The 59,629-nt window shown below is 52.2% G+C and overlaps 1 protein-coding gene across 1 annotated transcript; it reads right to left on the bottom strand.

Moving 5' to 3' along the window:
* Positions 1–3,790: 3,790 nt before the first annotated feature.
* MYBPH (myosin binding protein H) lies at positions 3,791–30,717 on the bottom strand. Its single transcript, XM_026654364.2, has 11 exons — positions 30,448–30,717; positions 29,152–29,286; positions 24,227–24,394; positions 19,009–19,097; positions 16,827–17,022; positions 15,600–15,739; positions 10,054–10,213; positions 9,071–9,207; positions 7,943–8,129; positions 4,813–4,854; positions 3,791–3,997 (listed from the first exon to the last, which is right to left on the bottom strand). The coding sequence occupies exons 1-10, from the start codon at positions 30,623–30,625 to the stop codon at positions 4,844–4,846; spliced, it is 1,401 nt and encodes a 466-aa protein (XP_026510149.1). The 5' UTR covers positions 30,626–30,717; the 3' UTR covers positions 3,791–3,997; positions 4,813–4,843.
* Between the last annotated feature and the right edge of the window lie 28,912 nt (positions 30,718–59,629).

Below are 59,629 nucleotides of genomic sequence, written 5' to 3' on the forward strand. Positions count from 1 at the left end.
TTCGCCTGGGGCGGCGAAAAAGCCAGAGCCGGCCCTGCCTGGGAGATTCCCCACATGCATGGACTCGCTGCCAGGGACAGAGCTGATGCCAGCAGACCGGGCTGGGACATGCCTAAACCCCAGCTCCTCTGCAGTGCTGCAGCCTGTAGGGACCACGGCAGCAGGGGTGCATGATAAAGCAGCCTGTAAAGCTGACCTAGCCCCTGGGGGGCAGTGTGCCTTGAACGGGTATTAAACTGGCCGGGGGGGAGGGGGGAGCGGGCAGCTGCTTTGTGATTTGTCCCCAGCCTCAGACAGACAGTCTCTACACAGGTGAGCTTTGATCTGTTGTCGGCACCATTGCACAAACCTGCTACCAAGACAAATTTTTAGCAGGTGGAAAGAAAACTAATACCCAGCTTGTCTGATGCGTGGTGGGGATTCGGTATATCGGAACATGTGTAGTGTGCTAGAAATGCTGAGCATTACTCCTCTGCTTTGCCACATTATTACCTAATATCCAAGGTTTGCTCCAGATTCTGTTTGAAATATCTGAGCTGGTTTGGCCAGCTGACGCTGCTGATTTACACCAACCAGCCCCAGTCAGGGACCAGGACCCAGGGCACTAGGTGCAATGCAAGCAGATTCCCTCCCTGAGTTATTCGGACAAGGCCGGAGGGCCATTGTTTCTGTCTGCCCGCATGCAGTGACTCTCCTGTAAGCAAGAGGAATTCATGCTTCGCTGTCTGGTGGATTTGTGTCTGGCACAAGCCATTGTTAACGGAGACTTGACATACAGCCTGTATGGCTGCAGGGCTTGACCACTGACTTGGCTTGATTGTTGAATGACTGAATGGGGAAAAAATGATTGGGTTGAGACGACTGCATAAGGAGATTAAAGCCCTTTCACTGTCATCCAGTTACCAGTATTTTTTTTTAACCTGATGTCTAGGGTTTATGTTAATAAACAACGTCTGACCTGAGCAGTCTCCGATCTGTAAGTAATGAAGCTTCCTCACTGTTATTGAGTTATTGTTAGTTAAAGGGTTTTATTCCATCTCCCTGTAGCATATTGATGCATTTTATCATGCCCGCTTCTTGCTACTGAGAATAGATGGGGCTTGTTAACTCACAAAGGGGCTATGGGCCACCAGTTGTTGTGTAGCAGGGATATTATTTTCCTTTTATATATTGTGCCATATGTGAATCGCCCTTTTCAGCACCTGCTTATTGAGCACTCTGCTGGGGATTTTGTGTTATTCAAGGTACAGAACATTTGGGACGCTGCTGTGCGTTATTCTATCCGGGTTCAGGGATTAGCCCAATGTTCTACCACGCAGGCTGCAAGAGATAACAACTGAGGTGCCTGCAAATATACTTTTAATACAGGGGAATGCGCAGCTCTCAGATTTCTAGGAGGCAGGACACGTTGCAGGGAAATTCTAGCTTACTCTGGGTTCAGGATGAGCTTTGCAATGATTTGGGGTGAGTTCCTGGCCCCAGCGATGCTAATGTCTGAACCCAGTTGGCTTCTGCAGGGGCACCCTTTGTGTTTCATTCCGCTGGGAATTTTAAAACGAGAAGGAAGCAATTGCAGTTGGTCTGATGAATGTGTCAGGGAGCTCGGTTGCTTTGGAAAGTCAGCCTGGATCACGTTCAATAGCTTATGTTGCTGAGATCTTTATGAATTAAACCCGCAGCATAATGTGAACCCCATGCTCTTGGGCTACATGGTGCCCCCAAGATCCCGACGTGGAGAAGACCCCGCCATCACCACCGATCGACCCCCGTGCATGGAAAGAGGGCTCAGGTAAAATCTGCGGCCGCATTCCCCTTTCCAGGATTCCTGACGCCCAGCCCTATGCTCGCTCCAAAGGTGTCACTGTCTGCTGGCTTTCCTTTGCCCTGGGGGGCCCGTCCGCTCTAGGGCACCATAAAGCAGCCGCCTAGGAATGCTGCTTATTGTATATGAAACACGATATCCCAGGGCACAACAGCGCTTCAAGGGAGCAATGCCTCTGTGGCGCATGGGGTACTTGGGTATCCTTCCTCGAGACCCCGGGGAAGCAGCAGCGTCTGCTGCCAGGTTCTGGGAGGGAGTGATCATCGTATCATAGCGTCCAATCACGAAGGGGGGGGTCAGAGGTAGGAGGCCCTGCAGATCAGTGGAGGCATGGGGGGAAGCTGGCAGAAGGAAGGGGTCTGTGTGAGACCAAGCCCTGAGTTACCCAGCTAATGTCTCTGCTTCCCAGGCTCTGTGCCTTTCACGGGTGGGTTGCAGATGTTGGGTGAGTCTCAGAGCCCCTGGAGATGGGTTAGGGGTATAGAGATCAGTGTTCAGGGGTGGGCTCTGTGTGAGACCCCAGCCAGCTACAGCAAGGCAATGCACCCCTCCGGGGTAAGAGGTAGCTGCTGGTTTAAAGTGCCCAGCAAGGCTACGCCGCAGTGCAGGGTAGGATGTGAAGAATAACGCTGTACGCAGCTGGGGTGGGGGCAGAGCGGGTAAGGGGCAGAGGGTGGAGAGGCAGCCGTGCTCTGCACTGAGACTGCAGGGCTGAGGCGAGGAAAGGGAATTCTCTCTGCAGTGACGGTGGGTGCAGAAGGGGCAGTTTGGAGGGGAAGGCAGCAGCGTCACGAGCCGACAGCCCTGCTCCTGCCACACACTCCATTTCCACCAGGCCAGGGCCAGCGTTTCACCAGCGCTTAGTGCAATCGATGCCGGTTGGGTCCTGAGTTCTTTGGAAAATCAGGCCCCGGAGGTGGGCCCTGAGCGCCTGAAAACGTGGCCTGAAATGCTCCGGCCCTCAGCTTCCCAGCTCTGCAGAAAGAAAGTAGCAGCGTGGCCCCCAGCTCTTGGCTGGGATGTTAGGTAGTTAAGGAACAGCGACATCAGCTGAGCCAGCCGGGCCACTTCCTGCAGCACAGCGGGACCGGACCCCCCACTGTCCTGCAGCCAGGACTAAGGCCATAAAATGGCACATTGCATGCTGAGATCTTTAGTAAATCTGCTCCCGCGTGCTTGCCCTCCCGTTCCCCCCAGGGGTCAGCAATGTGTCCGTACAAAGACACAAGTGTCCGTGGTAAACATGTTGAGCTCTGTGGTAATGAACGACATAACCCTCCCGATGTCCGTCACTAAGTCTGGTAATTTTGTCAAGCGTCCATCGCGCAACATGGTGGTGCCGACCCTGGTTCCCCCCACCCATCTGACTGTCCCCTGTCCACTCCCCATCATCCTCATGGATCCCATTTCATCTGCCGCCCCCCAGCGCTTCCTCTGCCTCTTGGCTTTGCTAACGCCTGCGCGCCGCACCCTGGCTGCCTGCTCGTGCCGCTCCTTGCACAGGGACCCAGCAGCAGCTTCCCCCAGAGGAGGGTGACGGGCCCTTCCGGGGGCCCACACACAGTCCGAGGCCTGCCTGGTCCCACGGGCAGGGGTGCTCAGTTCCAGTCGCTAAGGCAGAGCCCAGAAGCGCCGCATTCCCTATCACACAGCTCCTGCCCCCAAATTGCCCCCTTGCAGCACCAGATGCTCCTGGGGGCCCCCCAACTGCCATGCATGGTGGAAAGACTCTCGACACACACACACACACACACACACACCCCTGCCGGCTTGTGAGGCTGGTCCAGAATCCCGACAACCTAAACAAACCTGTGCTCTCTCCAGTGCTAACCCCTCCCTGACCAGTAGGGACCCCGTCCTTCCCGGGTGCAGAAATGAGGGGACACGGCCACTGAGCTCCCTTGGGCTCCTGCTTCACCCGCAGAGACCACGCAGCAGCAGCAGCGCCTCAAGCACGCTCCGTGGGAATCTTTTTATTGTCACAGCGAAAGGCACGTTGGGGAACTGTAGCACCGGAGCAGGGCTGCCACCACAGGACGCTGCTTCAGAGAGGGACAGAGCTGAAGACGTTCGCAGATCTGGGGACAGGGCCAAAGCCAGCAGGCTCCACGGTCCGCTGCATTTCTGCTGCCTACGCTACCCAGTGGCAACTTCACTCCAAGCCGCAGCGTCCGTCTAGGGAGCAAAGAGACCAGGATAGCGCCTTGCTGAGAACGGAGCCTTCAGGCAAGGAGAGGCTGTGCAGCCCATCTGTCTAACCGCAGAGGGGAAATCCTGGCACAGAGCTGCTTCCCGATGCCCCCACAGGGTCCTCCCATGCTTTGGCCTAGGCAGCTCTCTTCCTACAGACATGTCCTGCCCCTTACCCCCCCACTGTATGTCCAGGCTCCAGCTCCACTCATCTGTCTCCCCGCTGGCCCCAGCCCACTCCCCCTGCATGGGCACCAAGGGCCCAGGCCTGGGCTCCCGTATACTGATGCTCCCAACCCAGAATCCGACCGGTGCTTTGGCTCTCCCCGTACATGCCCACCCCTACCCTCCATGTGTCAGGCTATACTCATTTCCCTGTTTGTGACCGCTGACATCTCCCAAAGACTCTGTGCTCCCCGACATGCTAGAGCTCCCCTCACCCACATGCCCACTAATGACACAGGACTCTCCACACACCTCCACCCTCACCCCCTGGCTCATGCCCAGCAAGGCCCCAGGATTGCAAGCGGCTTCTCTCGCAGGGCTTGTCTTGTCACCAGACTCACTCAGTGACAGCAAGGCCCGGGTCTCTGCTCTCCCCCCCCCCCCCCCACTGCTCTGGCCAGAATACGCGCGACCGCTCAAACAGCCCTCTCACCACCAGCAGGCAGCCCACATGGGGCGAGCTGGGATGGTACTGATCACGCAACCTAAAATGTAGCAACCGTGTCTGGGTCCTTGGGGACAGATGCCCCTGCCCCAACTGGCCTGATTATAGCCCCAGCTAGACGCCAACCTACCTTGTTCTTCATCAGATCCGCCACACAGCCCTCACTGGGGTACTGTGGAAAAGCACAAGAGCCTGTAACAATCCCATAGCGGAGTCAGGAAAACGCCCCTTGGGCCTTTCCCACTCGTGCTGCAGGATGACTCCAGCCCTCATTCCCACCAACGTCTTCTTTGCCCTGCCCCTCAATCTCTGCCATCATGGGGGGGGGCCCACAAACCCCGCCCTCAGGGAATCTAGTACCCAGACCCACTAGTCTGATGTAGGAATGTTTCCCTGTCTACTCAGCCTTGGCTGCAAGCCACCACCTATTGCCCTACCACCATCGGTCCCTGGCCCTCTTCCCAGGCTGTGCGCTCTCCTGTTGGCTCTACTCTTACCCTGAAGGTATTGGCGGCTGCACTCATGGCCTCTCCGCTTTGCTGGACTGTACGCTCAGCTCCTAGTCACTAACCCAGGTGTCATCTCCTTGCCTGTCTTTGTGGTGCTCTAGTTTTTCCAGCCTGCATAGCCTGGTCCCACCTGAGGGCTTGGCTCCTCTAGGGTGCGTGTGACTTCCCCACCCCGCAGCGTGCATATATCGGTCACTAGTCCCAGCTTCTTCTACAGTGTCCGCACCGGCTCAGCTCACTGGGGTCCTGTCTCTGCGGGTGCATTTACGCCAACAGAATTACTACCCTTAGCCCAGCAAGGCTGCAGCTGCAGTGACGCTGAGCCACTATAGTGGATGGGGACTGAGGGGGCATGAACCGTCCCTCAGCTGTGAGGCCTGCCAGGGCTGGTGTCTCCGCTGAGTCCTCTCAGGTGGGAGCCAGCCAGCTACTGGGCATACGCATCCCTACGCCAGCTGGCAACTGATGAGGACGGGCTCCATTGTCGTCTCATTGACTGTGGGTGCTGGTGCTGGGCTGAGCCAGAGTGCTGGGGGATGGCACCCGTTTTGAGGTCACCCCAGAGCAGGCAGCAGGGCAAGCTCCAGGGGGAGCTGACGGGCTGTGCCGGCTCGTTCCAGGAAGGGGATTAAGCCCCCCGCGGTGGTTCACTAGCGAAGCCATTCGCAAACGATAGCAGGTCCCCAGGTGCCTTCTACCATCTTCAACTGGGCCAGACGCTGTGTCCCTCTTCCCCGCTGACCCCTGCACTGCTGGATCCTAGGCCCCATACCTCCATGCAGGAGGGTTATGTCGTGCACGTCCCTTGGCGCTACCCTGCAGGGCTCGTCAAAAGCTGCAGGTTGTGCAGCACGGCTGCCCGATGTCGGCAGGGCAAGCCAGTGGGAACGCCTAACACCTGTGCCCAAGGCCCGCCCAGGCTTCACTCCCGGGTGTGATTCAAGCTGTTAATAATATAGCCCTCTAGGACGACCTGTCCTCACTGCATCTGACGAAGTGGGTATTCACCCACGAAAGCTCATGCTCCAATACGTCTGTTAGTCTATAAGGTGCCACAGGACTCTTTGCTGCTTTCACCTGTCCTCACTGCCACTCCATTGTGAACAGCTGCAATGCACTTGCTCACTTCCTGGGGGCACTGGTAAGGTACCAGGCTCTCACCCCTGGAACCACTCCCTCTCGTGGCCCGGCAGAGGCCAAGTTTGGTGACTCCTTGGCCACAGAGCCAGGTGTGTCTGTCCAGGCTAGCGGCTTAGGGGGCTGCTTGGGGGGGGGGGGGCAAGGGGTGTGGCCAGCAGCTGGATTGCTAGTTTATATGGTGGGGAGGAGGGGTGCCTAGAGCAGCGATCTGGCTAACTGGCTTGTAGCTTCCTATTTTCAGCCTTCCCAATGGAGGTGCCCGTGTGTGCCACTGCCTGGTCGCCAGACAGCGCTCCTGGTTCCCTGCACACTGGGGCAGCTCAGCAGATGGGCTCTGGCTGGCTGGTCACCACGCCTGCCTGAAGCCCTAGCGCAGCTGTTACAAAGCCCAGTATAGCAGGAGGCTCTTTGCCACCCCTGGAGCCTAATATCCCAGCCGCAGAGCTCAGCTTAAAGAGGTCGCAGTGGGGAAATACGGCGAGGCTGCGGCACTCCAGAGGGAGGGCACATGATCGGGATCGCCACGGGACCATTCCTCATTCCAGCCAGCGGCGTCTGGGGGAGCCAGGCACAAAACCGGCCCAGCTAGCCGCGGCCGTGGGGCGCCCATCACGGTAGCATCTGGGCGCTGGGCCTTGTGCACAAAGGCAACGTGAGATGGAAAGGGATGTTCTACTGGAAACCCTGAGGCCTTCCAGCCTGAGCACTCCCCTCTTACCCGCCCTGGGCAGCGAGCTGGGAATGGCAGTGAGATCATGGCCCGGAGAGCCACAACCAGCTGGCAGCTGCTCAGTAAGGGACCTAGGCCCCACTTTGGTGGACAGGTTTCGCATCACAACAGTTCTGGTCACGTGGTCATGGGGGGTGCTGAGCGCTTTGGAAAACCAGGGCACAGCTGAGGATGCTGAGCCCTTGGGAATGGGCTCTCGCTGGCTCTCCTATTAACCGTCTCCACCCAGCAGTCTCCACCCGATGGGCTCTGGAAGATGCATGCCCCACCCAACCCATCTAGGTGCTTATATGGCCCTCCTCAGTCCCAAAGTACTAATGAAGGGCTGGCCTGGGGCCCCTTCCCTATGGGCATGGGGTGCTCATCCACCGCCTGTGCTGCACCGAGGGTAGCATCTGTCTCTCGGGCTGTAGAAGGTGCTGGGAATGTCCTAACTAGAGCCTGCTGCCTATCTTCCTAAATCTGGGGCAGATACAGCCCTTCCCCCATGACACATTCATGTCACCCACTGAGGAGTGGGTGTTACAGGTCTCCCGCTGTGCCAGACTGGTAGAGGGATAGGGAGGTTTGACTCTAGCTCAGACTGGAGCCATTCATGCTTTTAGCTCTGGAGGGCGCCCGTTCAATCCCTGCTGTCCCCCAAGATGGCAGCCATCAGACGCCCCCTACATACAGTGAGGCAGGAGGAGATTCCAATGCAGTGCAGTGGGCTTCAGTAAAACATGCAGGGTTGAGATTTAAAGAGGTCTAACGCCCCAGATCTCAGTGGGACCCAGGCACCTGGACAGCTCAGGCTGTGATTTTCAAAGACAAGCAACCCCAGTGCTGGGACAAGGAACAGAGCCACAAAGGCCACCAGCCCGCCAGCCCGCCAGCCTTACCTTTCACATCAAGCCTACAGTCCACCGAGGCTTCCCCGAGGGGATTGACCGCTTTGCAGGTGTACACGCCGCCGTCGAATGGGCTGGGTTTCCGGATTTCCAGCGAGCAAACCCCCTCGTTGATCACTGCGATGTACTTGGGGTCTTCCCGAATCTCCGTCTGGTTTTTCAGCCAGATGATTTTGGGCTGAAAGACAGCGGGTTTCGTTAGCCGTAGAAATGAGCTCGTGGCAGCTGGAGGCAGCCCACTAGCCCAAAGCTTCTTCCTGTAGCCAGTGCTCTGCCTCTGGTCGTCTTCATGGCTTTTCTGCACTGGTCCTGACAGTGAGGCCTTTGAAGAGCCCCTTTGCCGTGGTGAATTAGAAGCCACCCAGCTGGTGTGATCTGTCCATTTCTGGATAGGACGCTCAGGGCACGCAGCAGGGCCTTTGGGGGAACAGCCGTCCAGGGCCCCATGCCCATCGCTGATGGGGCAATGGGGTAGCTCCCTGTGTGTGCGTGTAATGGGGCTTTGGCGCAGCAGATGAGTTAACCACACAGGTGGCACCGTTCCCTTTGTGGTGGTAAAACACCCTGATGCCATGGAGAGGGGCACCCTAGATACTAACACACTTGCCCTCTGCAGCCCCACTGGGAAGCAGGCAAGTATTACTAGCCTCATTTAAGAGATGGAAAAATCGAGGCTGAGGTGACGTGACTTGCCTGAGGCTGTATGGTGAATAAACAGCACCAGCAGGATTAGAACCCAGGTCCCCTAGCTGGTAGCCTTACGGTCCAGCTGCTGCTTCTTTAAGGCAGTAGGAAAGTCTATGCGAGGAGGATGGTACATGTGCCTGGAGAGCCCAGGCAGAGTTTCTGCACCCCCCACAGGCTTGGCGCACTCCCCTGACCTGCCAAAATGGGGCGCTGCATTCCCAATGCTCTCAGATAACTCCTCCAGCCCATTCAGACACCGACCCCACTCATGGAGCAGCCTCCGAGCCCGCTCCTTCCTGGCCGCCTGGTGCCACCCAAGTACCCTGCACAGTAACGCTGCAGGATCCAGCGGCCGCTCAGGCACCCACCCCGTGAAGAGACGTGTGAGGGAGGGCAGAGGAAAGGCGGGGTGAGGAAAGGGTGGAGTCTCACCTTGGGGAAGGCCCGGACGCAGCAGAAGAGCTGGGTGTTGTAGCCTCTGGTGGTAGACCTGTCCGCCAAGGGCTGGGTGAATTTGGGAGGTTCGGAGAAGTCCCGGCCCGAGTACTTCTCGGGCTTGTAAGCAATTTCTAGGAAACAAACAGCAGGTCACAACAGTGGCTGCCTGTGCCCTGGCGCTCGGGCCAGGCAGCGGTGGGGCTCGGGCGCCCTTAGCAGAGAAGCACTGAATACTCCAGAACACCCTCCTCCCAGGACCAGAAGCAAACCCTGAGCCTCAGCCAAGAGTTGGTCACTGGAATGTGTCCCCGCCCCGTGCTCTGTACCAGCCCAGGAGAACCCCCCCACTGCAACAGCCACCAATGTTGTCTCAGGGGGCCAACATCTCATGCTGGGAGAGCAGCTCTGAGGCCATGCCACCCCATGCTACCTGGCAGGAGATCACAGGAGAGAAAGCTACGGATGGGGGAGAAATTACAAGGGAGACCATCCCTCCTGGGGAAAAAAAGCTATTTTAGACAGGTTTAAGAGAATATTTATTGGGACAATTTTTCATATCCTTCCGCCTTTGAAGCTAGAGGCTGAATCCAATGTTACAGACCCCAAAGAGGGCCCCAGAGCCTCCCCAAAGTGCTGTAAGCTAGCTGTGTGCCTTTCACACTGTACCGTCCGCTACCACAGGCTCTTGGGGGGTCAGGAACAAGGGCTGCGCTAAGACTCCCCCTGTTCTAACGGGAGAGCGCTCCCGTTTCGAGCCTGGCAGGGCACGAGCCGTTGGACCCGAATGCTGCAACCTTTCGATGTCTAGAAAACCCTGGGCCTCCTCCTTTCACTCACATCAGCCTTGCGGAGCTGCCGCCAGCAGCAGCTTTCCCAGCCAAGCTGTTTGGCCCCCCATTGGCCATTGGCCACCTCTTAGGGAGAGCGCCTCCTCCCCGCCTGGCCGCTGCTCCCTGTTGGGCGTCCCCAGCACCAACCTGGTTTCCGGATGTGGGCCAGCTCCGTGGTGAAGGCCGCTGTGGCGCTGTGCCCGCAGGCGTTCTCTGAGAACACCCGGAAGGAGTAGCTGTTGCCGATGATGAGGTCGGAGACGGTGCAGCTGGGCCGGGGGCAGCGCTCCAGCACGGTGAACCATTGCTGAAAGCCGAGGGGAGCCAGGCTATTAGTGTGGGGCATGGTGAACACCACCCAGCCCCCGGCGCGCTTCCCATTGCAAGCCCCAGTGCTGGGAGAGTGGGGTCAACCCCCCGCCACGCTTACAGCACAGGTTGGCAGGCAGCCTCTCAGCCCAGACCCTGGGGGGAGCCCTGGGCCCTGGCGCTCCAGCTATAGGACCGGGGTCTACCCAGGCACCGAGTCGGTCTTTCCGCACCTGCATCCGCGCAGCGTCCCCACTGCAGCCCCTCTGCCTTGAGGAGCCGAACCCAGCTTGGCCGAGGCCTTCACCCTCCCGTGAGGCGCCAGGCAGGAGCTGAGGTTCCTTAGATGGACGCGCTGCCCGAGCCAGCATGGCAGCCAGCTTCGCCCCCGCCCCCTGCCCCATCTGTTCTCTCCTCCTCATCTCTGCATTAACAGCTCTCTCCCTGCTCCACGCCACTCCCAGCCATCGTCCTGCTCCACCTTCACCCTCTCCTCAAACCCACTCGCATCCTCCCCCACTCAGTGTGAGCCGCCTCCCCTGCCCTCCATCCCTCCCTCCCTCAGCAAATTCTGCTCGCCCCAGGGCCTGATGGTGGCCTGGCCCTTCTGCTCTCCTCAGACCTCTGCTGGCCCCTTGATATCAGCCCCTCCTGACCTTCCCGACATCCTCCATCAGCCTGTCGCTCTCCACGGGCTCTTTTCTCCCGGATTTTAACATCACTCCATCTCCCCTCTCATAATCCCTCCCTTGAGCCTCCCCACCCGCCCCTCACAGCCAAGATCTTCAGACACGCAGCCTTGGCAGTCCGGCTTTAACATCTCACACCAGCCATCCAATGGCCACCTGGCCCCTTCTCCAGCCTCATCTCCCTGGACCTTCCCATCGTCTTTGATCCTGTTGATTGCACCACCCGTCTCAGCTGCCTCTCCCCAGGCACGTCTGGTTCTCCCCCCGCCTCTCTGGCCACTCCCTCAGTGTCGCCTGTTGTGTCTCCCCCCAACCGCCGTCCATGAGTGTCCCTTAAGGGCTTCTCCTTGGGGCTCCTCCTCTTCCCCCTTCGTCCTGGGTGACCTTATGTGCTCTGATGGCTTCAGCTGCCATCTCCCAGACATTTCGCAAAGCTCCCCCAGCCCATCCATTCAGTCTCATGTCTGCCCCTGGCTCCAGTGCCCCAGCTGGAGGGCGGCATGGCAAAGACAGAGCTCATCGACTTAAAAGCCAGAAGGGTCCATCATTTCATCTGACCTCCTGCACACTGCAGGCCACAAACCCTCACCCGCCCATCCCTGCAATAGTCCTATCACTTCTGGCTGAGTTACTGGAGTCCTCAAATCATAACTTAAAGAGAATCCACCACTGACACTAGTTTAAACCTGCAAGTGACCCGTGCCGCACGCTGCAGAGGAAGGCGAAAACCCCCCAGGGTCTCGGCCGATCTGACCTGGGGGGTAAATTCCTTCCCAACCCCAAACATGGTGATTTGACCCTGAGCATGTGGGCAAGACCCACCAGCCAGACACCTGGGAAGGAATTCTCTGTAGTAACTCAGAGCCTTTCCCATCTGGTGGCCCATCTCCAGCCGTTGGAGATATTGGCAGCTAGCAGTCACAGATCAGCGCCATGCCACTGTAAGCAGACTCCTCACACCATCCCCACCAGAAACTTATCAAGTTCAGTCTTGAAGCCAGTTAGGGTTTTTTTGCCCCCACTGCCCCCCCGCTTGGGAGGCTGCTCCAGAACTTCACTCCTCTGATGGTTAGAAACCTTCGCCTAATTTCAAGCCTAAACTTGTTGATGGCCAGTTTATCTCGCCCAGTAGAGAATCCAGGGCCTGTCCCATTACTCAGGCCTTGGGACCACCCTTACAGCCAAAAATAAGCCATGTAGCCACGGCAGTGGGAGCAACAGGGAGGGGCTAGCTGCAGTGTAGACACCCGCTAGGAACTGAAAGAGATTCCTCATCTGGGCAACTCTGAAGTGGGTGGACCCTGATACCGTCCCCCTCGACTGTTATTTTAGCCTATTAATTACACGTAGGGCAGGTGAAAAACAAAAACCAACACAGGCCACAACTCTGATTTCCGCCAGGAGGCGACATGTGGGTGACTTCTCTGTGCAAACCTCTGGTACACAGCTGGGCAGATTTGCCTCCCCTTGGGATAACCTCGAGAACGACTTGGGGACGTTTTGCCAGGGCCACCCAGAGGATTCAGGGGGCCTGGGGTCTTCGGCGGCCGGGGGCCCCCGCCGCCGAAGACCTGGCACTTCGGTGGCGGGTCCCGGGGCGTAAGGACCCCCCGCCGTGGGTCTTCAGGGCACTTCGGCGGCGGGTCCTGGAGTGCCGCCGAAGACCCGGAGTGGAAGAAGCTCCGGGGGCCCGGGCCCCGCGAGAGTTTTCCGGGGCCCCTGGAGCGGGTGAAGGACCCTGCTCCAGGGGCCCCGAAAAACTCTCGTGGGGGCCCTTGCGGGGCCCGGGGAAAATTGCCCCGCTTGCCCCCCCCTCTGGGCGGCCCTGCGTTTTGCTGGGTGAGCTGCAGAAAAAAATGCACTGACAGAAGATGCCATTCTTGATAGCTTAGGTAGTTACTGAGATACCAGCCTGTAGCGGGGTGGTCACCCGCTCCAGCCGTAAAGGGCTTAAAACAGCCCAGGAGAGGGCTGTGTCTGGGAGCAAGCAGTTCCCAGGCTGATTGGGGAAGCAGGCTCAGCTGTGGCCACGCCCCAATCAGGGCTCAGCTGTCCCTTATAAGAGGGCAGTGGGCCAGGAGCAGAGTCAGTCTCTCTCTGCCTCTAGAGAGGGAAGGGCCTGGCTGCTTAGGAGCTCACAGGGTACCTAGAGTGGAGCAGGGCTGGGAAAAGACCAGAGGAGCTCTGGCCTGGAAACCTCCCAGGCTGCAGGCCTTGGTAAAGACCCAGAAGGGTACTGGGGTTGCAGAGGCCAGCCCAGGGGTAGGCCAAGGCAGCAGGTCCAAACCCCCCTTGCCTGTGATGAGTGGCTCGTACACTGCAGTCTGCCCCAGTGAACGGGGGCTAGATGATGACTGGCAGTAGCCTGATACTGAGGCGAGGTGGAGATAGTGGGTTGGGGTTCCCCTGGGTGGGGAGACCCAGATACTGCGGGGGTACTGCCAGGGGGCAACCTCCAAGAGAAAGGGGGTCCAGGAGGGACACGGGGGCCAATGAAAGGCAAGACACCGGCCGGCAGAGGGCGCTGCGGAGGCTGGCGAGCTAATTCCCTGGGAGGCCAGCAGGAGGCGCTGCGGAGGTGAGCATTGCCCCGTTCCACAGCCTAATGACTTGCTCCTTGACGTGGTGGTGGTGGAGAATCTTCCCTCTGCTGCAAAAAGTACGAGCCCCTGAACGTCCCGAGCAAGACAGACGAGGCATGGCAGCCGGCCCTCAGCCGGCGTGAGCCTTTAATGCACAGGGTAAGCAGTTTGGTCATGGAGAGGCTGCAGTTGTTGACACAACAGAGAACAGTTGCCCTTGTGCCTGGCTCAGCAGGTCTCGCCTGCATGACATTCTCCCTTTCGCCTGCGCCCAAGCATCATTCAGCAGCGACTGGGCTTTCAACAGGTGCCTGTGGGGGATGGGCAAGGGGGCTCTCACTACTTTAAAGGCTGAAAAACAAGAGGTGCTGAAACTGGCATGCCTCCTCCCCACCTCCCACCCCACCCACCCACCCGCCTTCCTCTTCTGTATCCCCAAACGCCTCCTCGGGCCAGTCCCTCTGTGACCTCCTCCAGCAGCAACAGTGCTTAAAGGTCTGGGGGAAAAGTGGGGTGAGCTGCCATCACCCCTACATCTGCCCATTCCCCTGCCTGGCAATTAATTCCACCCCCCCACCCCCAACACCCAAATCAAGCCTGTCCCCCCATCAACTCTGCCTCTGCATCTGTTCTGCCACATCTCTCCTCCTGCAGCTCCTGGGGTTCTTCACCTCCTTCTCCCAGGCCTGGGGAGGGGCTGCAGCGGGGGCCCCTCTCCCCACTCCAGGCAGGATGTTGCATGCAGGGAGAGGAGGGGCAGAGGAGGAGACCCCATTGTTTACAAGGGGAAGAGGGGGTGGGGGAAGTGGAGCTGCACTGAGCTGCTGGGGGCTCTCTGCTCTCCCCACCCCCCTTGACAAGATGTCACGTCAGTGGGAGGGGGGACAGAACCCTGTCTACCTCCTGCACAGATCTGATTGGCTGCTCTTCCCCAGGAGGTGGGTAAATGGGGAAAGCAGCCAATCGGGGGCAGTCCCCAAGTGGTACTAACTATGTGCCCCACTGAGACAGTTTATGGCCTGGGTCTGCACCCCGTTGCACCGTGAGGCTTGAGCACTGGGTAGCGAGGGGCCTGGCCATGATTCTCTGCTCACATCGGAAGCGCACCCGCCTCTTGCTCAGCCCTGGGCCCGGGGCCGGGCTACTCACTGCTATAGGCACAGCACCTCTGTGTCCGGTTCAGAGTGCTTCCCTGGGAAAACTCTGCTTGTCGGACCATCTCCATGGCAGGTGGTTCTGCTCACATCACTCCCCCGAGCCCCACTCCCCACCACCAGCTCCCCCTTCTCCATGTCATCACACACAAGCTTCTGCTCCTTTCCTTTCAGGTCCTACACTGCTTAGCGCCTCCCTGCTTATCCACACCACACGGCCCTGACTTCCCCCGCTCTGCTGCCCCTACAGCGCCAACCTCCACTCCCAAACCCACCAGTGCATCTTCTTCGCTGCACCCCCTGGGGTGGGCAACGTCCCCCTGGAGCGACCTCTGCCCTCACCTCTTTCAAGCCCCTCTCCGAGGCTCACCCCACTGGGCCACCTATGGGCAACTCCCAGCTGAGACTGTCGGGTCTGTAGGGACCTGGGACCTGATTTCTCACTCACTTTGTTATTTTTTAGAAATAGCTGATTTCAGACCACCTCACCGTGAATAGATCTGGCCTGGGTAAAGGCCTGAGCCACTCCCCGCCTCATTCTTTCCAGCTGTCTGTTACAGCCACTTGTTTTGTCTTGCCTTCGCCCGTGAGCCCTGTCCATGCAGCACCCGGCCCAACGGGACCCAGATCCCTCCTGGGGCTGTTGTGCAAATAACCGAACACATGCAGAGCTGGGAACCAAACCGTTTCGGAGGCACCCAAGAACGTCCCGTGCAAACCTCTCCTGCACCGCGACGTGAGGACTTCCCTACGCCGTGCAAACGGATGTCAGGAGGGGGCTCCATCTCCACGGCTCTGCCTGCTGGGGGAGGTTATGAGGCTATCGACACCAAATCCCCCCCACCCTGCTGCCATGAGCACTGTATCACAGTCCACAGCGTCTGACTCAGCTCAAGCCGCACACTCATCCCAGGTCCCGCTGCTCAGAGACGTACTCCGGGCAGAAGCCGCAGACTCACCCCACTCTTCCTGTCCGATTTCTGGACCGTGTACCCTTTGAGTGCTGCGTTCCCGTTGTCCTTCGGCGGGCTCCACTCCAGCGCCACGTTAAACCCCCACACGTCAACCAGCTTCAGGTTCGCTGGAGGGCCCGGCTGCTCTGCAATGACAACCAGAGGCTCATTCCAGCCGCTGAGGCCATCCCCTGGCAGGTACAGGGCAGGCATGGCGGCTCACAACAGTGGACAGAGAACTCACGCAGCCACCTGCCTGCAGAGATGGCAGCTGCTTTGCTGAGTCCATGGGTTGTGTGTGGCACTGTGGATCAGTATGGGGTGGGAGTAACTAGGGGAACCCTTGGTGGTCTCTCACCCAGAATCTGTCCCATCTCTTATGAATCTGTAGAATCATAGAATATCCGGGTTGGAAGGGACCTCAGGAGGTCATCTAGTCCAACCCCCTGCTCAAAGCAGGACCAACCCCAACTAAATCATCCCAGCCAGGGCTTTGTCAAGCCGGGCCTTAAAACCTCTAAGAATGGAGATTCCACCACCTCCCTAGGTAACCCATTCCAGTGCTTCACCACCCTCCTAGCGAAATAGTGTTTCCTAATAGCGTCCATCACCATGGTGTCCGAGCAGGGAGAGCCCTGCATGTGCGTCTCTCTGATTTCATGGGTTACTCATGTTTGCATGAGCCTACAGCAGCATCCAGGAGTCTGGAAAGAATATGCACCCTGTCCCCCAGCCCCCCCGTCAGTTCTGCTCCCGAGCCCATAATGACCCTCCCACTGTCCCTACTCTCCATCCATTTTGTACCCTCTAATTCATCCCTTTAGGGCATCTTAGCCTTATGCCCAGTAGCAAGCTCCCAAACCCTGCAGTGCTCCTCATGCGGACCTTTCCTCCTGACCACACGTAGTGCAGCGGGCCGAGCACCCTGCTCCGGGAGGTGCTGCAGGAGCTTCCAACGTCTCACACATAAGGACAACACACACACCGCTCTGCCCTGGGATCTCTCCCCCCATTGCTGGGTGCTGGCCAGCAGGGAGTTTGGCTGGCAGCTCCATCCCCAGCCACACCAGGGCTTGGCTATCCCAGCTGGAGCTGCCATGGGGCAGAAGTGAATTCTAGGGGCCCCATGCTGCAGGGAATCTTGCTTGATGGCCGCAGGCCCATGAGAGCCAGCAGAGGCTGCAAAGCTCCATCCAGGCACCGACCCGCACCCAGTGCTTGCACCGTTCTCACCGATCACGTGGATGTCAATGGTAGCTTTGTCCTCCAGCCTGTCTATCTTGACGCTCAGCTGGTACTGGCCAGAGTCACTGCGCTCTGCCTTGCGAATGAAGAAAATGGTGTCCCTGTCACCACTGCGCACGGTCACCCTCTTGGGATCCAGAGGCTGGCCGTCTTTGCTCCAGCTCACCTGGGGCCTCGGCTTTCCCTAGGACAAAGGCGGAGGAGAAAGCTCAGGGGAGCAGTTCAGGTCCATTCCACCAGCCGGGCACCGCCCAGCCAGCTCTATGCCAGTGGTCCTTGTGTGGTCTTTACTGGCGATGCAGAGACGCGCCTTCTGAGAGCACCTTTGAGATGTTAGATTTTTAGGGGGCGGGTGGCTTTGCCTAGTGGGCGAATCTGTGGCTTGGCTGTGATTCCATTTCCAATGCCCGTCTTCTTATTTCCCCTGCAGCTGTGGTATCTCGGAGCAGTCACTGCTAATCAACAGCCTCAAGAGGACAATGCCAGCTGGGCCCATGCTTGCTAAGACTACGGCTAGCGCGTCAGCTGTGACATCAAAATACAGCATCCATCAGACAGGCTATACGCTTTGGCCTGATCCTCCAGTGGGGGCCACAGAGGATCATCTCCATCCCCACCCTCCACTTCCCCGGCTCCTGGCTCTGGCCACTCACTCTTACAGTCTAGTCTAATTGGCTGCAGCAGTGTCAAATTCTCGTTTTCTCTTGCCTTTGCTAGAGAGACCAGAATGTGCAGACAGCGGGGTTTGCTGCTCTGGAGCGCTCAGTGTTTGCAGTGAGTGTCACCTACTGAAGGGCACTGACAGTTAATTACGTGGTTTAATTGGCACGATACCCAGATCACAGCACCAGGCACCTGGCTGGAGAATGCACAGCACTTTGCAGGCACCTACTTGCCAGCAAGAGCCAGAGAGGGAGGATCGCAGGGTATGCGGAATAGACCTTTGCAGCTGCTTGGTTAGGTAAACAGACAGGGCGGACCCTAGGCCCTCGTTGGGGCCCCTAGGCTGGTCACATGGCATTGGGGCCAACAGCTACCCTTGGGGCCAAAGAGAGTTGGAGGATGCCCTGTCCTAGCCAGTCACTGGTGCACGTGTCATCCAAGCCCCCAAGTCACACTCCTGGGAGCAGGCAGGAACCCCCTCCCACACCCTGCAGGGTGGTCAAGGGGATCCCACCAACCCCTCTCTCTGCCGTGGGGTGGGGGGGCATGGAGGATAGCCCTGGGGATGCAGCATCCTCCCTACTCCTGCCAGGTGTGAAGACCCCAATAGCATGGCTCTAGCCCCTCCCACCCAGTCAATGGGCAGTAAATATGTTCCCAGTGCCCCCCATGTGGTTAGGGGTAAAATCCCACTGGGGGCTGTCCCCAAGACCTGGTGCCGAGGAGCTGGGGGAGGGGTGAAAGGGCATTTCCCCATGCCTTGTAATTGGCAGAGCTCCTTTCTCCCTCCAGCCTGTCCTATATCTCCACCCAGCTCTCTGTCCTCTCCCGGGTAGCGTGGGCCCAGCTGACCGCCCAAGCCCATCACCTGGGCTCTCACCCAGGCCCCCTCGTCAACCCTCCAGAGCCAGGCAGCACCCCATTCTCATCTCGTCTTCCTCCGGCATGTGTCCTTTCCGATCTGTCCTGGGGGCCTAAACTCCCCTCCAGGTCTCCTACCTGGGTCACTGCGGCCATGACCCCCAGCTGCTGACACCTCTCTATGGTGCTTTCCTGGCTCTCCTCACCTTATGCCTCTGAGCATCTGCTGACCTTTACCATACTTACTCTCACACAGGCCTGGGAGGCAGGGCACTGCTGGTCCCCATTGGCCAGCTGGGGAACTGAGGCACAGAGAGACTAAGGGACATGCCCAAGGTCGCACAGGGATTCTGTGGCAGAGCCAGGCATTGAACCAGGGGCGCTTGAGTTGCAGGCTAACCACTCTTTTCCCTTTGCTCTCCTCATGCCGCTCGGAGCCCTCCACAAGCACCCCCTGTTTCACCCCACCAAGTTCAAGCTTCCTGTCTCCTCCCCACTTGTCTGCTACTGTCTGTTCTGGGGGTCTCCCTTGAGCCCCCTGCTGCAAGGGAGGAGCCCCCCCAGCATCTCCGCACATGAGAGGGGGTTTGTTGTATAGACAGAGGCCAAGCCCAAGAGCCATTCATTGGAAACATCGACCACCTACCTGGAAAGGGATTAGCAGGTTTACCGCCTCCCCAGCGGGCCGGATGTACGTCTGCCACAGGTGGCGCGGCACTCGGATCTTCGGGTGCTCTAGACAAAGCAGATGTCACACACCCGTCATTTTCATGAGCGCTTCGGGAAATCACCGCCCCGCACTCTCAGCGGGAGTTCCTACGGCAGGCTCTCAGGCCTTCCAGAGCACTTCTTGTCCTAGGTATCCCCAACCGCTCCCTGCCTGGGCAGCACAGGATTGGCTGACTTGGCACTGAAATGCAGCCACCTCTTGGCTGGAGCATGGCTGCCACCTCACACCAGTAACACAACACAAGGGGATTACGGAGCAAGCGGGGAATTACTTCTCCAGCAGAAGCTTGGGCAGGCTGCTGTTGGGCCAGAACATCCCGTCTCTAATGAACAGGGGCTGTGGAGCTGTTACTGCCCACAGGTGGTCGCGGTGTTGGTTTTTTATTGCATCTTAATGGCTGTGCCTCCTGCAGCATAGTACTAAGTAACTCTAAAAACTGATTCAGTTGGGGATTGGTCCTGCTTTGAGCAGGGGGTTGGACTAGATGACCTCCTGAGGTCCCTTCCAACCCTGATATTCTATGATTCTATTGCTGGGACTGGAACTCGCTCCAGAGAGAGCGCCCCCTACTGAGTCACCCTTGCTGCTCCCTGCAGCACAGCGCCCCCTAGCACCACACTGGGTTATTGGGGTCAGTGCTAACTCACTGGAGAGAGTGCCCCCTACAGAGTCATCCAACACCCCTCCCTGTAGCACAGCGCCATCTAATGGGGAAATTTGGTTCTGTACTGACTCAGGGGAGAGAGCACGTCTAAAAGTCATGCAGCACCATTTCCTGCCGCAGCTGGGGTTCCCTGCTTGACTGTGAGCTGAGAGAAGATGGGCCGGATGGTGAGGGGTACCACCTGGGACCTCTGGCGCTAACACCATGTGCTGGAAACTTACTTCTGCGTTCCCTGGGGAACATAACAGAGAGAAGCAGAAAATGTTTGCTAGTGTATACGGACTTTCTGTCTCCTTTACCAGAGTCAAAATAGCAGCAGGGTAACTCTACCACGGCTGCATTTGTTGGGAGTTCCTTTGGAGGCAAAAGGTTTATGCTAGTACATAATAAAAGAAGCGTATGCCTCTCCCAGGATTAACCATGCAGGGGCTTACCTCTAGGAGAGATATTGTATGGGGGGCCGTGTCTAGAGTTAAATCTGAGTTGAATGATGCCTAAACAGCTGTGAGAGTAAAACACAGGCAGTTTAGGGTGGGTAGTGAAGGAATGCCTGACATTCCCAGAAAGCCTGTGCCCAACAGCTGAGCTAGCATCTCCTCCTCGCACGCTTCTATTTGGTCCTGGAATCTTTTCCTGATGCCCACGCTTGCACTTATCAATCTTGGTGGAACAAAGAAATCTCCCCCCCCCCCGAAATAATGTTAATTCATGTGTATCTGTCTCAGCGCCTATACGCACACATCTTCAGATGTAACTCACCCTTGTACAGACCTCATGATAATTGTTTCCCCAGGTGTGAAACCCTTCTTCCTGCCCTAGTTACATGTGAAATGTGCATTGTGTTGACTGTCCAACAGATACATCACAATTCCCCATTCCTGCTTTTAACTGTCTGTCTAGGGGTCTGCGGCTATTTAAAATCTCTTCGGAGCACTCCACATGATTTGTTGAAACAAGTAAACTGCATCAATAAATAAGTGAAAATGGAAGATAACAGATGGAGCAGTGTGAAGTACACACAGTAGGGTTTAGCAGAACAAACATGCACCATTAATAAGCCATACACAGTATTTTGTTCCTAGCACAGCGAGGAAAGCACTGACAGGTGCACATTTAGAATGAAATGCAAAAATTAGGTTAATGCCACTTTCTGGTTGAGATTTTAGCTTGACAGAAACCAGGAAGCTCAAAACTGTAACTTGGCCCCATGGCATAAGCATGCAGGCATCAAACTGGCCAACATACCATAGATACAGAAAAATAAAATACCATGCAAGTTGGCCAAGATACAGTTTGCTCAGGAGCAGCATTCAGCAAATAATGGATTTTTCGGTTTGGCGGCTGAACCCAAAAATCCTGAAATAAATGTTTTAATCAAATAACTTGGAAAAATTTCATTTGGAATCAAAATGTTGGTCAACTCAAAACAAAATTCTATTTTTTTAGTTTTTCATTCTAATTTTGGCCTTTTGGGGGGGGGGTGTTTAAACTGGACAGATTTAAAACTGAAACACTGTTTTGAATGAAAAAAATCTAAACAAAACGTTTTGAAACAAAACAGTCAAAATAAAAAACGTCACCTCTTTTGAAAACACAATTTCCAGTTGAAACTATTCATCGAATTCAAATTCGACAAATGTTTCGGACCCCCAAAAATGCATTTTTCAGCAAAAAACAAAGCAAAAGAATGGCTTGATTTGCTGACAAAATTTCACCCTGATCTATTCGGGACCCATCTTTGAATTGCCTGATTTCAAACATTTGCCCACGGTCGTGCAGTGTTCTGCATTTAGCATGTGTTTTTGGAAGAGACGGTGTTTTCAGACAGCAGCTGGGTGATGGTTAGTGGCCTGTGAGATACAGGAGTTCAGACTAGATGTTGATCTCTTCTGACCTTAAACTCTGTGGGCTCGGCTGCACAGGAAGTTACTGCGTGGCAAGCCAGGCATGTGACTCTATAGCGCACTAGCTTGCCGTGCAGTAACTCATCATTTGCACATTGCTACAGTGCAATGAAAGTTCCAGAGTGCGGCTTAGTTCGCATGGAAATTGGTGCGCTTTAGATTCACATGACTGGCTTCCCACCTAGCAACTCACCATGTAGATGAGCCCTGGCATGTCTACACAGGGACACTCAGGAAAATTAATCTGAACTAACTAAAGGTATGAATTTACAGTGGATTAGTGAAACCACATTAAACACCTATGTGGACACTCATTTGGAAATAAATGGCCTTAATTCAATTTAGTTTAATTCACTTGCAGAGTGAACTAAGACAGGCCTTGTCTGCACTAGGACATCAGCTAAAATTACCAGTTGATCTGCTTCTGGGAGCACAAGTGTTGACATGGAGCTGATGGCTGCAGGCATATTAAACATTGGTTTGTATACACTTGCTCTGAGCAAGTTTAGACAACACTGCCTGCAACATCCTGGCAGAGGCCAGAAGCCCTGTGTATGCTAATAACACACTGGAGCTAAGGTAGCAGTAGCCATCAAAATACATCAAATCCAATCAAATCCATCAAAGAATCCTCGTGTGAACACAACAAAGAGTCCTGTGGCACCTTACAGACTAACAGATGTATTGGAGCAGAAGTGAATACCCACTTCGTCAGACGCATGACGGCTACCCCTCTGATGTGTGAACACAGACACAGTTTGTGCTCCTGCCTGACGGGATTACAAATTGCATTACATCTGCTGTCAACTGCGTTGCTGGAGGGGGGTGCTCATCGAGAGAACATCATCCACCAGCACAACTGTCTAATCCTAATCCCTCGCCACAGTGATCATAGAAACCGTGAGAGCTGTAACCATGTGAGCTGATGGGAAGCACAGTCCTGCTGCTAAGGGTGTACAGGGCCTCAGCATTCCACACCCCACATGGGATACTGCAGGACAGGAGTAGCAATGGCCATTCAAGCTTTATATCCCTTTTTTCAGCTCCAGATTGCTTTAGTGGAGTTTTCCTACGGGGTTAACGTTTCTCAGAAGCGATTTATTTTATTTATTTTTTAGCAGGGGGAGTGTTTAAAGAAAATCCACTGAGCTCTGAGTTACAGCAACATGAAAACGTACAGGTTAATGTAGCAGGGCAGGAACCCCGCTCCTGCCCTGAAGGGCTTAAAAACAGCCCTGGGAGAGGGCTGTGGCAGGGCAAAGCAGCGAGCCTGGGCTGATTGGGGAAACAGCCACAGCTGGGCCACGCCCCAATCAGGCTGCAGCTGGCCCTTATAAGAGGGCAGTGGGGCAGGAGCAGTCAGTCTCTCTGTATCTAGAGGGAGAAGGGCCTAGCTGCGGGGAAGCTGAATAGGGTACCTGAGTGGAGCAGGGCTGGGGGATAGGGCAAGGGAGCTGGGGAGTTCCTGCCCAGAAAAGCCCCAGGCTGCAGCCTTGTCAAAGGCCAGAAAGGTACTAGGGTGCAAGGGTGCAGCCCAGGGTAGGCAGAGGCAGCCGGTCCAAAACCCCCTGGCCTGTGATGATTGGCTTATACAGACTGCAGTCAGCCCCAGTGAAAGGGAGCTAGATGGTGACTGGCAGTAGCCACTGAGGCTGGGTGGGGGTTCCCCTGGGTGGGGAGACCCTGAGAGCGGGTGTACTACCAGGGGCAGCGCCCGAGGACAGGGGACACCAGGTCCGGGAGGGACACGGGGGCTAGCAGCAGCGAGGCACCAGCCTGCAGAGGGCGCTCCGGAGCTGAAGAGCTAATTCCCAGGACGACTGACAGGAGGCGCCGCAGCGGTGAGTCCTCGCCCTGCTACAGTTAACAATTTCTTAGTCCTTTCTGCTCTTGGACAGCTTTGTATTCCCATGTCACAAGTGACGTGTTCATAGCCCTCCAAGAGGAACGTGAGCCTTGCTAAGTGTGGGGATAACGATTCTTTAGCCAGTTTGAAGTGAGTCACGTTCCCATGTTGCACACAGACAGTGCTTACCTCTTCTGAGCAAAATAAACAGGCATCATTCCAGCACACAGACAGTCGCATACATGTGTGTGAATGTGCAACAACACATAAGTGTGCAAAGGACAAGTGAGCCAACAGATGATATGAGTGTTTAACTAGAGGAGTGTAAGTGCACACACTGAAATAACAAAGCAAATGTTTATTTCAATTATTAGAATGTTCAAATGAACGCCTTTTGCTGGAGGTTGGTGATACATGGGCATTCCATGAGAGGAAGTGTCTAGACAAAGGTCAGGGACATCCAAACGGAGTGCCCTGAAATCAATGGATGTTGCACCCATTTACATCAAGGCTGAATTTGACCCAATAACTATTATTTGAGAAATAGCATTTGCTCACAATTGAAAGCCATACTGTAATGCATCAGTGGGCAGAGTTAAGGGTTAGTGAGAGTTCAACCTTAGCTGAGCACATACTGACTTGTGTGCTTCTTTGTGCTACCATAATGTTGCACCCATGTCGCTTCTGTATAGGCTGCATAGAGTGAGGACAATACCGTACCGAGTATCTCTCTGATGACAACAGGCTGCTCCAGGACAGCTGGAATACTCATGCCCCCAACATTCACTGCCTTCACACGAATCTGAAGTCTATCTCCTGATGTCAGGTTGCGGATCGTGTACCGGGTAGAAAGAAAGAGTTCTTTGTTAGCAGCTACCCAGTCTGCAGCTGGAACAAACAAACAAAAGATCTTCCTTAATAAGACAGCAGGTTACAAGCGGAAAAAAGCTAACTTCCAAATAAAGTAAATGACGGAAGTTAAATGGATTCTGACAACGTTCATAGGCCCAACATGGGACCAGTTTTGTGGTAGTGCAATGCACCCGTCTACAGAATCTAATTCTCTCCATATGGGAGTTTCCCAAAACTACTTCAATGCACAGCCAAGCCCTCATGAACTGTGCCTGTGCCACCGATCAAATCCCTAGCTAGCAAGTTGTCAATTTCATTCCCAGTAGAATGCAACCCAAAAGACCGGTGTGCAGCTTCCTCCATCCCCAGCGCAGCTGGCTAAGGAGTGAGTAATGCTGGTTTGGTGAGTTATGATCAGACTTTCAGTGTGACTCTGCTCACTTTCTCTTTCCCTCACTTTTCCTGAGCATTCGTGACTGGACTAATATTCCCAGAGAGCAGCTTTCTCAGAGCTGGGCTCAGAGCCAAGAGCCACTGCTTTGCAACACCAGCTTTGATTCAGGCAAAGGCAGCAGAAGGTTATAAAGGTCAGGTTATCCAGTCAGGGAACAGAAACAATGCCATGCGGCTAGAGGTGACCATTTGCACAGCGTGACTATGGATCGGTGAATATCAGATACGCGAAGGAGTGCTCGCGCAGGCTGAAATTTGCTACATAAAATATCCATCAAACAATCTGGAATAGCAAACAACTTGCAAACCGGAAAAAGGGGCAAAACTCACTGAATAAATTGCTCATTCTGAACTGTTCAGCTAGGGTGACCAGATCACAACAGTAAAATACTGGGACACGCTTGGGTGCTGTCAGCCCCGCCCACAGTCCACTCCTGCTCCTCCCAGGCTCCGCCCCCACTCTGCCCCAGGTCCCGCCCCCTCCCCACTCGGGCCCCCCTGCCACTGCGCCCTTCCTCATCCCCTGGCCCACCACTGGCTTGCTGCATCCCTCCTCAGTCCCCCAACCACCGCTTGCCTCTTCACACACCCCCCACCCGCCACTTGCCTTAAACTACGGTGCTGACCTCCCCTCTGCCCGGTGGGTGCTCGCCCGTCCCCTGCCTCTTCCCACCCCTGCACTGCCCTCGCCCCACCCCCATTCCACCCCTTCCACAAGTCCCCACCCCTGCCCTGCCTCTTCTCTGCCTGCTCCCCTGAGCGCGCCGCATCCCCACTCCTCCCCCTCTCTCCCGGAAAGTCCTAAGTGCCACCAAACAGCTGTTAGGCGGTGGGAAGCGCTGCGAGGGAGGGGGAGGAGCAGGGACGCGGCGCACTGGGGGGGAAGGAGGCGAGGAGGGGGGAGCTTGGCTGCCGGTGGGTGCAGAGCACCCACACCCACGGAGTCAGCGCCTCCCTCCCACTTGCTTCCTTACCCGAATATCAGGACAAATGGGGTCCCGATCGTACATCGATCAGGACAAAGGGTTAAATATCGGAACAGTCCTAATTTTATTGGGACATCTGATCACCCTATGTTCATCCAGGGCTTGCCCCCAGCAAACCAACACTCACCAGCCCCCTCGGATCCACCAACCAACCAGGGCTCGTTAGCCATCCCCACCAGCCAGCTCACTCGTACTTATCAACCTCTCAGAAAGAAAACTAGTGTGCTATTCAGCGTCCAAAAGGGGAATGGCCCACAAGTGGGAAACTTTGCACATTCAGGTGCTGCACAGAATCTAGGGCATTGCTGCTTCCCCCTCGGAGCCGTCCTGCTGCGAGCCTCAGGCTCCATCATACTCCGCTTTGTGAATTCCCACTGAGCCTCTGGGGAGTCAGTAGCGTAGCAGGCAACACCACTAGTTGTTGGTAAGTTGACAGCCACATAGCAGGGCTTGTCATCCACCCCAACAAACCAATCTACATGCCCTTGCCTCCCCAAGCCAACTAACCAGGGCTCCCTGACCAGGGCTTCACAGCCGCCCCAAAACAAGCAATGGGCTAGGACTCCTCTACCATCCGCTAAACACGAACTAGGGCTTGCTGGCCAGTCTCAGCCAGAGCTAAACAGCTGCCTTCAACCGGCCACAGCTTGGGAGCACAATGCCTCTAACGTAGAGTCATAGACTTTAAGGTCAGAAGGGACCATTACGATCATCTAGTCTGACCTCCTGCACAATGCAGGCCACAGAATCTCACCCACCCACTCATGTCATAAACCCCTAACCTATGTCTAAACCCCTAACCTATGCTAGCCGGCCAAAGCTTGGGAGCCTCCAAAAGCCAATCAAAGTAAGGATTGCCAGCCAGGCCATCCAACCAGAAACATCCACACCTTGGAAGAAGCCCTCAAGATCCACCAGTCCGTCCCCCCCAAAGCAGCCCCCCAGAACAAGCTTGCCTCAGCACCCAAACAAACAAGGGTCACAAGCCCCCTTCCACCCCCAACCACCAGCAAGGTTTGTGCATCAGCCAAAACTTTCCAACCAGGCAAAACTCTCATGCCGGCCCCAACCAACCAACAGCCCAGCTCCAACCAGCTAGCCAGGGCTCAACAGCTACCCACTGCCAGATGGCCAGGGCTCCTTTACCAACTAACCAGGCCCTACACAATCAAGGATCATAACAGACTGGATATTAGCCCAGCTCTCTCCAAACAGGTGCTTGGTTTAGCACCAGACTTGGGAGTGTCAGGCTGTGAAGCGCTTTTGCCTCCTTCACTACACAGTTCAGTGTTAGGTGCCTGCTGGTGGCGATGTAACCTACATGAAGGCAGCGTCCCATCCTACCAAGGCTCATGGTCTACCCCAAGCCAGCCAGTGCCCCTAAACCTCTCCCTATCAGCCAGCCACAAGTAGCACTCTGCCCCAAACCCACCAACCACAGTCCGTGGGCCTGCTGCAACCAGACATCATGGACCCACACTATCCAACTAAACAACCAAAGGTTCACATGGCATCCTGCCCTCGCAGCCCTGCCAGGCTCATGAATCGCCCCACACATCCAGCTAACATTCATCTCCCACCAACAAACCCAGCCAGAGCTCCCCAGCATCCTCCAAACCTCAACCCACCAACGAATGCAGACAGGGCATCCCCCAAACACCAGTCTGAAAAACACGATGGGGCAAATCCTGCCAGCAGCCAGGGATCAGCCCCAAAGAATCAGCCAACCAATGCCTGCCAGTGGCACCAATGAGAACTTGCCAAATGCCACCAGCCAATAAGGTCTCCCTCCCTCGCCTGCCCTGTTCCATCAACCAGCAAAGCAGCCAGTGGACTAATCAGAGACCATCAACTTGCCAACCAGAGCCTGCCAGCTGCCACCAGCCCACCAAGTTTCACTAGCCTAGTCCAATCCAGTTTGCCACCATCCAACTCACCACCTGTCCTCAACCCAGGAACCAATGCCTACAGCTTCAGCCAAGCATGGCTTGCCAGCTCTCCCCAACCGTCTCTTCCTAATCCTTACATTTCCTTTCAGGTCCATGAGGATTAAATATTTCTCCTCTCCCTGCCCATCTCCACCCCCTCACCAATCATCCTGAGTCCGAAGCCAAAATATATTGCACCTGCCGATCAAACATAACGCCAACATGTTCAAAATTGGTTGCCTATTTCTATATATAGGCATTTAAATATATGGACTGCTTTTCCGAGGCACTGAACAGCCACAATACCTGCTGATTTCAATAGACTGCTGAAAATCAGGTCACTTATTTAGGAGACAAAATAGAAACACAGACCTAGAGCCTCAAAAGGATTTAGGCACCTAATGTCCATTGAAATCAATGAGTCAGGTGCCTAAACACCTTTGAGGATTTGGGCCACAGGGCCCTGAAGTGAGGCACACAAGTTTGAAAATTTGGGACTGACCTTCTTAGTGCCCGTCCGTTTGTCCCTAACTCCCCACCCCTCCGCTGTTCCTCTGCAAACTTTTTCCTCCTCCTGATGTTTTTATGGCTTTCTGGCATCCAGATCTACATTCATATGTAGTGATTCAGATGTTCAGAGACCCCAACATAGGACAAGGAGCCACCCTGCTGTTCCCACCACCGTCTCCCAACTCCAGTGGCTCAGGAAGAGAGACTTGGGTTCATAGTCACAGATTTCAAGGCCAGAAGGGACCACTGTGATCATCCTGTCTGACCTCCAGTAAAACACAGGCCAGAGACCCCAATATAATTCCTAGAGCAGAGCTTTTAGAAAGACATCCCATCGTGATTTTAAAATGGTCAGCGATGCAGAATCCACCACAACCCTCAGTAAATTGTCCCAATGCTTAATTACCCTTGCCATTAAAACTATACACCTAATTTCCAGATTGAATATGTCTAGCTTCAACTTCTAGCCATTGGATCGTGTTAGACCTTCTTCTGCTAGACTGAAGAGCCCATTATTAAAAATGTGTTCCCTGTGTAGCTACTTATCGACATAATCAAGTCCTTTTATCCCATGGGAGCAACGTGTCCACCACTGGTCGTCACTGGAGATTAAACCTGTGGCCTTCAGCACGAAATTATGCCCCCCTTCCCGTTGAGTTATTGGAGTCAACCCAGTATCTGGCAGCAATAGTAAGCTCCTAGCCTCTATGGAGAGCTGGTCAATTTTTATTTATTTGGAACTTTCAAAGAAAAAAGAAATTTTACACAAAAATGTTTTGCTGGTTTTCAACCAGCTCCTCCCCTGTGTGGCCTGGCTACGAGTCAGGGACATGACACACTCAGCTAGTGTGTTACATGATCTTCCCCATTAACACACAGCTCTTCATGCTTAGAAAGGAGTAAAGCTCAAGCCTACTTCCATCTTTGCAGCACTCCACCAGGTATCCATCCAGGCCAGCGGAGCCTGCCTGCTCTGGGGCCTTCCATGTCAGGGACACCGAGTTATCATTCACGTCCTCCACTGCCAGGTGCAATGGGCAGCTGGGCGGCTCTGTAACAAACATAGACACGTTAGAAATACACGGAACCCCCCACTGACGCAACCCCTCCGGCTAGGCCTGTTCGCCACACACAGCCTCTCAATGCATTTCCCAAGTGCCTACCACGCTCCCACCCCAGCCTCCCCCACCCACCCCATCCACCCAGAGACACCCACCCCAGGCTCTCCCGTCCATCCCCAGACACCCACCCCAGCCTCCTCTGGCCCCCCATGCACCCACAGACACCCACCTCAGCCTCTCCCACTCACCCGCCACAAGACACCCACCCCAGCCTCCCCTGGCCCCCATCCACCCACAGACACCCACCCCAGCCTCCCCTGCACACCCCTTGAGACACCCACCCCAGCCTCCCTCACCCACCCCCCACAAGACACTCACTCCAGCCTCCCCTGCCCACCCCATCCACCCAAATACACCTACCCAGTCTCCCCTGCCCAATCCATTCACTCCTAAATGCACCCACCAGCCTCCCCATGCCCCAAAACACACCCAGCCCAGCCCCACACACTCACCCCATTCCCCCCTGCCCACCCCAGCCCCCCAATACACCCTCCTCAGCCCCCTTGCCCACACCCATGCACCCAGATACCCAACGTAAGAACGGCCATAGCAGGTCAGACCAATGGTCCGTCTAGCCCAGTATCCTGTCTCTGGCAGACAGGGCCAGGTGCTTCAAAGAGAATGAGCAGAACAGGGCAATTACTGAGTGACCCATCCCCTGTTGTCCAGTCGGAGGTTTTGGGACACCCAGAGCATGGAGTGCATCCCTCACAATCTTGGCTAATAGCCATTGATGGACCTGTCCTCCATGGACTTATCTAGCTCCTTTTTGAACCCTGTCATACTTTTGGCCATTTTGGCCTCCCTTTGACCACCTCATCCCCTAAATACACCCCTCCCCCACCCGCCAGACTAACCCTCTCCCCTCCTTATGGCCCCCAGCCTCCCTCTGCCCACTCCATTCCCCTAAATACACCCCTCCCCCCGCCAGCCTAGCCCCCTCCCCTCTATGCACCTCCAGCCTCCCCCTGCCCACCCCTAACCCCGAGGATGGGCTCCCGGGTCCGCCTGGCTCCCTCTGCACAGACGCTCCTCTCTGACCAGATTCATGGTCCGCTCCCCTCCCCTCGCGCCCCCCGGCTCCCCTTCACCTGCTTTAGGCTCCCCGCGCTCCGGAGCAGCGGCCGGGGGCTGGGGCTGGGGCTCAGGCTGCAGGGCGCCCTCTGCTGGCGAGGCTGGAGCCGCTTCTGCTGCCCGGTCTTCGGCCGGTTCGGCTGCTGGGGTCGCCTGGGCCAGCTCTGGGTCTGGGTCTGGTTCTTTGCCGGGCATGACCGCAAGGTCTGGGGGCTCCGCTCTAGGGGGAAAGAGGGCTCTGCTCCGGATGGGACCGTGTTTCTGCTCTGGATCTGGGGGGCACCGCTCCGGATGGGACCGGGTCTCTGCTCCGGATCTGGGGGCACCGCTCCGGATGGGACCGGGTCTCTGCTCCGGATCTGGGGGGGCTCCGCTCCGGATGGGACCGGGTCTCTGCTCCGGATCTGGGGGGCTCCGCGCCGGATGGGACCGGGTCTCTCTGCTCCTGATCTGGGGGGCTCCGCTCCGGATGGGACCGGGTCTCTTTGCTCCGGATCTGGGGGGCTCCGCGGGAGGGGACCGGGTCTGTGAGTCGCTGGAGGCTCGGGAATTTTTATAGGCTCCGGCTGCCACCTGTCACCTCCCCGCAGCCCCCTGCCGCGGGCGGGGGCCGCCGCCAGGAATAGCCTCCCGAGAGCTGCGCGTCCCCGACTCCCCCCACCCGGCCACCCCGGCCAGGCCGGGAGCTGCGGGGCTCCTGACTCCGCCCGCCCGGGACCGGCCCCGTGCGCCGCCGCCCCGCAGCGGGCCCCCAGCGCCTCCAGGGCAGGGCAGAGCGGGGCGCTCCCCAAACCCGATGGCCACAGAGTCTCCTAAACTGAGCCGCTGTGGGTACCGCTCCCCTGACCCCCACTCCCTGAGTCACCCCCCTGACCCCCACTCCCTGACCCACCCCCTGTAACCCCCCCACCCCCACTCCCTGAGTCACCCCCCTGACCTCCCCTGGCCTCCACTCCCTGACCCACCCCCCTGACCTCCCCGACCCCCTCTCCCTGACCCAACCCCCATGACCTCCCCTGACCCCCACTCCCTGAGTCACCCCCCTGACCCCCACTCCCTGACCCACCCCCCTGACCTCCCCTGGCCTCCATTCACTGACACACTCACCAACACCCTCCACTTCCCCCCACCACCTACCCTTAATTCCCCCCACTCACTAACCCAGTTGGTGATTTCCCCCGCCCCCGACCCTCACCACTCCCTGAGTCACCCCCCTGACCTCCCCAACCCCCTCTCCCTGACTCAACCCCCATGACCTCCCCTGACCCCCACTCCCTGAGTCACCCCCCTGACCCCCACTCCCTGACCCACCCCCCTGAACTCCCCTGGCCTCCATTCACTGACACACTCACCAACACCCTCCACTTCCCCCCCCAACCTACCCTTAATTCCCCCCACTCACTAACCCAGTTGGTGATTTCCCCCCGCCCCCGACCCTCACCACTCACTGAGTCACCTGCCATACTCCAGGACACTGAATTCCATGAGTCACTGATCTGCTCCCGCCTGGCACTTCCTGGGTCCCTGGCATCCATATTAGTCATCTTGGGTTGCAAATAGGGTGACCAGATGTCCTGATTTTATAGGGACAGTTCCGATTTTTGGGTCTTTTTCTTATATAGGGTCCCACACCCCTGTCCCGATTTTTCACACTTGCTGTCTGGTCACCCGGGTTGCAAACAAGGTGAGCAGGTGTCGTTCCCCCCCCCCCCTTCCCAACAGGGTCTAGTGGACATGGGAGCAGGGGTTACTCTGTCCAGCTGCCTGGGCCAAGAGGGGAGGAGGCTTTGTTCTTTTAACAGAAATAAAGTGCACTCAGGTTATATCAAATTCAGCCACAAAGCAAGAATAGCACTGAAGGATTAAGCACTCTTGGTTCTCTCTCTCTCTCTCTCTCTCCATTTTTACCACACTCATCTCTGCATGCCAGTGCCTAATAGAAGTGTCATCACCACTGTATAAAGGCCCCATGTGGTCTCTTTTCCTCCCTACCTTTCCCCGAGGCAGCCAGAAAGTTTTCTCCTCTTTCTCCACATTTGTAGTTCTTTATGTTGTGGCCAGGGAAAAGTTGTATGGTGTCTGTTTCCAATCTCATAGGCCAGCTGCGGAGAAAGCTCTGTCTGCTGCCCTGGTGGGCTTTGCCCTTGGAGCAGACGATTTCATAGTTCCTGAGAAACTTGCCTGCCTAGGGGGATCATGGCTGCAGAGAGGCAGGCTTGGGCCAGTTACCTAGAGGGCATTAAAGATTAGTGCTCAGCCTGAATCTAGGCCACTCTGGGGTATAGGGAGCTACTGCTGTAAGCAGTGCACCAAGGTGATATACTTGCAGCCGCCCATCTGGTTGAGGAGATGGGCTGCTGCATGCTGGACTAATGAAAGCGTTTTTAATGTTGGGGTGCTCATTGCTAGGTGGGGCGAGCTGCCGTAATGCAACCAGGAGGGCATGAAAGCGTAGACCACCGCGGCCTAGTCAGTGTCTGCGAGGAGCGGGACAAGGAGCTGCGCAGTGGAGGAGACATTTTTAGCCACTGTAGTCATCTGAGTATCCAACATCAGCAGCGCAAGGTCCAGAAGCCCCAGGCTGCACATTGATCTGACCATCTGAAAGCAGACTCAATACAGGGCAAAGTTATAGGGGTGGCCAGATCTTCCGAATGTTTCCCTCTTCAGCCACCAGGTTTAGTTTCAGCCAAGCGGCGACCATCCAGGTGCCAATGTCAGCCAGGCACTGGGCCTGCTGAGAGATAGTTGCATTCGCAGTGGCAGCTGTAAACGATATGTTAAATGACGAGTAATCTGCATGTTGCCAGCACTTGAGACTCAGCACTTGAGACTCAACCCTTGAGTCCTGCCAAAACCCTCCAGCACGTCATTCTGGCACTTTTATGGGGATCCGGAACAGCTCTGCTGGCACTTCTAGTACTTCCAGTATTTGCATTCTCAAGCACAGTGCTCACCTGCCAATGAGTCCATGATTTCTCGTGATCCCACCTCCCCCCCCACCCCCCCATGGCCTTATGGAGATGTTAAATAGGATGAGGGAAAGAACAGAACCAGGTGGAACTCCACAAGGTATTCACTATTCTCTAGGAACTGCAGAAAGAAAGGGTTGGGCCCATCTCAGCACTTTTCTGTTAACTTCTGCTATAGCTTCACGCCAGGAGAGTAATTGATCATGATCATTAGCATCCAAAACCACCCAGAGATCCAGTAATATGGATATGGACATTCTGGCCACAGTCCAGGGACATTCTCCTTCTGTCCATTCAGCGGCATGGCCAGCATTATTTTCACTGCACACCCCAGCCTGGAGGGATCTAGGACACAGGTGTCATTGTAAATGGCTCTTTGCTGGTTTTTCTATTACTATATTCAAAATTAGAAGGATACCAGGCAGTAGCAGGTCATGTCTGTTAAATCAAGAGATGGCTTCTTGGGTACCAGTTGGATACCTCATACACAGTCCCGTCTGAAAAGGGGTATTGACAATATCTGTTAGTAGTAGTCCTAGCTGTTGTCAAGTCACTTTCACAAGCTAGGAAGGATGTGGGTCTGAGGCCCAGATAGATCCTCAAGGGTATTTAGGCTCATAATGTCCATTGAGGCTCTGGGCCTGACTCAGATTTCCTTCAGCATTTCTGCTATTTTTCTCTGTGTTAAATGCAAGTGTGGGTTTAGCATGGGTCCCTTTCCACCCAGAAATCATGAAACCAAGGGTGCCAAACTTGAGTGGTGCTGTGACTCCATGCACCTGGTCAGAACGCCGGGTGCAGGGAGCTAAGCCTAGACCCATGGGACAGGAGCTGCTGCTGTGGGGTGAGTGAGGAGTGGGCTAGCTCTCCAGACCACCACCACCATCACCCAGGGCCTCCCAGCTCACCAGGCTAGGATTAGGGTACCAGTGCTGGGACAGAAGGTGCTGTTGAGGGTGGTTGGTGCCCCTCCCTTGACTACAACTCAAAATCATGTCCAAGAAGAGTGCACCCCTGTTTATTATGGAACACTAGTAATGCACAAGTTAAAAAAGTAAAAATAAATGTCTTTGCAAAAACTGCAAAAGCACGTAAAACATGTATAGTTATGCTAAAGAATTGAAAAACCAGACTAAAAAGCAAAAACGTATTTTAACAAAGGGGGGGGGGTAAAGAGTGAAAAAACAGGTTATTTTTCTGTCATATGCTGTACCCAAGCACAGCTTGTGTTACAAATGACTTGATCCGTATTGTATTGTAAATAAACTAAGGTAATCTATGTATACATGAGGGTTACTAAAAACAAGGGAAATGTAACACCAAACAAATAAACAAAAAATTTTTACTGTTAATCAACGTAAGCTATTTAAGCGTGCATCCCACAGACCACAAACACCAGGAAATATCAGTACACAGTGGAAAAAAACGCCGTGTTGAAAATATTTTTTTAAAGTGTGTTATAAATATCAGACTGGTCCACTACACTTCTGCCTACTATACATGGACAAACGAGTATGCAATGAACTATAGAAACATAAAAACCACTAGCCGGGCCAGGTCTAACTGTTATTTAAACTGTATATTATTAAGCAAAGTAAGTTCACGCATATACCTGTGGTTTTAAATCTTTCTCACTAAAATATGGTGAAATTTGGTTACTGTATAAAAACAAATGTATCATTACTGCATACTTCTTGGTTAATTAATATGATGGCATCTTATCAGGAATGTCCACAAAACTCAAGGGCTGGTCGAAAAACTATTTCACAGTGTGGTATCTTTCAAAATACTGAAGAACACTCCAAAATCTAGATGAAATTCTTGGCTACATTTCAAGATGATCTAAATCTAAACATCTTCTTGAAACAGGGGTAATATATATAAAAAAACCACATGAACTATTTTGACCACCAGGCAGTGGAAACCATTTCTAAACTATGGTAGTGAGGGCCTGGCCGCTAAGAAACGGTACACCATTTACAATATGCATACCATTGCTAAACTGTAAAAACACAAGTACAAATTAATACATTATTTACAGTAAACAACCTAAAAGCAAGGGGAAATCATGTTGGTAGGAAAATTATATGTACCACTTACAGGTAACTCCCATAACCAACTCATTAGAAAACACTGAAAAAGGAAAATTGCCCAACCTTATTAACAATAAACAGTTAGCTAACTGGTAACAAAAACTATAGCTAGCTGGCAGTGTGTTAAAGCATGTAACCAAATTCCCTTTAAGAACCATTTGAGGTCAGTAACACAACATCCTAATTGAGGCACACGTTATTCAAAACAATCTTGCTTAGTATCTGGTTCCATGTACACTTCTCTTATGGTATCAGTGTATCACTACCAATATTGGATCCTGACACCACAATATTTAATACTGGTAAATTGGTTACTGTCCATTCAGCAGTATCTACACTGAACTTGAAGGCAGTATCTACAAAAAACAGCTGAATCTACGTCAACTATTGGTGCATCATTCAGCAATGCGCACCTGATAAACACCCCACACAGCTTCTTATGCCAGGGATGTTTTAACATCACAACTCCAGAATGGCTCAGCCCAGCATCAGAGACAGAGAAGCTAGCCGCTCCTGTCTCCTGCCCAATAAAGCTTACCAAATGGTAAAAATCTGCAGGAAGGGTGACCTATAACATGTGTCGGAGAAAAATACAGTTCGCACTCTCTGGGGTTTTCTCTGACACATGAATGGACAGTACCGTGTAGTAACTAATTACAAGAAATGTCACTTGTAATGTCACTATTCCAGATTGCTGTTTTACTCCTCATGTGCGTAGCACTATGGAACACACTGTAATAACACCTATCCCAGTTTTTCAAAACAAATCTGTTATCCGAAGTAAGCTCAATACCAAAACAAAGTTAACACTTACCTACCAGTTTTAATGTGCATATTAATCACTTTAAAACATTTCTAGACAAAAAAGCCACACACATTATTCACATTAGCAATAACATGCACAAGGCAAAACAGGCCTTGAGTAACTTGGTCCATAGTGGGGATCTCGACATGCTGATTTCTTGCACTTGGATGAAGTTGCATTTAAGGCTTTGCTTGTGTTACAAGGTGGATTAGTTTTAGCTGTGGTAATTATGTATTGCCGCTTACACTGTTTGTTAAAATACTTTAAATCACATATAAAGGGTTCTCACCACTAATTCATATATTAATTTGGCAAAAGTATCACTTTGACTACAACAAACAAGGCGACAAGCAGGGGTCCTGTTGACTAATATATGCTGCCTAACTTATAAATAGATATCAATAATACATATTATCCGCACCATATATATACATATTAGTATGCATTAAGCACCAACAACATTAATCACAAATATTCTAACAGTGATATAGCATAAACCGGCCTATATCAAAATCCCATTCACTTATGCTAAGTATCCCATAACACCTTAGATTTGCTGAAGTAAGCGTTTCACATAAGCAGATAGGAAACTTGTCAAAATCAAGATACATTCGTTCTATGTCTTAGTACAAGCTAGAGAAGGACCTTCGTGGATCAGTACCTGGAATGCTAGTATCCAAAACAAAGATAAGGAAAGACCAGAACAACAAGTTAGGCAACTGGGACAAGCTGATGGATTGAATTTTAGTGACGTGTAAAGAAATGTGTAACTTGTAAAATCATATAAATAATACCAGCTAAAATGTGTAACTTGGGAAGCACACCTTCTGCACAAGGTAAATGTAACATCGCTGCACAGAACTGCTCTTCGGAGACTGGTACAATATAAACCCATTTTCCTGTACCATATTCATAAAACTGACTAACGTTCGTTCTTTCGCTTAAGTATATTTCATAACAAACCAAAGTAGGGTCAAGCAATAAAAATTTTAACTGAAAAACCGAAACATTTTGAAATATTTCAGTTTTCAGGCATTCCGTTTATTGATGAAAAATTGTACTTTTCTGTGGCTTGTGGACATTTTTCACAAAAACGGTTTAGGAAGAAATTTTTCAGCCAGGCCTAAGAACAATATATACCTGCCTCCCATGAAGGTTTTGAGGCTTCATTAATTATTGCTTGGAAATTGCTTTGAAAGTCTCGGATGAAAGGTGCCATCTAACTGATAAAATATCACTCTAATTCGCAGCACCCTCAGGTAGAATCTCTGGAATACATCTTGGAAATGACCTACCGACTCTGGTTTTCCTATTTTCCCTTCATTTAAGAGGGTGGCAAGAGTGGACTAGGGCAGAATGGTGAAAAATTGTTTCCTGCGGTTCAGTTTTTCCTAAGGTGCTTAGGCCCAGATCCTCAAAGGTATTTAGGTGCCTAACTCCCATTGAAACCAAATACCAAACCTAAATACCTCTGAAGACCTTCACCTATGGGGACGAATCACTGTTCCTATTTGTCACATGAGATAAAATAATCACATGGTGACCCAGTATTGTGACATTTGTGTTATCTCTCAGTCCATATATATGTCGCTTATCACCAGAGCAGCTGGATGCCAGATGCATGATTAAGGAGAGCACCAATCCTTTCTTAATGGATCAGAGTCCTCACTTCTCACCCATCGTTGCCACTTTTCCAGGCCCTTAGAATTTGTCTTCAAAAGCGCTGTATTGAGAGAAGGCTCGCGCGAATGGATGAGTCCTACTGCACCCTATAAGTGGTAAAACTCAGGCTCATCCAGATTTTCAGCAATAGGAAATTACATAGAAAAGGATCTTCCCCCAGATCTGGCCCGGGCCCACCAGCACTTTCACTCTGAGGATCATCAGGCACTTAGATCTCTGTTAACCACAGCTGTTGTCTTGGTGCATGGAGATAGAAGCTATCTCTGAAACAGCTGGGCTGTAGCCGGAGGCTCCTGAGATTAAGACCAGCACCTTGACATGGATCCAGAATTAGACAACCAGTCATGATAACATTATGTAAATACTGGAGGACTTTGTGTCCTCATGTCATGGAGCAAAGTGGTGACACCAAAGGCCCAAAATAAATTCAGGACTCTTTTCCTGTCCTTGTGGGAGAGGCTTGTGAAAGTAGGGTTGTTCTGAGGGATTATTATTAGTTAAACATTGACACAGTGCATGGAGCTGTAAAGTGTGCAGAAAACACAGTCCTGTTCTGACGAGTTTAACTTCAATCTGCAACACAGAGAAGTCATCCGCAACCTGCACCCTGTGTCTAAATCCAGTGTTCACAATCTCACTAAGGGCAATGGGAGGTGTAATACCAAAGCATGGTTCTGTAGAAATCTGATATTCCCAGATAACTGATGGGAAGGTTCAGAGAATATTTACAGCTTGATATCTTTAGTCTGCACACCTTCAAAGTCACCTCACTCTGATTGCTTATTCCCCACTCTGGCTAGTGTTTTCTTATAATCAGTGATCAAGTCAGAGCTATATGCATGTAAGCAGGGTCTGAATGAATGCTCCCCTGACAGCTAGCTGGGAGGGGGAGAGACTTTGAGTGTGTTTATGTAAATACAGTTTGCTACTGCTCTGGTTAGATATTCAGTAGACAGAGTGGTGTCAAAGTGATCAACTTTGGCTGGTGTTGGGTTACAAATCACTTTAGTACTGAATGCAGGGGTAATGAAATATGGTTACCAATGTTGTAATTATTGTAGGAATACAGGGAAGCAAGACTGGGCTTAATCTGTCCCAAAGGAGGGGGTCACCCTCAGTTCAAATAACCTTGTTAAGAGGCCTATGAAAGTAAAGGGAGTGAGATTAGACATGCTAGCCAGAAGGCTGTGAATGTTCTCCAACAGTTTTTCCTGGACTGGTTGAACCTGTTTCCCATTTCTCTTCTCTTCTCTTCTTCCCCCTGCCCCTCCCCCTCTCCAAGAAAGAACTAAATAGGTTTTATTAGGAGTTTTTTGGTTACTTTAAATGCTCAATCAGAGCTGAAAGCAGCGGTGGTAGGAGTGTGTTTCTACCATGCCTGGTAAGAGCTAAAAATAACTGAAAGCTGAAATCACTCAAGATGGGGCAGGGTTTCTGCCCAGCCTGCAAGGAGCTGAAAATCACTGAGACTGATGTACAGAGGTCACAGCAGAGAGGCAGGTAGCAGCAGAAGGTGATTGACAATCGGCTGGCGAACAAGTGGCTGGTGAGGTGGCACAGCGAGCGGTTGGCAGGGCAGCCAGGTGGCACAGTGAGTGGCCAGCAGGGCGGCTGGTGGAGAGGGGCGGCAAGCGAGTGCCTGAGCAGTGGAGCGAGTAAGGTGCCTCCTTACCTTTACCCAGGGTGAGAGGTGAACTCTGCAGATGCACCTCTGAACTCTGGGTCTGCACTGACCAAGAACAGCAACTGTGAGTGGGTTGCAGAGAAAAGACAGGCACATTAAAGGGACTTTTGGGTTGCTGGACTTAAGAACCTGAGGGGAAAAGGACACTGCCCAACTTACTTGGGGGTGGGTCTGTTGCTTATGGTTTATGTTTATGAACCCTGTCTGTGGTGTTTTCCCAAATTAACACTGAGTTACTTCCCTCCATTTATTAAAAGTTTCTTTTCTACACTCAGACTCTGTGCTTGCAAGGGGGAAGTATTGCCTCTCAGAGGCGCCCAGGGGTGGTGTTTAATTTTCCCAGGTTACTGGGTGGGGGCGTGAGCCGGTTCTGTGTTGTATCGATGGAAAGGAACCCCTAGATATTGAACCCGGGCCTGGTTGCTGCCGGCTCCGCCTGGCAGAAGGGTTACACACATATGGAGAGATCATGGGGAAGAAGAAGGCTCACAGAGACTGGCAGCGACTGTCACTTCAGAGAAGCCCCTTAAAGGCAAACAAAGTGCCTGTCATTTCATGTTTCCCTGGGCTCTCAGAAGAGGCATTTCCCAGCTTAGCATCATCAGGATATTCACAGCAGGCTGAGTCAAATCCCTTGGATACACAGCAGGTGGACTTGTACACAGAGAAGCTTCCCATTTTGTGTGTCACGCACAGACATTTACCTCACTCGTAAGCAATGATGGCAGGCGTGCCCTCTTGAGAGTGGGCAACGAATCGGGGTTCTGCCTGACCTTTGTCCCTCTCTGTTGTGCCCTATTCTTCAGCACCTCAGCGGTGCAGCGCACCCGGGTTCACCCTCAGCATTCGTTCATCTGGGACAGTCGTTGGTTTTGTTTACTTCTATAATTTTATGGATGGTTCCTTTATTTCTGAACAATGCATCCAGTCAAAAAGAAGGACCCATTTCACATGCTCAGCTCCGTATCTCCAAGCTCCTTTGTACACTGGCTTCAACAGTTGCTATGAGTCCTTCTGCCAGCAGATGGAGACGGGGGGGGGGAAGGCCTAGATTTTCAAAAGTGACTTATCATTTTGGATGCCCAACTTAAGAGACCTGAAAGGAGGCTGATTTTCAGACAGAAAGAGAGAGGGTGCTCAGAGCTTTCTGATAATCAGAATCAGGGGCCTTGAGTAAGGTACCCAAAATAACCAGTCACTTTTGCAGAGCTGTTTGAGGTCAACCCTGGATAAAGCTCCCAATTTGAGGTTTCCAGAGCACTAAAAACAAAACGCAGCTTTTCATTTCTGGAATTGGCAACTTCAGGTAGAAATGGCCCCAAGATCCACCCACAGAACAGAACAACTCGCACCTGGGCTGGCATGTTAAGAGAATTAGAGAAAACAGTCCAGTGGACAGTTATTCCCAGCATCCCAGTGTGATGAATGCCAAGTTAGCCGACACCAGTGGGACATATACACACTGCCCAGTTGGTTACACCAGCACAGACTGTGGGACCTTCAGAAATCAGATCAGCCCCCAAGCTGGAGCAGGTCAGGAACTTTCTGACAAAACAGTTTAGCTGGAAAATGCTGATTTGTCAAACCCAAAATGTTTTGTGGAAACATCTTGAGTGCGAACCCTGCCTGGTTTCCTGGCAGACTCCTGGGTAGCCGGGGCTTCCAGGGCCCGTGGCTCAGGGGCAGCCCAACTGGTGGACTCCCCAAGGATGGGGGGAACCCCCAGGTTTCCAGGTTCCCTGCTACGGAGCCAGGAAACCCTAAGAATCCTGGCTATTCAGTGTCTGGCAGCGGTGAAACTGACATGACTCATCTCGATTTCACTCAGAAGCTGACAGGCTCTGCATTTTTTGTTTCAGAAACACCAGGGGTCGGTGTTTCCCAAATGAAAACTTTTCAGCATTTCCGGTTGGCAGGAAATTTAAAGAATGTTGGTTTCAGTCCAAACTGGAATGAACCCAAATTTCGAAATGTTGAGATTTTCGACGAACTGGAAATTCCAAGTTTCCGCCAGCTCTATCCAAACAGCTATAGGGAGGGGACTGTAACTTCCTGGGAATATCCCCTCTCGAATCCTGGCCTGGCCTTTGACACAGATGAAGAAGAGATGCCCACTGATTAATCTAGCCTAGGATTACAGTGGAGGATGGGGAGTTTTAGTGATTGCTGGGCAGATGCTAACATATCAAAGATTATCTTTATTGATAAAATCAAAGCAAATGTTTATTAATGTCGCATCCTTGCCTTAGGCCATACCGCATATAAAATAAAGACATGCTTTAGAATCAGCACAGCTCAGTAAAATGGATACACGGTTTTTAAAAGACAAAACTTAAAAACACAAGATTAATCCTGCTCCCAAAATCAGTTACACCTTCACAATCGCCCTCCCTGATGATACACAGTGTGAAAGAGGCGCCTGATGAGCTAATGAAGAAATAACGAGAAAGACACGTTAGGTGAGGAAATATCTTTTATTGGGCCAACTTCTGTTGGTAGAAGGGACAAGCTTTTGAGCTTCACGGAGCTCTTCTTCAGGCGAAATAATGTAATTTTAACTCTGGTTATTTAGTTTTGTATATTTACTGATAAAGGAATTGACTACATAGTTCCTCCAGCACTGAATTTTAGTGCATTAGGGAGGGTTTTTCAAAAAGTTCCTAAGGGAGTGTGGTACCTGGCTCTCCTTGAAAGTGAGTGGGAAATTGGGCTCCTGACACCCTAATTCCAAAGGCTTCCCATAAGGTCCTTCCTAGTGAAAGTGACATCTTCACACACTGCCTGTAGCGTTTGGGCCCTATGCCAGTTCCTCTCAGTCTCTGGCCTGCCCTCCTGATATAGTCCAGAGGCTGAAATTTAAGGCCCTGCAGGCTTCCCATCCTGAAATAGCAGCTGGGGACTCTATTAGTTGCTTGCTGGGCCAGTTTCTGTGCTGTACTACATCAGCAGAGAATTTAGCCCCTTGTTCTCAGAGCAGTTCCTATTTGGCTGCTGAGGTGGGTCAGTGTTGGCTGCTGGTGTTTTTCACTGTCAGTGACCACATGGTCATGAGTGTGTTCATGATTGTGACCATTTTGACCTCCTGCATAGCACTGCCCAGAGGACCTCACCCAGGTATTTCAGCATCCAGCCCATAGTTCATGGCTGAGCTAGAGCAGAGCTTTTAGACAACTAACTTGGCCCAGATTTTTAAAGGTATTTAGGCCCTTAATTCCAAATTAAATCATGGGAGTTAGGAGTCTAAGTGCCTTTGAAGGTCTGGCTCTAGTCTTGATTTAGACTCCAAGCGATGGAGGATCCATCACGCCCCTTGGTTGTTCCCTTGGTTAATTACTGACTGTTACAAATTTGCACTTTATTTCTGGTAGGAATTTGTCTCACTTCAGCTTCCAGCCATTGGATCCCATTAACGATATTTCTGCCTGCACAGGAACACTGTCAGTGACACATCTGGATATCTCCAAGACATAGCGAGCTTCCTTGGCTTTGTTCCTCCTGGGGACTGAGCCTGCTGGGTAGTCCCGATATATGATGTTGGTGTGGATGGGACAGCTGTCAGCTCAGCAGGTGGCCAGCCTCTAGCTCTTTGAACTCTGCCCATAGAGCGACAAGTACATTTTTGGTGGTGTTACAAGAAGAAGGAGGAGCAGATGAGTTAAAGGACCCTGAAGACAGAGAGACCCTATCATTTCCCCTTAAGCAGCTGAGCTGCTCCCTAGTGCCCAAAGCCAGATCTGAAGAAGCAGACACAGCAACACTGGTCCAGTCCTGGCTGGAAGGATCAATGCAACAGCATCAGCGACCACAGCATCCAAGAGTCACAGAGTCCTTAGCCATTGCCCTCAAGTCTAAACACTCACGTGGCAATGACCCATCCTCATATCCAGGGTGCTCCTTTGCAAGCTGTTCCAAGCAATAAGTCCAAGGGAAAGGAAGGTACAAGGATACTTACTAGAAACTGGAGATCTCCCTTCATGGGTCATGTGCTTCTGAGTCGCTTAAGCAATTTGGAAAATCTCAGCCTTGATATATTGCTTCTGCAGAGCAATTTGCAGTGGCTCTTGGGTCTCAGCACAAGCTCCAAGCTGTACAACCATTGTGGGGCTTGCCCTGTGAACCACAGACCAACCACTGCTATGCAGGGGACCAGACACTAAGCCCCTCTCTGCTCCCCTCCACTTTTAACTATTTAAAACACTCCAAAGAAGCAGAGGAGGCTGGAGGGTAGAGCAGGGTCTGCAGAAACAAGGAGAAGCCCAGACAGAGTAAATCACCGTCCCTTCTCCACCAGGAAATCTCCACTGCAGGGTCTTGTGGTAGGGGATTTGTAAACAGCAGACTATCCCAGGGGAAAGGCTGAGGACAGCTAATTAGAGACCTCCTGAATTGGGGCAAGGACACCTGGAAATGCTCAGGGTGAATCAACATGCAGTAACCAGAGACTGGTTCCTGGCAGATCCCCAGGCACCTCGCCCTGTTTTGGAAGGGATGTGGGGATGGAGAGCTCTTCCTCCATGTGTGGGGAGGGATGCTCAGGAAAGGGGTGATTTGGGCACTTGATTGGACTGTATACCCTGGGGTGTTACTAATCTGCATCTCCTCTTCGACCCCCATGCTCTCTCTCTCTCTTGGCAATCTACCCAGTAACCCATTTCATAGGCAGTGTGTAGGATTCACTGGGTGTAATCATCTTACACTGGGAATGGAGGAGTTGCCAGATTGGGAGTATATCTAGCACAGGCTCCTGTCTCTGACAGCAGCCAACACCAGCTGCTTCAGGGGAAGGTGCAAAAAAACCCCTATTGCAAAACAATGGACTATGCCCTTAAGGGGAGCTCCTTCTTTTCAGTCAGTGCTTGGCTCATGCTGCAAAAGGAATTCACCTCCAAACAGAGGCAAGGAATGTGACCTGTGATGGAGAAGGATCAACCAAAACCTTCACTGAGATACAAGGCCTGATTTTTAGCAACTGCATGAGCAACGTGTTACACACAGGTCTAGAGCTTCTAGGCCAGCCGAGCTGTGCTTGGCGTGAGCCCGAGGAAAGCAAAGGTCGCTTTAAGACTCCTTTGGCCGCAGAAGAATGGCACCCATGGCTCCAAGGGGTCTCAGCCAGATGCTGCTATGTCCCAGCCATGCCCTCTTTGCCTGGATGCATGGGGCAGGGGCCGTAGGAGCGACTCTAGTGCCTCTATGCTGCCAGAGGATTCACTTGTCACGGGGGAATCTGTCTCCTGGATCTACAGATCTACTCAGAATTTGCCTGTTCTATTACGGCAGTTCAGTTGAGTTCCAGCAGTCGTTCAACGATGTGCAACTTGGGCAGATCACGTGCCTGCTACTCTAACTACCTGCCCCATGAATTGCTGGAACACAGAACCATCTGGAACACTCAGAGTCTCCCTCCGCATGCATTGCCAAACCCGAAGGCATCAAAGAACTGCAGGGTATGGGGATGACACAATGTTGAGAACTGCTGGGGGTGAGCATTGATAGTATGGGAGATGTGGGTAAAAGCAGAGAGCAGCACCGCTCCTGTCTGATGTGAAACCCAGACACAACAGGCAACATTCTTCTCTGGGATTTCAGGAAGAAAGGCTGATTCACATCCCTGAAGGGAAGAAGAACTGGTCCAATCTGCGGGCAGCCTCATTAACCCGGGTGGCTTTGGACCAAGCACAGAAGCTACGAGTGATTGGATCCTGACTGCTTTGACCAGTGTTGGGGCAAACGTGGGGAGAACTGCATTTTCTTTCCTGGTTTTCAGTGCGTTTGGGGAGTTGTCACCCATGGCCTATCAAATGGACTGTCCTTCATGCCGATTAAAGCAAATGGAGAGATTTGGGGGTGTATATTACTGACAACTGGTTAATACCTTCTTTGGGAGAACAGGGACAGCAAGTGGGGATTAAACCCTGGCTCAATATACAGATCTAGCGGTGAACAGACTCTGCCCTCATCACCTTGGGCTGAACGTCCCTGTCTAGGGAAGGTTGCTGGGAAGTGGTGATCCAGCTACACTTAGAGATCCCAGATTTATTTTGGTCTATCTTCCCCTGAAGCCCTACAGAGAAACAGCAATGGGAGAGGAAGTAGGTGCAGCCAGTTCCAACTGTCTTTTACCCTTCTGTACGCTGCCACCTCTGTTACACACACAAGGACACACAGTGCGCGTGCAGGTGTCTTTTTGCATATAGTTATTTAGAGGGACCCTAACCGTCTAAGTAGCTACATGATCTTAGATTGGTAGTGTGTGTCCACACCCCATCCCCACCCCCAGCTCTACCCCACTGGCTGATGATAGTACACAGGTCTGAGTGTCTGTAGTTCAGACTGACAAGGTGGGTGAGGTAATATCTTTTATTGGACCAGCTTCTGTCGGTGAGAGACACAAGCTTTTGAGGTTACACAGAGCTCTTCTTTGGGTCTGTGTAAGCTGGAAAGTTTGTCTCTCTCACCAACAGAAGTTGGTCCAATAAAAGATATCATCTCACCCACCTCGTCTCTCTAATCTCCTGGGATCGACACAGTGACTGCGACCCTGCATCCAACAATGTCATTCAAACTGTGAGCTCTGCCTGGCTCTCAGCACACTTCTGGGGGCTCGGTGAACAGGTGTCTCTATCAGCTGGGGAGGAAGCAGAGGCTGTGTGGATATTGATGACCCATGATCTCTTTCTAGGGATGGACAAGAGCGAGGTGACCACACTGACACCGCAGGGTCTGTCATGGCTTTTGATAAAACTGACCATGCCATGCTGTTTCCTGACCTGGGGGCTGGAGGAATGGATCTTTAGGAGGTTTGCGCCTCCCTGTCTGTGAAATTCCAACTTCCCCCTCAGAGAGTCCTGCAGGCCTCCAGGTTGTATCCCCTCCCCCTCCCAGTCAATGTGGGCGAAGGCTTCCGCATGGAGCTGAGGATATGCTGCCGTCACCGGACCCAGAGACCCCAGGGACTGTGTCTGTCCAAGGCAGGGATCTACAGACTCAAACTGGCAATGACTTCACCCCTACAAGCCGGACGTGGAACTTGACAGATGCAATTATTATCCAGACTACAAAGCTCGCTGGGGAGCAGGGTGCTGGAGGCAGGAAGAGATCTGTCGAATTAGGCAGCCTGAGGGACCCTGTGGGGGAGAGAAGCGCAGTGGAAACGGGAGGGAGTTGCGTGACTCTCCAGCCTAGAGACGCTGCAGGATCCAGGGAGTGAGAAGGGCCACAGAACGTGAGAAGCCAGTTTCATTTCCCAGCCTATCCAGCCCGTCAGGCTCCCGTGGGGCCACAGCTGCTGAGGAATGGGAGGGGCTGGTTCATTTTCTGTGCCAGGTTCTGTGACTCGCAGAGGGAGGTGAAGGCCGCATGCTGTGTTAATATTTTCCTGAACTGCTGTTAATGATTTATGAATAAAACTGAAAGCCCCCCCCCCCACACACACACACTATTGTGTGACATGGCTTTTGCTTTCCCCTCTTTCCCGAGCGCTGCTGGCTGAAGCTCAGGGCTGCTTCCTCACTCCCTGTTTCTGGGAAGTTGTGTTGTTTTGAGGCTCAGGAGTGAATGCAGCCGGCGCAGCCAGATATCTGAGCCTGTCCCAGCTCCAGGGTAAACTTAGCCTGGCCTTTCGCAAAGTACTTGCTGTGGCAAAATGCACAGTAAATCAGTGCTCCGAATGCCAACAAATACTTAAGGATTATCAAAATGTATGGAATGGCTCAGCGGGAAGCGTGGAGCTGATTGGGGGCTGATTCAGCCTCCCACAACTAACCCAGGCAGAGGACTACCCAGCTGATCCCTTCATCTCGGCCCAGGACACCATGGGGAACAGTCCCTAACATGGGCCCTTATTGTAACTGCTCTTTATTCCTTCCAGCTTGAAGGTAACTGGGGAAGATGGTGGGCCCCAGAATGTCCAACCAAACCCCACAGATACAGGCTAACAGTAGAGCAGAACATGTCAGGCAACAGAGGCACCGTGGGCCCATGATGGAGCAGGAATGCTGCTTTATTCCCCGTTGCTTCCTCCGTATTTTTTCCTTCATATTTCCATGGGAATTTCGTGCCAGTGAAAGGGGAGAAGGTGGTGGCCCCGCAGAAGCACGCAGTCCCCATCACACCACTCCCATGACGCCTCCTTTTCCTCCGGCATTCGCCACGTGACGCAAATCATCCCCAACTTGCCTCATGGTCTCTCTCAAGGGTCAAAGGTTGACACAAACACTCCTCAGCGCCCACCCGTTTTTCCACTCTAATTATTGGGTGATAGAAGATTTGCGCAGTTGTAGAGGAGAACTAGCGCCTGTGGCCGAACGCACCCTGGTGTTCACACCCTATACGCCAGTGTAATCATCCTTGTATAAAGTATGCCTCGTGAGGTATCATTTGAAAACTAATAACTCCCTGGTCAATAATGTCATGGGTAGCAACATTCTATGTAAAGTTACAAATTCCCACTGAATGATGTTGGTGGCACATGTTCAAACCCACGTAGCCCCAATTAGGCAGGACTGGTCAAGCAGGGTCTAAACAAAGGAATGTGTGTTTACCTCACTTTACATTTAAGTTGTAATCAGGATCCCCAGATGTCGAGAGGGGGAAGACAGGAGACAAGGAAAATCTGCATTCCAGAAACAGATGAGAGAAGAAACAGCTTGTACCTTATTTCACCACCAGACACCAGGTCGCCTTCTTTGCTGTTTGAATGAACTTCAATTAGGGGTAGCCCTCAAGCCAATGCATTTCAAAGGGTAATTGAACTATAAAAGCAAGGGGCAAAAACACCCCAAGTCATCACTCCCGATTAATCTCTCTCTTTTTCACCTAAGACGACAAAGAAACAGCCACTGGGAGTCGATCCTGGCCTGAGAGTTTGGCCAGCAGCGTGCTGAAAACACACAGTAAGGGACTTCACCTTGAACCGAGTCTAGTTTGTTACGTTTAGAAAGCATTTTATCTTCATTTGTCTTGTAACCATTTCAGACTTTAATGCCTCATTAGTTGTACTCGCTGAAAATCTCTCTCTTTGTAGTTCAATAAACTTGCTTTATTCTGTAATTCAAACTAATCCAGGGTTGTGAACTGTTTGGGGAACTCCACTTAAGTCATCAGACTGTTATATGTTGATCCCCTTAGAGGGGCAACAGACCTAATATACCTGAGCTGTCCAGGAGAGGGCTGGACGGAGCAGAACACATGATTTTGGGGGGAAATCCGGGCATGGGAGTGTGTTGGGATCACCCTGCAGGTAGTAACCCAGGCTGGTGGGAACCAAAGTGTGGCTGGTATTTGCTGACAGCTGCTTGACCAGAGCTGTGGATACAGACACTCAGGATGGGACCTGCATGCTGTTTGGCTGTTCGTGAGGAGCCCTGGTTGGGAGCTGCAGCAGTGGTGCATTGGGAGGCACCCCAGGTTACAGAGCAAGTGGTGGCACAGCCCCTCACTGGTCTGGCTTGCACCCTGCAATGTCATAGTGCCCTGATTCATTGACTAGAATAAGAGGAGAAAATATTGGTACTAAAAAGCTTTGTAATCCAATGGAAAAAGGCAGACCAAGAACCAAGGGCTGGACGTTAAAGTCAGAGACATTCTAATTTGAAATGAGGCACACAGGTAAACAGTGAGGGTGAGTAACCACTGGAGCAAACTGGAGATTCTCCATCTCTTGATATTTTCCAATCAAGGCTGGGTGCCTTTCTGGAAGATGTGTCAGTCAAATACAAGTTACTGGACTCCATGCTGGGGTAGGTGGGTGAAATTCTTGGGCCTGGATTACGCAGGAGGGCGGACTAGAGGATCTAATGGTACCTTCTAACCTTAAACTCTATGAGCCTCTGATCAGCACGCAGCTGGAAGAGTCCAGCCCCCGTCCGTGGTCTCTCTGCTCAGACTGCCAGCTCCGTCTGCTAACAGCCTTCACTCACGACAGCACAACGCTAGATCTGAACCTGTGATGTGGCAGCAAAGAGGCTTACGGCCCATATGATTCAATCAATCAAGAATCATAGAAGATTACGGTTGGAAGAGACCTCAGGAGGTCATCTAGTCCAACCCCCTGCTCAAAGCAGGACCAACCCCAACTAAAGCATCCCAGCCAGGGCTTTGTCAAACTGGGCCTTAAAAACCTCTAAGGATGGAGATTCCACCACCTCCCTACGTAACCCATTCCCTCGATCTGCTGACAATGCTCCTACTAATACAGCCCAATATGCTGTTAGCCTTCTTGGCAACAAGGGCACACTGCTGACTCATATCCAGTTTCTCATCCACTGTAATCCCCAGATCCTTTTCTGCAGAACTGGTCCCCACCCTGTAGCGGTGCATGGGATTCTTCCGTCCTAAGTGCAGGACTCTGCACTTGTCCTTTTTCAACCTCATCAGATTTCTTTTGGCCCAATCCTCCAATTTGTCTAGGTCACTCTGGACCCTATCCCCACCCTCCAGTGTATCTACCTCTCCCCCCATTTTAGTGTAATCCGTGAACTTGCTGAGGGTGCAATCCATCCCATCATCCAGATCATTAACGAAGACATTGAACAGTGCCTAGGGCTAGCCTAGTGTGGGCAAGGCACGTGTTCAAACGTCATGAGAAAGGCAGCCCAAAATCCTGAGCTTGGCTTAAAACTCATGTGGGCTTTTCTAACTGCTGGGATCTTTTTCTTTCCTTTCCGGGTTCTGAGCCTTTAGGGCCACACACCAGGGGGCACATTGTCAAGCTGTTCTCCACAACCACGACAGCTAGAAACTTACTTACAAAAAAAATAAAAGCTCAGATTATCATACAGTCTTCTGATTCCAGCCAACGAGACTTTAGGCAAAGTAGCAGGAGACCTGGCGGCCCTGCCATCCAGGCTCCATTCCCTGACTCACCAGCTTCTAAATCTGTATTTGCTAGAGCAGGGGGAATGCTTGGTGATGAATGATATAGTCAACACACAGAGCCAACTTTTCTGTTCGTGACCAAACTCTTTTTTTCTAATGTTACCTGCACAAAATTCTCTGTAACTCGCACACTCTAGGGGCACCCACCCTTAGCACGTTCCTAGGGCTCTGGCGTAATCTTACATTCGAGGGCACCCACTCTTACCCTGTTCCTAGGGCTCAGGCATAGCCCTGCGGGTTTGCAGGACCTTTTACCCGTGAAAGAGCCTTACACAGTAATATCCATGTTCTCTATTTATTAACAATCACCAAAAACAGAATGCACACGCTACACATACAGTGCTCCCCACTCCCAATAAAACAGGTGAACTTTTCTTGAAGGCCAGTCAGGATCAGGTCCATCTGGGGGACTCCAGTTTCTGCACAGTGTCATTGGCAGAGTGTTGAGGTCTGGCAGCTCTGATCTTGGGGGCTGTGTCCTGGAGTTGGTTCCCAAAGAACTTCCTTTTGGACCCCAGTTTATATAGTGAAACTTGAGTTCTGCTTAGCTGTACCTTAACCAATCATTATACTAAAATTTTACTAACCAATCCTAACATAGTGTCACAAAATTCTCTAACCAATCCTACCCCACCACCTTAATTAATTTACACCTAGCAAAATTAATTATGTAACAGACCGAAACAATCAAAGAACCAGACAGAGACCAGACAGATAAACAATAGGGAGGTGGGGACGATAATGACAAAACAATAAAGAAATGAGGATTTCACAACCACAACTATTAATAAGTGATTTCTTGACAGACAGGATGCTGTCAAACTAAGTTTTCTTTAACTATTTTAAGATCTGTTTCTCTATCTGGTGATAGTGGGGCCCATTAGGACAGGGTCGCCTTCTTAACAGCCTGATATTACATTGTTTTAGTGTAATTTAGATGGAATGTGAGGAGGTGACTTCCTGCTTCTCAGCTAATGGCTGCTGCTTGGCTGCTCTTTTAATCTGGCTGCAGACGAAAGCCTTGGGCTTTAGGCCTTGCAATATGGCTGGAGACAAAGGCCTTGTTCTTACACTACCTTGTTCAGTCTGATCATTCTTTTACCATTTATTTAGGTGTGTGGATTTAAAATAATAACAAGACGCCTACCTAGGCCTCTAACCAGTTGTTAACAGTACAATCAATGCAATGAAATCCAAACACCATTAAAGTGAAGGCCTATAGCTCAGTGATCCAGCATTTGACGACAGGTGAAGAGATTCCCTGGTTCAAATCCAGGTGCTTGCTCATTACAGGAGATCAGACTAGGTGATCACTGGTCTTATACAGGAGCGCCGCTACCTTTTCTGCCACCCTGGGCGGTGGAAGGTACCACCCCGAAATGCCGCCCCCCAACAGAGGCGGCAGAAGGTCCCGCCGCCGAAATACCACTGCGGTCACCGCCCCCCAAATTGTAGCACCCTAGGCAACTGCCTAGGTCGCCTAATGGGTTGCGCCGGTCCTGGTCTTATACTCTGTGAAACTCAGCTAACCAGACACCAACAGAGCTGGCTTTTCATCCCTTCACCATATGGTGAATCATACCCTCATTCCTCTCCAACAACCATACCAAATGTTTTTATATGAACAAATTTTAGCCTATGGGCCACTTGTACTTGTTAAGTTCTTACTTACATGGTATCACAGAGCATTGCTTCCACTTACTGATTGGATGAGTGAAACTATAATTAGCAAAGGCAGAATGTGGCCAAGTAAGGGGGTCTTAGTGGGAGCAGTCTGTGGTGTTAGAAGGATCTAGGCTGCCAGGATGAAGGAATTTTTAGAACGTGATATACCTTTTCCTCCCCGGGACGCTGCTGCTGTCATATTGTTCTATCGTTTAACGGATGGGCCTTAACTGAAATGGCTCCTAAATCACTGCTCTTTCCACCCCTAGTGAATTCTGTTTAATCACAACATCAGCGGAGCTCTTTGGGCCAGGGTCTGTCTCTTTGTTCTGTGTCCGTACAGCGCCTAGCACCATGGGGGGCCTGCCCATGGCTGGGGCTCCTAGCCGCTAGGGTAGTGCAAATGAGAATCAATCATTCACTTTTCACAAACATGCTGCAAGCGAAACACCACTTCTAATTTGCTGAGTTCCTTGTGAACAGTCGTTCACCACCTGAACCAAACTGATTGAACGCCTGCCCGTAAGCCAGGCCGGTCACCCACTAGCATCCCTACCAAGCAATGACTCAGCCAAGTACCTGCAGCTCTCACGCTTGACTCAAATGGCAGACTCCCTCAAACCCAGCCATGTTTATCCAGGAGGTGGCTGGTGCTCTCATCAGCACCCCTCCTGGCTCCACCCTTGTAGGACACCCTCAGCACCCAAATAGCCGAGTCTCCTCTCAGCTGGCGACTATGTGATATCAGCTCTCCGCTATCCAGGGCAGCCAGCACCCCATGGACCAGCACCGCATCTCACACTGGAACAAGAGGCAGTGACGCTGCACTCGCCAGGAAAAGGAAGAGTAGAAGCAGGCTGCAGAAGAAAATCAGGACGGAGAGTTTTCCCGCAGGGACTGAGAGTGTCTAGCAAGGGAGTGACGGTATATTTAAAAATAGCTGTGCAAAGCAAACCATTAGACCTCAGCTCCATCCTCACATCTTCCAGCCACATTGCACTTTGATTCATACGCAGCCAGGCCCTGCCTGGCAGAAATCCCTCGCTGGAGCAGGGCAGGAAAATAATCTTTATCTTTCTCACCTATTTAGTCCTGTTCTTAAATCGGCGCTGTGAGCATCTGATGGTAAAGAAACATCCCTGGGAAATCGGTGTCTCTCGTGCCACCCTGTGCCTGCCCTGGGGAACAGAAAATCCGCCCTGTTGCACCGTACTGTGTTATCCCCATCGCAGGCTGATTGCCCCCAGCTTGCACGCTCACCATTCCGGCATTCATGTCCTGTGCTGCTGGCAACACCTGTGTGTCTCTTCTGTTACTTGTGGAGAACCCTGGTGAGGGGCGGCTCTACCTGATACTGGGCAGGTGGGTTATGATACACGTGCATTGGCAGGGACTCTGGATCAGCTTCCCTTCTGCATATGTGCTGAGATGAAGCACGGCAGCCTTGCTCAATATAGATACGACGAGGGGATCTGTCAGTTAGTCCTGTCTTACGCTAGCATTGTAACTGGGGGCAGTCTCTCTTTCCCTCTCTGTTTCACACTAACAGGAAGTGGAAGTCTTTGCCCACCCTTCTCACTCCCATCTCCTTGGCCTTTCAGGATGGGTTCATCTGGTTTACCGCATACACACACAGTTTTTACTCTTTACCACTACAGGGGCTCTCTCTTTAGCTAGCCCATACACCAGACAGTACACATAGGATCAGCCTAGGGATCCATCTAATCCCATATTGCAGGGGTGGCCAACCTGTGGCTCTAGAGCCACATTTGGCTCTTCAGAAGTTAATATGCGGCTCCTTGTATAGGCACCGACTCCGGGGCTGGAGCTACAGGCACCAACTTTCCAATGTGCCGGGGGGTGCTCACTGCTCAACCCCTGGCTCTGCCACAGGCCCTGCCCCCACTCCACCCCTTCCTGCCCCCTCCCCTGAGCCTGCCGTGCCCTTGCTCTTCCCCCCTACCTCCCCCAGAGCCTCCTGCATGCCACGAAACAGCTGATCGGGAGGTGCGGGGAGGGAGGGGGAGGCGCTGATCGGCGGGGCTGCCGGTGGGTAGGAGGCGCTGGGAGCGGGGGTGGGTGGGGCTGATGCGGGGCTGCTGACGTATTACTGTGGCTCTTTGAAAATGTACATTGGTAAATTCTGGCTCCTTCTCAGGCTCAGGTTGGCCACCCCTGGCATATTGTGTCACCAGTAGTGGCCAGCACCAGCTGTTTCAGAAGAAGGTGCAAGAAACATCCCCTAGTGGGCAATGATGGGATAACCTGCCTTTGGGCTTGGGGGGAAAGGGGGGTTTTCCTTAACCCTTCCTAGCCCATTGCACCTGCCTCATCTGAGTTGTTCCCCATTAGGTCCTTTCTGGTGTGTACCCGCCACCCACTCAGTGTGGCACTCTGCTCCCCGCTAGCAATGGCTGGGCCATACACAGAGGTTGAGGAGCCTGCTGTACCCTGGGTTAATTAAAGTGGCTTTTTTTCCAGCTCTGGAAGTAGAGACTCGTGTGCTAAGTTCCAGAGGTTCAATCCCCCCAGACAACAACCCCTCTCCCCCACGGGGGAGTTGTGTTCCAAGATCTCCCATGCTGACTGGAGGTGGGTCACAGCGGCTTCAAATAACCTTTATTCCTCATCTAAACCTGCTCCTTGCTGAAGCCCCCTTGCTACGAGGGCCAGTCTCCCTTCAACATGCGCAGATAGGGAGGCGAGGAGTTACACAGCATGTGCCCTGTGCCATCTCCAGCCCCTCGCATTTGCTGTCCCCTGCTTTGACACTCAGAGACCTACAGAGGCACTTCCCTAATCCGCTTGGAGCTGCCGCAGAGCAGGTATTAAACTGACTGGAGTGCATGTTCCTCCGGCAACCCAGCCATCCCACAAGCTCTCACTGATCCTCCCCGGTCAGGAGAGGCTGGTAGCTCTATCTAGTGACTAGCACCCCAGACCTGGGCACATCATTGCACAGAATTGTCTCTGTTAAAGGCAAATAGAGAACCAAGAGCACAGGGAGGAGGGCCTGATGGGGCTCTGCATTACCAAGCTATGAATCAGGAGTCACCCCATTGACATCACGCCAGCATCTAATCGGCCTGAGTGGGACGGAGCTGCGAAGATATATGTGCTGAGTGGAGCCACTGTTTAAAACACACAGAGTTCCTACTATAGCAGGGGTGCAGGGAGAGCTGTATGCAGTGTCTCTCATTGCCAAAGAGCCCGACAGAAAAACGAGCGAGGGGGGGGAAGAGGCCTGAGCGAAATACAAAGGAGCTCACCCCCAGCTTTCAGTCAGAGGCATAAAAGCCTCAGAGCTTAACAGCACAACAAGAAAGGGAAAAGGGAGTCTTCTGCAAGGATCTTCCTCTCTTAGGCAATCAGGGGATTTTCAACACAGCAAACTACTTAGAGTCTTGGAGTCTCTCTCGGGCCTCTCCCCGCCCCGGAGCAGTTATGTTGCTGTAATACTGCCCTCGGGTGGTGAAAATTCCATCCGATGAAGGGGGCTGTAGCCCACAAAAGCTTATGCTCAAATAAATTTGTTAGTCTCTAAGGTGCCACAAGTACTCCTGTTCTTTTTGCGGATACAGACTAACACGGCTGCTACTCTGAAACCTAAGAAAAGACTGAAGATCAGGTCTTTGGACACCACCCCACAGACACCTCCCACAACTTGAGTTTGCTGTTAGAAAACGCTGGGAACATCAGACCCGCAGCAGTAGGATCCAGGGCAGCCTCCACCAGGGAGGGAGCTGTGTTTGGGTCATTGACCCTTCCTCTAAAGGTAAAGCTGCAGCTATGGACTAACCGTGCCCAAGTCTGTCTATCTTAGGTATTGATACGGCCCTCCTTACTCCAGTACCTGGGCCCCTCACAGTCTTCACATGCCCCGGGAGGCAGGGCAGGGCTAGTATCAGATGGGGCACTGAGGCACAGAGCTATGAAGGCCAGGGCTAGGGCCACAAAGATACTTAGGTGCCTAACATTTAGGTCAGCACCAGCATTCTCAAAACCAGCGCTCAGCTGCGGCCTGACCATGTAAGTACCTAAATCCCAACTGGTGCCTCAGTTTCCCTTGGTGGGTCTGCACCCGACCGCCTAGGTCAGTGGCTCTCAAACTTTTATACTGGTGACCCCTTTCACATAGCAAGCCTTTGAGTGCGACCCCCCCCCCTTATACATTAAGAACACTTTTTAATATATTTAACACCATTGTAAATGCTGGAGACAAAGCGGGGTTTGGGGTGGAGGTTGACAGCTAATGAACTGCCCAGCCCCCAGCTCACACCTCCGCATGGTGGATAAAAATCCAAGATTTTTTTTTTAATCAAAACAATCATTTTTAAAAAATTCAGTTCAGATTTGTATGTATTTAAAAGCAGAGGGGTTAATTATAACAATTAAGGGGCACCACACGATAATCCTCTGATAAAGAAGACGACAAGTAACCACAAGCAGGCAGCAATATGGCTTTGTGAGGGGGTGCCCCACAGAGCTGATGATAATACCAAGCTATGTGCATGGGAGAGGAAGGAGAGGCAGTCAGACAAATGTGCAGAATGGATTAATATCTATCCGAAGGGTCCAAGGACTTCTACAAATCTATCAGGGGGAAAGTACTAAAAAAAAACTGCTAGAGAGAAAACATGCCTCTTAATAAATGAGGAAAGAGCTGAAATGAAGGATGACTGGGACATGGCTAGGATACAAAACAGCCTATTAAACTGTGTCTTTATGTAGCATTTCTCTTTCTTAGGACCATAAGAATTGCCAGGCTAGGTCAGACCCCATGTCTATCTAGCCCCATCTCCTATCTCTTATTGTGGCCAATAGCAGATGCTTCAGAGGAAGGTGCAAGAAATGCTGCAGTTGTGCAATAGCTGCTCACCCTCAGGGAAAATTCCTCCCGACCCCATTGTAAGAGGCTGGCTTAATTAAGCCCTGAAGCAGGAGGGTTTAGGTCCCATCCAAACCCCTTGGGTTTTCTTTTAGGCCTGGTCTACACTAGGACTTTAATTCGGATTTAGCTGCGTTAATCCGAATTAACCCTTCACCCGTCCACACTACAGAGCCAGTTAATTCGAATTAAAGGGCACTTAAAATCGATTTCTGTACTCCACCTCGACGAGCGGAGTAACGCCTAAATCGATTTTGTTAATTCGAATTAGGGTTAGTGTGGCCGCACACCACCGAATTACTGTGTTTAAGTTAATGGGGTAGTGTGGCCGCACACCACCGAATTAATGTAGTTAAAAACCGAATTAAGGTGCTTAGTGTGGCCGCGCACAATCGAATTTATACAACCTGTTTCCCAAATTCGAATTATCTAAATTCGGATTAATCCTGTAGTGTAGACATACCCTTAGTGTTCATGACTGTAACTCTGAATATTCTTGTTAGCCATGAAAAGGTTCACCCCTTTTTTAAAAATCTTGCCTCGTTGTCAGCCTCAATAATACCTTACAGCAATGAGTTTCTTCTCTACCTGTCTACGTTCTTATACTAGAAGGAAGACGTTCTTCTGAGGAAGAGTTCTGTGTATCTCGAAAGTTTGTCTCTTTCACAAAGAGAAGTTGGTCCAATAAAAGATATGACCTCACCCCTCTCGTCTCTCTAATATCCTGGGACCAACACAGCTACAGCAACACTGCAAACAACAATGTAAGTTCTTATACCTCATCTAAGCATCTGCCCCCAGAACATCAGGTGGCTGGCCACCCCAGGGACACCTTGTGGAGTTATTCGAGTGCTTGTGTAAGCAGAGTCTGGATGAGCTCTCTCCTGACATCTAGTGGTGCGCTGTGGAAAAAGACTTCTGAAGCTGATCTAATTTGCATGGACACACCCACCCTGCCTAGGTGCTCAGCATGATGGGATTGCTTGCCCAAGTGATCACATGTGGCTGGTGTTGGATTCCCAGTCTTTTTGTTATTGGGGCAGGAGTAATAAGGGGTTGTTATCCTTGTTGTGTGAACCGAGGGCAGCAGAACTGTACCTGGCATACCCCAATCGAGAGACTCACCCTCAATTCAACAGCACTCGCTAGGCAGGGGACATGGGTTCCACAGCATATAGCCACCCTCTTGTGCCTTGATTTTAGACACTTGTTGACCATTTCTCTTTCTATGGTATGAGAAAAGGCTAATTTAGATTCAATTGAGAGTCTTGTTACAGGCTGTAGAGCTGAAATCACTGATACCTTGGTCTAAGTATTAGATCTACTCTGAGATAGTGTTTCTATTGCAAGAGACTGCCTGTGTGCACCAGTAGTGAGGCTCCCCCACTAACAGTTGAAATTAGTAAGAGCTGTGTTAAAAGTGTGTGTGGGAAGCCCTGAAGACATCTTGGTGAGTGGGCAGCTGGTAGAGAGGTGTGACCAGCAGGGTGGCTGGTGAAGAGGTGTGGTAAGCGGCCAGCAGAGAAGCTTATGGAGAGGGCCAGAGCAGAGCCCTGTAGAGGCGTGGCAATCGGCTGTTGGGGCAACGAGCGAGTACCAGTGCAGTGTGTAAGGTGCCTCCTTTACCTTCCACACAGGGTGGGAGGTGAACTCTGCGGATGAACCTCTGAACTCTGGGGCTGCACTGGCCAAGGACAGTAACTGTGAGTGGGGTACAGAGAAGGGATGGGCACTTTAAAGGGACTTTTGGATTACTGGACTTAAGACCCTGAGGGGAAAAGGACACTGCCCTACTTACTTGGGGGTGGGTCCTTTGCTCATGGTTTGTGTTCAAGAACCCTAGTTGCGGTGTTTTCCCAAATTAATGCTGTTAATTCCTTCCTTTTTATTAAAAGTTTTTGCTACACTCAGACTCTGTGCTTGCGAGGGGAAAAGTATTGCCTCTCAGAGGCACCCAGGGGGTGGTGTGTAATTGTCGCAGGTCACTGGGTGGGGGCTCGAGCCGGTTTTGTGTTGTATTGTTAAAAAGGCACCCCTAGATACTGAACCTGGCCCTTTTTGCTGCTGGCTCCACCTGGCAGAAGGGTTACACCTATATGATTCATAGCAATCTTTATGGCACAGCAATGCTAGCCAAACTCTTCGTGTCCATCCTGCAAGGGCAGTGACATACAAGGAGTTACAGAGGCTTCCTCCAGCAGCTGTGTATTTGCATATGCAGGGTGCATTGTAAACACACAGACCTGGGGGAGAGGTATAGCTCAGTGGTTTGAGCACAGAATCATAGAATCATAGAATATCAGGGTTGGAAGGGACCTCAGGAGGTCATCTAGTTCAACCCCCTGCTCAAAGCAGGACCAATTCCCAACTAAATCATCCCAGCCAGGGCTTTGTCAAGCCGAGCCTTAAAAACCTCCAAAGAAGGAGACTCCACCACCTCCCTAGGTAACGCATTCCAGTGCTTCACCACCCTCCTAGTGAAAAAGTTTTTCCTAATATCCAACCTAGACCCCCCCCCCACTGCAACTTGA

This window comes from Terrapene carolina, unplaced genomic scaffold, assembly GCF_002925995.2.
Source record: "Terrapene carolina triunguis isolate 2854851 unplaced genomic scaffold, T_m_triunguis-2.0 Scaffold191, whole genome shotgun sequence".
NCBI lineage: Eukaryota > Metazoa > Chordata > Testudines > Emydidae > Terrapene > Terrapene triunguis.

Bases quoted from the DNA above. Each gene is read 5' to 3' on its own strand.
- MYBPH (XM_026654364.2), bottom strand. From the start codon at position 30,625: ATGCCCGGCAAAGAACCAGACCCAGACCCAGAGCTGGCCCAGGCGACC. The intron at 19,098-24,226 runs GTACGGTATTGT...TGCTTTGTCTAG, and splicing joins TGTCATCAGAGAGATACTCG to AGCACCCGAAGATCCGAGTG. The intron at 17,023-19,008 runs GTAGGTGGTCGA...CCTTTGTCCTAG, and splicing joins ACCTGCTAATCCCTTTCCAG to GGAAAGCCGAGGCCCCAGGT.